The sequence below is a fragment of the Chiroxiphia lanceolata genome, chromosome 14 (assembly GCF_009829145.1).
Source record: "Chiroxiphia lanceolata isolate bChiLan1 chromosome 14, bChiLan1.pri, whole genome shotgun sequence".
NCBI lineage: Eukaryota > Metazoa > Chordata > Aves > Passeriformes > Pipridae > Chiroxiphia > Chiroxiphia lanceolata.
The window spans coordinates 10,139,825-10,211,913 of NC_045650.1; the positions used below are offsets into that span (position 1 = coordinate 10,139,825).

General features: G+C 42.6%; 1 protein-coding gene across 1 annotated transcript; it reads right to left on the reverse strand.

Moving 5' to 3' along the window:
* Positions 1-1,863: 1,863 nt before the first annotated feature.
* STK26 (serine/threonine kinase 26) lies at positions 1,864-31,467 on the reverse strand. The gene is made up of 12 exons (XM_032701847.1): positions 31,213-31,467; positions 30,979-31,105; positions 16,308-16,538; positions 11,012-11,068; positions 9,257-9,365; positions 9,006-9,163; positions 6,541-6,726; positions 5,753-5,901; positions 4,993-5,086; positions 4,440-4,502; positions 4,213-4,349; positions 1,864-3,811 (listed from the first exon to the last, which is right to left on the reverse strand). Exons 2-12 carry the CDS (start codon positions 31,018-31,020, stop codon positions 3,787-3,789), a joined length of 1,251 nt encoding a protein of 416 aa, XP_032557738.1. The 5' UTR covers positions 31,021-31,105; positions 31,213-31,467; the 3' UTR covers positions 1,864-3,786.
* Between the last annotated feature and the right edge of the window lie 40,622 nt (positions 31,468-72,089).

Below are 72,089 nucleotides of genomic sequence, written 5' to 3' on the forward strand. Positions count from 1 at the left end.
CGAGGAACAATTGAAACAAGCATTGAGTAAGTCCTCCTCCCTAGTCCCTGCTCAGCCCTGTTCACCCCAAAGAGAGAAGCACATCCGTGTGATTGTGTTTCTTCTAAGGAAGAAAACAAGGATATAGAGAGGACATGGAAGTGGTGAAAGACAGACAGCAGTACCTGGAAAACTTAAACTGTTACAGCCCCTACACAAGGAAGTATTATAGAAGGGAGGAGGCACAGCAGCATTACAGTGTGAAAACATTAACCTACTCAGTGTATTCAGACTTAGGTAACTGGTTTATATAAAATAGATAAAGCTGATCTTGAAATTCAGATGCACAATGTTCAGTGACTTTTTACGCAGAGGTGTTAGGAAATAAAAAGAAGCAAAATGTACACAATATTCAAAGAACTTCAGTTTGGAGAAGCACTGACAGGTTTCAGGAGTTACCTCATCTCTGTAGTAAGTGTTACTTCATTTATTGGAAAGACGTGAAATAAGACAAACCAGCATATATACCATTAAAACTCAGCAAAAGAGAAAAATAATTTTATTCCAGTGTTAAGTCATAAAACAGTGTGATAAGAATCAAGACTTTCAACAATTACTAAACCTTGTGCAAACACATAAAAATCTATGTATCTCCTATTCAGCTACTGACATTAGATTGAAGGCAGGAGCAGGTGTGACAACACTACACTTAATTACTGTACAGAAGCAAACAGAGGGGTCAGAGACCAAGGGCTTTAAGAGAGGTTACACTGATACAGGACTCACCTACCCAAGAACAAATACATTTCTCTATTCTGCAATTCAGACTGCTTCAGTCCTACAGTGGGAAGCCTCGCAGACCAAATGAGCACAAAGATGGTTCCTGCATGAATATTTTGATATATCTTTCCACTAGCTATCTGCCAGCAACAGAACACTGCTGCTTAAGTTACACAGTTCATCAATAACTAACACATGTGGGAAAAAGACAGCTTCTCTGGAACCAGCAATACAGACATCCTTTCTTAGGAGTTAACTATAGTCTTAAGATGCACAGAGACTTTAGGAGCAGAAATGCCATATGCAGCACAATAAAAAACCTTCTTGAATGGTCTGTGCTCTGAGAGAACAAGGCTGTATTATACACGTGGCTGGGTTTTTCCCCACGCTGTCCCATGAGGTAGGTATACATCCCACCCATTTCTCAGGAAGAGGCATCACAGTTCAGCAACTTGTTACAGTCATATTATACATAGGTCAGGTTCCAATTTCCCATGTCACTCGCTAACCCCACCTACCCAAAACTGTTCACAGAGCTGCATAGATTAAAGATCCTGTGTCAACAGGGTCAAGCCACCAGTTAAAAAATTCGGCAAGAATTCCCATCACCTCTCCCCTCGGACTCCCACATAAAAAGAACACCTTAAGGGAAGTGACATGGAAGTAAAAATGTTTTTAATTGTGAAAAATTTGTATGGAGCTCCTTAAAATGGGATTTGGGTTGAGGCTGCCGAAGCGAAAGCCGAGGGATCTGTGGCACAGGCCTTTGTGTCCCTCCACTCCCCAGCGCCGAGGTCAAACACAGTCAGAGTGTTCTGACACCGCTCCCGTGTGGTCACTGCCACACGTCTGTCTGAGTCACAGATCCTGGAGTCTCCTCCCTAGGAATGGAATCCCACTGAACCCTGGGTTCATTCCTGTGGTGCAGCAGCTGGCAGGTATCCTCTGGACAAGAACAGCATGGGGGGAAGCCACACAGAGCACCCCCACAACACCACACAAGGATCACCTTTCCTGAGCTAGAACACAGGTCTGTGAGAGCCACGTCCACACCTCTGCACAGCTGCTCAAATCCAGAATAAAATGCACAACACAACAAGCTCATCAAAGTTTACAGAACTTAAATATTTATTTTTAAACCATTTAAAACCCCCCAAAACATTGAAATAAGCTTCATCTATAAACAGATTTACAAGACTAACAACTACAGAAGCTAGAGAAGCACTACAATTTGTTTCTGTGATGCAGTTATTTTGTAAAGCTTCAGATCAACTGTATTTACAACTTTTGCTGCTTTTACATTTATAAAAATATTTATTTAATCCATAACATTATTGTTTTCAAAAACTATTTCCAGACTTTTTTCTCAGATATAAATTCTAATTGAATTTCAGTTATATAGCAGATGAAAGTTTTAAACAGAAACATTTCTTTTAAAATTAAAACAAGGAGTTAAAAGTAATTTTTTTACAGTGTAGGCACCATTGAAAATAATTGTCCTTGGCATATCTAACCACCATCTCTCACGAGTGTCCTTTATATAAAAATGATGTAATGGCAACATTTGACTGAAAATGCAGTATTTACTTGCACACCATTACTTTTTCAATATTTGGCAGATATATTTCAGATTCTTTAAAATTACTTTTGTGCAAAAACAAAATGTGCAGGTCTGAACCATAAAATAAACACACCCAGCCTTTATCAAAAATAAATTTACACCAACAGTTCCACAGCTAAGTACTGAAAAACAATCCCAGTTCAAAACTTCAGCATAATATACATACTGGGTTGAAAAAGGGAAAAAAAAAAAAAAAACCAACAAAAAAAAACCAACAGAAGAGATTACCCATCTAGCAGTACCATAAATATATAACTGAAAGCAACTTTATAGTCTTACCTACTTTTTATGAAAAAAAAAATCACTCCGTACTGCACAGTACTACCTTTTTGTGAAAGAATATCTATAACTCAGTTATTTGCATATTAACTGGTAAATACATATTTAAAATACACTTTCAGAAAATTATAAACAAATTATGTTGATGTACTGTATTTAATGTATTTAAGAACAACAAAAAAAAATGTGTATAAATATCTTACAGGAGAAACAACACCACCACACAGAACGCTGGTGTTACACTGATACCTGCGTGTGAGGTATGTAACATGCGACGCTCGGCTTCTCTGGCTCCCTTCCACCCAGGCATGTGTACTCAGAGGAAAAAAAATTAAATTAAGTTAAACTGGACTTCAGGTTTTGTCCATTATTGCCAAAAGCCCCACCCCCTCAACTGTATTGCTCTAAATTTTCCTACCATGATGATATAAGACTGAATTACTACTTCAAAACCTGTTCTAAAAGGTAATACACATACTGTACATCAGGATAGACCTGTTGCTACATATCACCTGCAAACTATTGACATATTGCTCTCAAATATATTTAATCATAGAGCTGCCTAAAATACTGTACCAATTCAGAATTAAAATAGATACTGTTGCAGGTTTGTTTTTCAGGGCACGATAACTATATGCTGGTTGAAGCAGGTGCTACAGCAATACCCTTGCCACTACATTACATGTTTTGAATACGCTTGTGAAAAAGCTATTTTCTCTGAAGCTTGTTAGTGATTTACAAAAGTTTAACTCATGAATATAAAAGACCTGTACAACCCCATGTACAGGAACAAAACAGCATCAAAACATACTGTACTTGCACATTCTATTAACTAAAGTAATGGTTATTTCTAAAAGCAAAACTGCACCTCAACATTTATCAGATTAAACAGGTGAAACTACAATATTAAAAGTTGTTCTTTACAAAATAATTTCCTGAAAATATAAAACCATGTGCACTGCCACAAAATAGTTGAGTAGGTTCTTTCAAATCCTCAATCACCATCAATATGTTGCAAAGATCCAAAAGGCACAAGGAGCTCATGAGCTAAGCACTGCCAAGCTTGAAGTAGTTTTGGTGGGTTTCACTGGGTCCATATGAAACAGCAGTCAATTGTGTGAAGTTTCTTAGGATGAGTCATTAACAGAAAATCTACAGATAAAAAATGCAAGTAAAATTTTTTTAATTGTATTGTTTCAGCTAAGCAAACAGCACATAATTATTTTTGCATTATTAAACTAGTACATGTCTTCATCCTAACCGGTTCAGAGGAAAAAAAACACCAGAAGTGACATTCTCAAGAAAATATTCCTAAAAAAGGTAAGACAAAGATTCTCTGTCTCCCTTACTGGCTGTAAATATGCTTACAACAAAACTGCAGCCTAAATTAAAGGAAGTAAGACACAAAAAGTAGAGTAAAGTTCCATCATTAGAAGACCAGACATAGTAATTGTTACTATTAGTTTTAGTCTCAAAAGGAAGTGTTAGCTATAACTACCAAAGATAAAAGCACTGGACAAAGCAGATCTTTCCCTTATCACTAAACTACTTACTTCTGAAATTTCTCCATAAGCTTCTTCACCATCTTATCTGTGATCCCTGGACACGTTGCTTCTGCCATATTGATGCTTTTCTCAAGTTCCTCAATTGCTTTCTTTCTGTTAGCATTATTTGTGTCCTGCTGCTTGAGCTGAGGAGCAAAACAAAACAGATAAAACTTATTAAAGTTATTAGACATGTGGCTAATGCTTTCAAAGAAGTTTTTTAAGCCAAAACTTACCTCAGCAAACACAGGGGTGATTATCATAGTTAAACAACTCAGGGTTTTAACAAGATCCTGATCCTAGAAGTTAACAAATAAGGATTCCATTAGCATATTCCCATACAACATACACACACTGCTTTTGACACAGCAGGTGCGATTTTGGAAGTTCAGTTAAATTTTAAAAAGTGCTTAAAATATGTTACAAAAACAACAAAGGCACAGTACATCAACAAACCATATGGGATGTTGAAATAGATGCCTGATGACACATCTCAAACAATGTCATAAAGGGTCAGGAAAACAGTTCAGTTTTCCCTCCCTAATATTGTAAGTCTTTAAAATTCCCATCTCTATGAACAGATACCAATCAAGTAAATCTGAATTATGCTCTGCATTTGGGCCTGACATGGGCATAGGAAATATTGCCAAGAAGCATCAATCATCTCTTGAACTACAAAAAAATAGTCAGTTCCTATGAAAAGTGAATATACTAAATTTTATCACCATCTTCCTTACACTGGCTTCAGAACCAGCCGTTAGAAAGAAGAACCCTTCAGACTGTACATACCGTCCCATTCTGCAGTTTCTTTGCATCTGGCTTCTTCCGAACTGTAGTAAAGCTCCACTCAGGGTGAGAGTTATTTTCTTTGTTACTGGACTCCCTGAAGAAAAAGGACACGATGTACATAACACCAGTCACAGTATAACACCAAGCAAACACAGGTAACCCAAATGCATAACAAATCTATACAGATTAGTTCCATGTTCCTTAAAATAAGAAGCAAAACATGGATTTAAACATTAACTGAACTTTAAAAGAGGCTGGATAAATTGAAATGTGATCAAAGCAAGGAGAAGATGTTATCTACCCACAAAGCTTACCTTCCCCCATGGCATCCCATTTAAAACAGTTATCTGATATCCAGAAAAGCAAGAGACTTACAGAGAGCATGTTGTTCCACTGGCATTGTGCAAACTTCTTCATGCACCTCAACCTTGCTCTGTAATATCCCTAATTGTGATTCACTGGTTTTGGTACAACACTAGCCTCAGACTAGGAAATACATAGCACTTAAACAGAACTGTGAGTTCAGAGAGAGAAAGTTTAAAGAGACAGTGAGGATGCAGCTTGACTTATGCATTAGTCTTTAGGCTCATACAGGGAGTTTCTTGAAAGAAGCCAAGGAAAAACAAATGGAACAAAGACAGGTGTACAGAAATGGAGTTAGTTACACAGAGAAGCTGCAACAAACTTACTTTAGTAACATTATCTAAATAAATAAAAAAAAAAAACCAAACGAAAGAGACTAAACTGAAAATAAACTTACGAATCTGAACCATCGGAATCACTTTCATCACTACTATGTCCCTCTGCTTTCCACCTCTTAAACCTATCAATCAGCTCTGTCAGATAGGAAGTCTTCTTGGCATTTTTCATAATGAACTTGTGCTTCAGAAGTTCTTTTGCAGTGGGGCGCTGTAAGAAACACTTTAAATATTTAATGTTATGCTAACATTTCATGATTTTAAATGTTAATAGGGGAGATTTAATAAGACAACGGACTTCTAGAGCTAACTTTTATAGTATCAGGAAATTAGTGAAACAGGAAGTCAAGAAAAGCCAGTAATCCACATTTACGAGCACTCTAAAAATACGATCATGTCACCCACAGACTACCCAGCTTATCCTTCTACATTAAAAGGTCACACCCAGGAAAATGACTAATCAAAATTCTCCAATGCAACATTTCCTTGTAAGCTGAATTCAGACAGCAAAAGTTGTGCCAGAGAAAAGGATCTAAGATGATTCTCTCCTCTGTTAAAGCTTCTCTTCTGACATTATTCTAGGTTTCAGTGCATTTGAGGAATCTGCCTCTGCCACTGTAATTTCTTTCAGCATTCTCCCTCCTCCTTTGCTTATTTTAAACAAAAGAGACTAGGATGGAAACAGAGCTATTAAAAAGCACCACTAGCATTTACAAGTATTGTCTCTAAAATTATTTCAATCAACAACGATGCCCAACACCATCAAAATACTTTGCAAGCACAAGAGAGTAGAAAACAAACCCAAAACAGGTGTATACACACACACACACACACACACAGGTGTACTCACAAATGTTGGGTCCTTATTCAGACATGCATCAATGAATTCTTTAAAAGGTTTGCTGAATTCCCCTAATAAAGTCGGAGGATTGTTTTTCGGAATGAGAAACAGAACTCTCATTGGATGCATATCAGAGTTGGGAGGCTCCCCCTTGGCCAGTTCAATTGCTGTGATTCCCAATGACCAGATGTCAGCCTGAAAAAAGAGAAAAGGACATTTAGTACAAAATTAAGGGCTAATATGACTAAGTATTTAATAACTGAAATCTTCACATATACTGCATTTATATAATAAAACTTATTTTGCTCTAAGTAGATAGTGCAAATATTCTTTTCTAATACTTTGGGAATACTCAATTCCCAAAGACCTGGCTGACTTAATCAGTCTTTAATGACAAACAACTACATCATCACTCTTGTTGCAGTCATTGTTCTAACACTGTCTGCAAGTTAAATGGGCACCTAAATTCACATGCATCTGGAAAAAGCTTCAGAAACATTGATCTTCCTTTGACTTTTTTCTATATGTTAACTACAAACTGAAATGAATTTCCAGTGTCTAATTCAGAGTTTGTTTAGGTACCAAAACTGCATGGTGATGTCACTTTTTAAACTGAAGATGCACTGAGGTACCCAACCTTGTTTGACAGCTCGCTGTAAGGGAACAAGGCAGAAACCTGAATCAACTCCAGCAGGTGATCACTGAACTTCTTCCCTAACAGACTGCTTAATGAATTTAGCTGGAGAATTATTGACTGGTTAGACTTGAAACACCAAGTTCACAGTGTAAATTTCTGAAGAATAATGAAGTACTATTTATTTTAGCTAAAAGTAAGCATTACAAACAAATTCTGTATTTGTATTAAATAGCTGTATTTCTTATCAAATAATTAAACTAGCTCATAGTTTATTACTGAAATAACATAACCATAACCAACAACTGTGATTGGAGCAAAACGTTTTTACAAGAGATGGGGCTTGTAAATCTCTTGCACTACAAAAACTGTATTAATTTCTGTTTTGTTTTCCACCATTTTGGAGTAGGGAGAGAAGAAAGGTTAAAATTCAGTCCAGATACCAAAACACTCATTGGTATTAGTCTAGAAATTGAAGTGTATCCTGTCCAAACCCTGTGCTAGCAAAGGCTTGTATCCTCTGTGCTTTCCCACCAGACTTTTGGCATGGCAAGAAAAGGGGGAGGACACTGCTCTTGCAACATACTGGAGATATGGAAGGCAAAAGATTAGGTTGCTGGGAAAATATAAATGAAGGGATGGTAAAGCTGATCTATGCACAGAGCAAGCAGAAGAGGAATTATTCCAATTTTGACTGGCCAAACACACACTTTTACAGCAGGGTAGAGTGCTTTTCCAAAATGCCCTAGGGAGCACAATACAGTTGCACCACTGAAACCCTTAACAGGAGAACTACAACTTTCTTATCAGCAAGAACCCTTGTGACAAGCACACAAATTCCTTCAAGTCTGAATGATCCTGGGAAAGTCTCCTGGAGTGTGAATATTTTCAGGACACCTCAGATAGTCAACAGTCTTTTCTTTATGTGCACATCACAAACACAGTTTTATGTTTACTGTTTGAGAAAAAACCCCAGCACGACAATGTTACTTTGCACATCCCAGGATTACTAGATTTCTTGCTCCTATTTAAAGTTGTATCTACAGAATGGAAAGTCCAATGCCAGCACTAAAACATGCTGCCATTTCCCTAACCATGCACTCTAGGTCATCTTGTGGGTTTACACACAGGAGAAGAGGGGACTGTCCCCTCCTTATTGTCATTTCTGGCATCAGTCCTCAACCCTCAGAAACACATAAGAGTAGCTCTGCTTTTCTACTGCTAGTTCACATGGGGAAACTCTTCTTTGCAGTTAGTCATCCATCAACAGCTCCCATGACAAAGAAATGCACAAGGTGACATAATGGTACTGCAGCTACCAGGTCACTTTTTACCTTTCTCACATCAGTGACCTGTGCTAAAATTTTCCACACTACACAGATCCTCAGAAATACCATTAAAGAAATTATATCCAGAGCTGTGTATAAAAATCTGAGAAGAGTAAAATTTTAGCCACCATCCTGGCTTTAAATAAACTACCAAGTTTTGGTGGTATTCTACTTTGTGAGTATTTTATTACTGCTTGAATTAAATGAGAAACATTGAATTGAAACCAAACCAACCACCCCTCAACACTGAAAGCATAGTGGGAGTTGCTCTGAAAGAGACATGACAGCATCAGTTTACTTGGTGACTTTGCATATGTCCTGCAGGGGAGGACAATGACATGTAATTACAGTATAAAAACAATTTAATCCTACTATTAACTTTAGTATTTGAAACCCTGTAATTTGAAATCTATTTTTTTTCTCCACACTGATAGAGCTAAAAGCAAAAAAATCAAAGTAGATGTTGTTGGATCATCAGATACAAAGAAAAGGTGTTCCACTCTCATACTTACTTTTGAATCATATGCTGACTGCTGAATAACTTCAGGAGCCATCCAAAATGGGGTTCCAACAAAGGTGTTCCTCTTAATTTGTGTGTCTGTCAGCTGCCCAGCAACTCCAAAATCAGCAAGCTTAACATCGCCTTGTTCTGATAACAAGACATTGGCAGCTGCCAAGGAGAAATAACATAATAACTAAATTAGAATACTGCTCTTACAGTTTTTAAAGCCTTTAAAAAAGTAACATTTGAAGTATTACACACCTTTTATATCCCTGTGAATTTTCTTCTCTGAGTGTAGGTAGTCGAGACCTTTCAAGATCTCCTTTAGCATGGTAGCAATCTGGAACTCATCAAAAGGGCCAGCACGCAGCTTTAGAGAAAAGACACATTAAAATAATTTTAGTCTTTTATCTAATTTTTGCCTTGTTATTGGTTAAATTAAATCTTGATCTTGAAAGATTTTTTTTTAAAAATAGAGAACTAACAGAATTCATGAAATATGCAATTAATTATGTCAGCATTCTAGTAGAATGGAATGATCACTCAAATGATCATGGTCAAAATATCCTGTTGACAGGTAATACATTGAAAATGCTGTTCTCCTCTAACATACACTGTCTGTGCTCCCCTCAGAATGCAAAGCACACGAAAAGCAAGAACTAAATTTCCACAGTTATATTTCCCTACAGACAACGAACACACCAATCCGAATTTTGCAATTTAGATTAAGCAAATTAAGTAACCCAGCCTATTTCAAAACAGATTAATCTATTATTGACTGTGGGTTTTAAATTTAATGATGCAGTTTTTACTTGTTCCAGCATTTTTGATTCCATGCTTGCTTTTGCATCAAGAACATAACGTGCTGCTATAAAGCTCCTAGTATTGAGTAAGTGTAAACTTTGCACATTAGAAAGCTATGTGAGTAAAACAGAAGCAATTAAGGTGGGTGGTTCTGCTAATAAAAAATACCAACAACACAGCAATGAAATTATGGTAAGGCAAAGCGAGGCAAAACAAATTTTATTCTTCTAAAGGTTCAGTGATTTAAACTGTCACTAGTAAAAGCTATTCCACTCTTTCTGACACTCCACAGAAAATTATCAATCACTCAGAAGTGTTAAGAGTATCTCACAGCCCCCTTCTCAAAAAGACCAGGTTCCAGAGCTACAAACTACCACATGCTACACATAATTACTATGCTTTTGCATTCCTGTAGCTGAGTTGATGTAATTCCATAAGGAAGTTTAAAGAGATTTGTGAAGTCAAGCACATACTTCAAAACTCTCACAGAGCGGACCCCTGTTAGTAAATACATAATTATCACCATCCTGTAATAGTGAAGACATGATATTTTCCCCTCAGAATCACACAAAGAAAGACTGAGCTATATTATCTTACAGGAAAGGGTGGGTCTGCAGCGTTAAAGCTGAGGCAGAGCTGTACTGAAACTAAGGGGAAACCACAGCCACACACAGTGGACTGTGCTCGTGCACTCTCCAAGCTACACCCTCCATGAATGCCACGCTATCTGAAGTAAAAGGCACTTTCATGCTTAACCAAAAATACCTGAAAATGGAAAACCCAACACCTTTTAACCAGTTAAAATTAACTGTATCCATGGACACAAGCTGTATTCATTCCTGAGACCCAAACCTAAATAAAACAGGTTTTACTTAAGTGTTATGAATTCTACGGGGAGGAGGTGAGAAGGGATGGACAGAGGATCCCAAAGCCACAAACCCACCACATACAGCAAGAAGAGTACTTCTCATACTAGAAAAACATTGCCTTACATTTGACTGAGAACAAATAGGTTCTTCCTAAAGCTTAGAGACAAGGAGTAAAATTAAAAAATTAACATGAATTCAATGTAACAGAACTACTTCTGGAGCATTACAGTGTAGCAGTGATATAATAGCAGCTGCCTCCAAGTACTTGATTTTTTATAAAGTGCTATAAGAGCAGAATGAAATAAAGTTCCCTGGTACTTATAATGCATAATCATATACTCACAAGATCCAGAGCTGACCCTCCACCCAAGTACTCCATTATTATCCATAGTTTTGTGCCCTGTAAAGGAAGGTATGAGTTGTTAGAAGTCCAAGGCTGCCATAAAAAAAATTATATTTATTTCAATAGACTACCAGTACACTGTTAAAAGGCAAATGCAGAGTCCCATTAAGCACCAAGTTACATGTAATTACTTCTTGTAGAATGATCACAGAGCTCCTGTGAAGTCTAAAACATTAATTTGTAAGTTTGACTTCTGTATTTAAAAAAGCAACGAAAAACCCCATCAGCACTAATCTGCTAACTAGTATCTAAAAATTAATTCACATAAAGGAATGGAACTTAGAGGAAAAAGTGCTTAGGTAGTGGTTTAAGTTTAAACTCAGTGTTTTCATGTAAGGTTGTGATTCTTAAAAAAGGCTGTCTTTGCATTAGAATTATCAATTCCAGTCATTTGTGATACAGAAACATTACAATTTAAATGGGAAAATTTATTTTAACACCACTACACATCTCATCTGAGGAAAATACTCAAAACTTAAGATTACTTTTGAGCAGGAGTGTGAGCGTGAACCTGCTTAAAGGCAACAGAAATTTAAAGCCTAATGGAGGCAGCTGCAAGGTGCTTTCACTTTCTCTGTGGAGATGTCTCAACCACTAGAACTGGCAAATTCTTCTAACACTGATTTCTAGATGCTGACTTTGCCCTTGGCACGTTGCTGAGAAAGGTGACTGGTTCCTACGAACAAAACCAGAAAGATTTGGTAGCAGATCTACAGACTGTGTGCTTCAAAACTGAGAGAATCTGCTACTTGCCAGAGTCCCCTCACATTTCAGAAAAAACTCAAATATGAACCTATGGGCTACTACTCCCAGAAATTCTGTGAAAAAATACATTTATTTAAAACAAAAACTAGTTATTAAAAATACTCAACTGAACCAGAGCTGGTGAAGTACCACGCACACTGTGTAAGTCTCCAGCAAATATTTACTAGTGCTAGTTCCTTATAACAGAGCACAAACCCAGGGCAGGAGAACTCTTTAAAGCCTCTTGCATTCTCCATCGTATGTTTTCCCACCCTATGGCTTGTCCAGGGATGGAAATGTAAAGAAAACTCAACGAGTAAATAAAGGTGCAGTTTCTGAAAGCACCACATCCAATTATCTTAACAAAGTGTGCTCTATTAGATCTATACTGAATTTAAAAAACACACCATTTATGAGAGTCTATTCCAATATTATGATCTCAGCAGGGAAGGGCTGGCTAATTTTAGCAGTTTTTATAAAGCCCGACTTTGTCAGCTCACAAGACCTGTAAGGAACTCCTGTTCAAGGCAAACATTGTGGTTACCAGACATGTTTGGAGGATTTGACTATTACTTGAAAACAGTACAAGGTGAAAATGAGTAAGTCCTGTGTTTCTCAAATAATGTCTCAAAGAAATTGCTACTATCCACTGTAACTGGGTGTGGATATTTTCTAGCCAGGCATGACCAACCTTTTTCCTAGCTATTTTTGGTCAGCCAAGTATAAATAGACAATACAGAACAACCAGTATCTCTAGATTGTCTCAAAAGTTTTGCTGCACAAAGTGCTATACAATTCTGATGGAAGTCTCTGGATGCTACCTTAGGATTTTTCCATATTCAAATCTGAATGGTTGAGAATAACTTCAGGTTTGTTTTAATTGCAAAAGAAAAGAGCAAGCCCAGTTGGATGTAATAATTACAAGGACAGATACTGAAAACCTAGGTCTAAGTGGCACAAATAAGGAAAACAATAATGAAATTTCAGTCACCAAGACAAGATCTACCTCTATGGGACTAAATGGAAAGTACAGCTGAAGCATTTTATCAAGCTTCACAAATTTGTGGAACCAGAATATGCCAGAACTAGGGTAACTTTTAATACCTTTAATCTTTTTCTTGCCTGAACTGGTAGGGTAGTAATACATTCTGACAAGCCATTAGGCTTGAGGAAAACACCCGTTTTAGCTACCTAACCTAACTTACCCTGCTGCACTCCTGTGCATTATCACTTTCTCAGGTACCCTCCACACTTAATGTTTTATTTATTGAGATGTGATTTTAATTGCAATCAAAGTGCAATACGACATGAGGAGACAATTTTAGATCCTGAGCTTCCACAAATATGAACATCTACAGACACCTACATCAGGATTTAAGTTATCTTACAGCCACAGAAGTTGCATTAATACAGCTGTAAGCTTGTACAATTTTCCACACCTTTGTGAACAATGATATAAAGGTAAAACATTTTATTATTGTACACAAATGTGATTACTAAGGTGCATTCTTTGACTATATACATGCTTGCACATCACCTACCAGTATGTTTAGAAAACACTATTGATCTTGCCAGATACCCAATGAAAATTTAGGAAAAAAAATCACTACTACCTAAGCTTTAAAGTTAATTCAATGGGAAACTCCCATTTGAACTTCAAAATTCGAGATGTACAGGTACCCCAAGTTAAAATGACACACCACAAAAACTGGAAACTGTCATCAACTCTAACCCAAGAACCACAGGAAGCACATCTTGCCATCTTGTACCAATGATAAGGTTTTTAAAGACTAAAACACCTGATAACTGACAAATAACGTTGCATTCCTATGAAAAATATTAAGGGACTGTCTACATTTTTAAAATTACATTTCCAAGTCAGATGTACAAGCTGTAGCTAATCAGCAGCTAGGCTGCAGAACATAGAGTAACTTACATGGCAACAGCTGAGCTGACTGAGTTACAAATTAGTAAGTCAAGTATTTGAAATAAAGACCCTCTTCCCTTCTGCCTTTCAGCAGCAGGGGTAAATGGAAGAGCACGAATGCAGCTGACAGGCCCTGGGCTCCCTGGGACTGGGTCACTCCATCCCCACAAGGCTGCCTTTGCATCCTAAAGTGCAAGGAAACTGCCAAGCTGCAGAGTGTGTAGAACTGACTGTACAAAAATAAAATCTCTCATCTGAAATGCTTGCAATTGGAACTCCCTCACTATTAACATCTCTTCTTTCGTGTTTTAGTCAGAAACAACTTGTAACTATCAAATATGTGATCTTGCCAAAGGGAAAACTCAAACTAACTACAAACTGATGACAAGAACGACCTGCTTACTCAAGATTGATTAAAAAACCAGAATAAGTTACCACAGAAAATGTTCATTAACAGTTCAACTGGATGAACTGAGGCACACATGAAAAACCTGAAGCCAATGCATGGTCTCAGATGTAGTTTCTTTGAAGTAAAACCTATCAAATTTAAAGATTTAAACCAGATCTAGATTACAGAACTAAGAAAAACCAGTAACTGTTGTAGGTAATCTGAATGCCTTTGCACTGAGGGTTTGCTTTGGTATTTAGTAACCAAAAGTTCACAAACACCTCCCCATGCACCATGCACAGAAACTTTTCTTTCCCAAAAACATTACAAGTGTGAAAAGTAAACAAGAGATCATCATTAATCTTTCAGAATTTATCCATTTAGAATAGAAACAGAAAGAACTCACACAGTGGTGAGGAGAGTACTGCAGCATTAAGATGATCTAATATTTGACAGGAACTGTTAAAAAATAAAAAACCCTAACCAGAAGTTGATAGTTGTAAAGCACTGACAGAATAACTATACTATACTTTCCATACCTATACTGCTACAAATAATGAAAAGGCTATTTTCTTTCCCTATTCAATACATAACTTAGAAAGCTTTTTCTACCCACCACCTCACACAAAACAAAACAAAGAACGAGCAAAACAAACGCCCACCAAACCAAGGTTTAATTTCTCCATTTACTGCTGCTGAAATCACTGTTTAATCCCAAAATTTCACAGAACACTTCTTCAAGAAAATATACTTCCAAGCAAAAACACTTTCCAAGATTTACTTTGACCTGTTTGTACCTCAGGGCAAACAACTGGGCTTTTACAAGACAAAGCTGATGGATATTCAGGGGATAATTTTTAGGACTTCGCTCATCACAGAAAATAAAGGATTGTAAAAAAGACTGATCATGTCTGGATCTGCAGTACCATTTGTGCACAGCTCCAGAGGAACACTGTTAGGTAAATTCAAAGTTATCTTGAGAAGAACTGTCTTGTTCTAACATACTGTGATTCAGGAAAGTAAATTCTACTACTTCTTGGAGCTTTACTACTTAGTAACAAACAAAACAAAAATCCCACTGATTGAGCCCAGTAAAGAGAAGCAAAGATGGGACATGAGTGACAATTTATTTACTTGGGTATAAAGAACACATAGTAAATACAATGCCACTATAGTTGTCTTATATACTTTGGCAATTTAAACAGGAAAAAACCCAAATCTACAAAGAACACAACTAAATGAATTCTGCAAGTACTTTTATGTATCACTGAAAGATAGAGCGCAAGTGTGACATAAGGAACATTTATCAGAGATCTGTCTTTAGAACATCAAAAAACTCACACCTTAATAAGCCAGAAATCCTGAGGGGGACACCAAACAACAAAACCACTCAACCCCCCCAGAATCAATCAAAAAAATCCCCCAAACTGAAGCAAACAAACAAAAAAATAAACAAACAAACCCAACAAGATCCCAAATGCAAGCAAATAACCCCCCAGACATTTAATATAGTTCTAACTATGATTAACACTTTAGCTTTTATTAAAGTTTCAGGTTTTTTTAAAATCATCTAAAACATGTCTGCAGTGCAAAACATTTAAGCATTATTTAAGGTGATTGTACCTGGACAGTTTTGCAAGTTGAAAGGTCTTACTCAACAGTTTGGATCTCTGCAGGTTTTCATTTTTGTTTGTTTGTTTTTAAATTATGCCTTAGATAATATTTTCACACAGGGGTTACATAACTCTGCCAATGTCAGTTTTACTTTGTATCAGGCCTACTAAGCTGCATAATTACCAACACATCTCTACACGGTGCAGGGTTTCTTTCCATATCAGGAATGGTTTTATGAAGGTATTTTTTTCTTGCCCAGAAAGGTCACAAAATTGTGCTAGGGATTGTGGAGGGAGGAGAGAAAACTGAGGTCCAAAAGCAGCGGCAATGGCAAAAGGAACCCTTTATCAACTCTGATCATTCCCCATTCCCCAGTAATTTTGTGCAAATCCCACCTCAAAGAGCAAGCAGCAAAAAGAGGAAAATTAAGTTAAAAGCTCTGTTCAAAGAAAAATAAAAACCTACTAAAAAAAATTGTCAAGTTGGCATGATAACTATTCCTCAAGTTTAGATGATTTTCTTAGCAGCATTCTAGCAAATCTTTGTGCAATACTATACATTACCTTTAAATATGATCCATAGTATTTTGTTACATAAGGACTATCACACTGACTTAAAACAGTTATCTCTTGCTGTATATCTTCTATTTCATCTTCTGCTTCCTCAAGGTCTATGATTTTTATAGCAACCACTTGCTGTGTCCGATTATCAATTCCTTTAAAGACCTCACCAAAGGAGCCTTTCCCAATGCGTTCCAGTTTTGTGAATAGTTCTTCTGGGTCTGCTCTATGGTTCTACAAAAAGAAAAAAAAGAGGGTAAAAAAAAAGATGCACAAGTTACTTAATTTACTTCCAAGTTATTAACCCTCATTACTTCCCAAGAAACACATCATCCAGATTTATCATCACCAGAAGGGTCGCATCAGATCAATTTATTTCCTGCACACTAACTTCTAATTCAGCTATTAGTTACAGAACATGCATTATGCAACTCTGTCAAAGGTAAATGAGCCTCACCAGAGAGGGAGTCGGGTACAAACCTCATTTCACTTCCTCACATAACAACCCTTTAAAACGAAAGAATGGAGCTGTTCTTAACACTAATCCTGTCTGTGCAATAGACTGGGGAATGCAACTACTGGCACAGGAGCACCAACATCATCACCCAGGCAGAAAAGGGTGATCAACAGCCCAGGGCAGACACAGCTCCTGACACAGCTCCTGACACAGCTCCTGACACAGCTCCCTGCCCCGTAACACAGCGAGGGGTGGCTGGGAGAAGAAGGCACAACCTGCTGTTCACTGATTCTGAGATCAGGTAAGACCAGGTGTCTCCAGTGCTGACAGAAAGCTGAGCAGAAGAGACTGAGAGATGTTCAGTGAAGGAATAAGAAAGCTGGTGCAGAATACGGAACTTGGGGCATTGACTGGAACTGGCTGGTATCACCACACATGCCTTAGAAAAGGGAGCAAGAGCACCAGGCAGCACAGCACTGCTGGGGACACCCGGCCTGGGATCTCTGCTGGGTAACTACTCTCAAGATCACCAGGCTGGGTATAATAAAAATGTTTTAAATTTCTCAGGTCTACTCGAGTAGTCAGGAGGGAAAAAAAAGGAAGTAAATTCTCATTTCCCCTTCAAGATAAAGCCTGCCACGTGGCCGCTTAGAGAACTTTATGTATCCAAAAATCAGAGCAGTGACTTCTGAAGGACATAGATGACATGCTCGACAGCTTAAATACGCAGAACTTCAGTATGAAAGTTTACAGAAAAAGAGGTTTGAAGAGGTAAGACAGACATGCCAAGAGGACAGAACAGCCCATTCTTTGCAGAGCAACAGAATTAAACACATTACTACTGTCAGAACTGGGCAACTTATTGCACAAATCAGCATGTGATGAAGCAACAACTGGCCAAAAAAAGCCCTCTAATTCAATAGCAAGTTTTGAAAATATGAAAGAGATGCTTTGCTTTATATCTTTCCTGCACTCCAAAACTCAGAAGCTGCAAAAGAACTGTTCTGACAAAAGCAGACAGACATCCAACTGAAAGCACAGATTACCCTACATAACCAAATACTCAAATATCAACATGAAACTCCAGAAAACAATTTTACACTGGTGTTCTTGCAATTTCATGAGAAAATCTTTACTGGGAAGAAAAAAATTACTATTTAAACCTAGTCCAGAATGGACAGCCTCATTTTCTTACAACTGGGCCCTTATTGTCTCTTGTTCCCTTCTACCAGAACCAGAATTTATTCCACAATATGGTGAAATGAATCAGGAAACAGATTTAGCTAAACAGATTTAGATTTAGCTAAGAGTTAACCATATGATCTGTCAGGTTTATTTTCAGCTGAATCAGTTCACTGCTCATATACACCAAGCTGTCAGTTCTGCTAGCACAAGAGGAGGGAACATGAAGTAGTACAGCAGATTCATGCTGATCTGTGGAGTTAAGATTTTTAAATTTTGCAAACAGACAAGACACACTGCTGGTCCTGAGCAGCATATTACAAGGAGATTGAGGAATTTTCCCTTTGTCTGTAATGAGCTCATTGCTATTCTGCTCCATTAAAAACAAACAAAAAAATTCTGAGAAAGAGTTTAGGAAAAAAATTTGTATTTTCTTCTGTTGATAGAGACAGTGAAAGACCTAAAGGATGAACAAATAATCAAAGCAAATGAAAAAAAAGAGAGGATGAGTGCTATTTGGTCTGAAACCTGTGAGAACTAATATCATTATAGTGAGAAAGAAAATGACTGAAGGTTCCAGGTGCTCATAAAGCTTTTAGTGAAAAAGGTTCCAAAACACCAGTAAATCTTCAGACTGCCCAAAGATAACCATAACTGCTATATACCACTGCACCAGCTCCTCCCATCATTTCACCATTACGACTAAAAAGCTTTTTTTCTAAAAAAAATCTGATTTTAAAATCTATTTTCAGATGTATTTTAAAAAATTATTATAGGGATAGGTGTGGCAAAAACAGCAGTGACTGCCACACAGCCTTTCCCAGCTGCCAGTTAAACTGTCAGACTGTCCTTCAGCCAGGAATCTAAAGTGTTCCTGAACTGCATTAGCTGCAACCAGGAACAATTAACTGATAGTTCTCCATTTACAATAAACAAAGACACACACCTCCAAGAAACAACAGTTGAAAGGACTGGCAAAATTTTTCATTGACCCTAAAACACTCATCTTCACAAAAACTAGCTTCAATTTAAGACACACTTAGAACGTGGGATTTCAGGAGTCATTCATGCTTAACTAATCACTATTGTTGATTTGAGATTAGACCTGTTAAACACTTCCAGTCAGATAAAAGAAAAGCAATTTAATCACAGACACAGTCAGCTAATCCAGCCTCTCACAAATGTCTGATCAACTCAAAGGGCAACACTTGGATTTGCTTGGGGAGAAACCTTAAGCAGAAAATTCCTCTGGGCTCCTCAGTGGAAAAGCACATCACTCCATCCTACACACCCACTTAACCATCAACAACAGAACAAACCAGGCCTACAGATTCTCTCCCCCAAGCTACTTCAGGTGAATCAGAGCTTTGAAGGTTATTTTAACTTCCAGCAATTCCTAATGCCATTAGGTGTGAGTGCTGGAGTGCAGGGAGAGATCAGTCATGGCTGGACTTCCCAACACCACAGAACTCCATGTACATCCCTAGGAAGGAGAGGTGGAACAGAGGGAGATCAGAGGAGAACAAATTGTGCAGCACTACTCGAGGAAACAGTCACATCTTTCTATTCTCAGAAAATCCTCTCACAGTAAGCAAAGTCAGCTTTACAGCTTCTGTTACTCACAGAGGCTGACAAGGGACTGTAGGACACTCAGATAAGAACAAGTATTTCTGACCAACTATGGTTAATATTGAAATAATGTCCTTTGGAAAGACATCAAACCTTAAACACTGCGTAACTTAAAACATGGCCTTAGAACAAAGACTGCATTTTGAAACACATTTGCTGCTACCTTTCTTAATTTCCTTGTCTCTCAGCCTATTGTTCTACAGGAATGTTTTTCTACAACTAATAAAAACAAAACAAAACTTTAAAAGACTACTTTGTAAACAAAGGTATAGGAAAGGATTGAGATATATTTTATATAAATAAAAGTGTGTGTGTATACACACCCTCAATATACATCAATAAATTTGTGCAACACAGCTGCCAGCTAACCTTCTAATATGGTAGAAATTAAGATTTCTACACTATTAATAATCCTGAGCAAACCCATCAATTCCTTGTTCTTTCACAGATCTTTCATTGAATGGGGAAAAGGTTTAGAACCTTTGAAAGATGCCTGCATGAGTAACTGGTTTGCTTTTCTTTTAAATAAATACTGGTTTCCATGGGAAGCCATGCCTGTTGGGCAGCAGATGGTAACAACACAATAGACAGTTTATGGACTCCATCATCACCTCTCCAAAGATAACACCTACAACTGGACAAATCAGGCAGAGAATGCCTTGCTCTTCCCCTCCCTAAATCGGTTTCCACAGACAAAAGCAGCAACAAGTATGACAAGCACAGGCACATTCACATGCCAGCTCGTCTCGCCAACATGACTAACAGCACCAGCAGGAGCGTGACAACACAAGCCCTCTGCACAGCCACAAAGTCCACCACTGCACCAGCACAGCTGCACAGCCTGTGGTCTTGGGTGAATCTCTTCTCCTTTCTTATCCTGCAGAGAAAGGGTATGGAGGAGGTTGTGCTATGGGTAAAGCAGTTAAACCAAAATCAAACCAAGTGAAAAACAACCTGCCACCAAAAAAACCACCCCAGTAATTCATCTGCTGAGCAGCCTCACAGTTACACTAGAATTCAAATGCCAGATCAGAAATGCGTGTCAACACTGTTGCTGACGCCAGCACACACTGCATGTTTTCTCTTAAGTCCCATTGTCTGAATTACGGCTAACAATAAAATTAAATAGCACTAATGAGGCTTAGTTTGTAACCTGTAAAATCTCCAAGGTATCTTTTATTGTCTTAAGAATTAATTGATGAAATTCAATGAGCGAAATAATAAAACAGATGAGAAGTTAAGACATTTTATCTATTCTCAGCATTTATCTGATTCTTACAAAATACTGCATCTGGGTTTAACAGTGAAACCATAGGTAATCAGTCCATTCACAGGCATTTATCTACTCTCAGATAATAAAGTACCTCTTAAATTTCTCTACTGTTCAGACCCCCCTCAAAACAAACAAACAAAAACGATTAAGAGGGAGTAAGACTGGCAAACCTGGTAGGCTACGGCACTTCTTCAGAGTAATGTCTTAATCAACACATACATTCTTAGTTGAATATCTTCCCATACCCTATCTGCATGTAGTTTTGGGTATTATATATATATACACACACATTAATTATAAACCATGCATATTAAATTATATAACAATATATATTCACTTACATTACATATCTCTTTCCATATTTTATCTGCATAAGGAACATTGTACTTCTTTATAACAAAGCCATCACAAGTAGTGATAGATTTTAATTCCTAGAGCTCCTAACCACCTCCCTCTGCCAATTTTAGTTTAAAATCCTATTATAATTAAAGTTATTCACAGAAAAAGTGCTATAGGCATGTGTGTGTATACATAAAACTTTAAAAAGTCGAGGAAGGCACAGGTGCAGATCCATTATTAGTTACAAAGAACCAGCAAAAAATGAACCTGCAGATATTCAAGACAAGGGTGGAATCTGTAAACATCTCAATCTTGAACACACAGACACACACACACACTCTCTCACTCCTGCTTCTCAGCCACTTTGGCACAGAACTAAACTCTGATGCTACCCTGAAGTTCTACTCAAGACTCAAATATCAGGACAGTAGATACTTGATAATATTTACTGTAACTGTGTGATACATATTGAAGAGAAAATTACTTTAACAACAAAACAATTTGATTTTATCGGACTTTTACATTGTCTACAAGCTTTTTTACTCAGCAGGTAGTAAAAACTAGATCTGAGTTTTGTTGCCCTTAAATGGGACCTGACCTTTGTTACACCCTGTATGGGATATCTCCCTTATCTGACAAGACCAAGACTCATTGCCATTTTTAGTGAGAACCTGGAGAACCTCAATATAAAAGAGCAAAAATAGCAAGCAAAAACTCATGTGGCTTTGTTTTCATCAAGTTAGCCATAAGGCGAGCTGCCTGAAAATTCATATGACTACCAAAACTCTAAAATCAGCATTCAAATCCACCCATTCTCAGATTTTCAAGGAAAGAATCACCTTCACTTTCAAACCATCTCTGACCTGTGGCAGATGTGAGCAATGTCAGTTGTACATTATGCTGAAAATGGAAACCACTGAACTCATTTCCTCTATTCTTAGCTTTTCTTTCACTTTGGTAACACAACATAAAGCAGCTTAGGAAACAGCATAAATAAGCACAAAAAAAAGCACTAACACCACATGTCGCAAAGATTAGCTCTTTGACACAGGCAATTAAAAAAACTTATGCCAATTACTTGCAAAGAGTCCTCTGCACTGATGAAAGGAAACAGAGAAATTTCTCATGCCAGTTTCTCTGTAACTGAATATCCTACATATCCTACACTTCGAATGGATTCCCACTTACCTTCCTTTCTGTGTACCTATACCTTTTAACCACCTTGTATCTTTTAAAAAAATCCTCTCAAACCACTGCATACAGCTGCCTATTCTTCAGTCTGTTCACATCTCTAAGGAGCATGGTACATCAAAAAAGTCAGAGGAATTAAAGGGGGAGGGAAGCCACCACAAATTATGTGCCTCTTTCCTATGATTTGAAAAAAAACATGAGTGGCTGAACCTTCCCTAGCTAGAGGGATGGACATCCTGAAGTGGAGACAGAAATCAGTTCAAAAAATCAACAGGTTTTGGTATCCCAAAGTGTTCAAACTCTGTTCTGCATTTATTAGAGTTCAGCAAACTGATCTTTCACAAAAAATTTAATCTCCTCTGTTGAACAGTGCAGGACAAGTGACTACTGAACAGATAACTAATCCACCTCAATGAACTAACCTGAATTAGAACATAAAGGACTACTGCAGTTTCTCACTGCTAAACACTTGTAACCTCTCCATTTTAAGCACTGCTTTGAAAAACCCAATCTGCAGAGAGATTACAAAAGCCACTAATAGGAATATGGAAAAATAACCATTTATGGGCTGCAGCCTACTTTTAGCACTGTGCCTTTCCTTTCAGCACACAGCCTGCTTATCAGTACACAAACAATTTTTTTTTTAATTTTGCCACACCCATTTAAAGGAACAACTATCTCAGAACTCTGCCAGCAACAAACTATATCATTATGGCATTTGAACCATTTTCCTAAAATTTAAAGGGTCAACATCTACAGCTAAGTGGCAACTGCTATGTAAATTTGATAGCCCTTCTCACTCTATCTTAGAAGTCATTTTAGCATTTCTTCTGTGCAAGTTAGAATTTGATACACAGATTTTTCTCCTGTAAATAAGATTAAACTTATACTATAAGCCAGCTAGAACAAAAATAACAACAAAATGTAGGTTCTTAACTTGCCAGTTCATAAACTAAAAAGCAGTAACAAGACCTCAAGTATACCACATGTTATCTTTGCTAACTCTACCTCCACTGAAGAAGTCACTACTTATTTTCAGGCTAAACAAAATTAAAGCAATGCAGAAACACACTAGTTTTACACACAGTGTGGGTGTGTTAAAGAGCTGGCCACAAGTTTATTTACCACAGGTAAGTTTCCAGGCATAATGACTGCCTGCAATGAAACCCGAGTGGGACCCCAGTTAGAGGACATCACACCATTCCTTCAGTTTTGGGAGGGACCATTTGGACAAAGGAAGGTAAACACACCAGTCTACTAGAATCCTAGATTTCTGTCCCTTCCCCAAGGCCAGAGGACCACAAGCTTGAAAGCTGAACTCTCCTCTTGAACACTGGCACTTGATCATATCAGTGATACCGGACCTGAAGCTACAAAAAGCACACAATGCAAAACCAGAAATACAACTCCAAAATGAGCTACAAAGAAAGCAAGAAACCTCCACTGCCAGAACCAACCTGTCCATTTTAGGAAACTCCTTTTCCAATTACTTTGCAGCTCATTCATAGCAGGGCAAATCATCTCATTACGTAAAAGGCGAGGGGAAGGGGGAAGGGAGGAAAAGAAACACCCTGGAAAAAAAAAAAGAATCGGATTCTTCTTGCCAACTAGGCTAGAATAAAGCTGTGCAGGAATGTAAAAACCTTCTTGCTAAGACTGGCTGCCAGATGACACCTTCCTAGGTGAGAGATCAACTGCAAGAACATCTTGCTCCCCTCATAATTCTCTGTATGTCTTTAATGGATTTACATCAGTAGAAATTCAATCTATTTCATTCAATGTTTTACATTTAGGCTCGTTACAACACTCATGGTCACTTCAAGTTGTACAGTGTTTTTATTATTCTGCATTCAGCTCCCAACACAGAAGCCTCCATTGAAACACAACTTGTCATCTAGCAAAGCATAGGCACCCTTTGATCCTCCCCCAGTCAACATTATTCAAATATTCAGAACATATAACAGTACCCAGTTGAGAGGAAAGTCTGCAAAAGACTGGGGAGCAGGGGGAAACAGAAAAAAAACCCCCATTCTTCAGGACTGAACACATGGTTCTTGACTTCTGGTTCATAAAAACAGTGAAGCCACTCTGGGCTCTCAGACTCCCCCTTCCACAGCTCAAGTGTAAAACCTGCAGATTTCTGAACATTTCTCATTCCTCATTCTCCTTCATCAATGCACAAAAAATTCATGCAGAATCCCAGCAGATCCTTCCACAAAGCTTTTCAAGATACACTGCCTCAATCAATACCATTCAAATACAGATTTTAGCATCACAAACTTGGCTACTTCCAAGAATCAACCACGCAGTTCTTCAAAGTTTTCCTCATAAAGAAGGAATTTAGTTGAAGCCATGCTCTTTCTCAAGCTATGGACCCAGTCAATATAGCCCATTTCTGAAAAAGCACATGCATAAGATATGAGGGAGAATGAGATCTGCAAGCTACTGCTACCTTGTCAGTTCCCCTATTAATAGTTTCTCTGATTGAGTTTCTTTTGCCAAATTTATTTGGCTAGCAATCGTCTGGCAGAAGAGATGTCAGCGAATATCACTAGGTGGGCACCCTTCCCATGAGATCTGAGCCTCTCCTTCAGAGCTAAGGAGTGTGCTCAATGACCCTCATCTATCAGCAGAACAGACTCGTTCCAGAAGAACTGCTGGAAGTGTAAATTTAAAGAACAAATGACAGTACTTTAAATAGAGTAAAAACTGATGAGGCAGTATTAGAAAGGAATTTGATTTTCAATTATTGTAGGAAAGAAACAGCAGGATTTGGAACAGTGACTCCTGACATGATAAGATACCTCACCAACTCTTTATTTTAAAAAGACAATATACATGCACAGCCACTAACCACAATGTGACAAAAAACTACTTCCTACAGAGGCATTTCAAAACCAACTTTGTAGTGTTCATCTTCACCTCATCCCCTCAAAATCCATTCCTGAACTCTTCTGTCAATTATTAAATTCAGTCCCTAAAAATAAACAAGATACAACAATGGTCTCTTATCACTTTTCACAGTTCAAGACTCTTTCTAAATCTAAAGGCAATCACTAAAGAGCAAACAAGTGGTACTTTTATTACCAGGTTTAAAATTCATCCTTTCACTTTTAGAGATGAAACCTGAGGCTATGAGTCTTGTCTACTCTCACTGTGATGTTTCACAGTCCCATAGGACAAGTACTCTTCCAGAGGCACATTCAGTCTTCCTGCTGTTTCTATACCTTTATTAAGTTTCTATACACAAGGAAACATTCCTCCCCTCAAAATAAACACCCAAATAAAAATTTTGTTTCATTTTTAACAAAAAAATGCTATATATTGCTGAGCTATTACTTGCTATACATTCTCCTTTTGGAGGAAAAGGAGAACAGCAAACCAAAGTTTTCATCAGGACTTGTAAAGTTGAGACACTGGAGTTCAAAAACAGCCAGTGCAAATCTTTTTCAATGTTAAGATCAACAGAAAAAAAAAGCACTATAGAATAGAATAATAATTATATCCTTTTAAAAGTCAGAAATCTGGTTTCAGATGTCATGTTTTTACCCTTGGGGGGATATTATTCTCTGCTCAAAACTGGTAGTGTATGATCGTACAGAATGGTAGAGGTTGAAGTGAGAAGAACCGAGTTTGGTTTATGTGCTTTCTCCAGCTTCAGCTGATTTGCCTCTGAATTTCAGGTCAAAGCACTTAATGTGTCTATAGAATTGTAAAATCTGCACAAAAAATACTAGTACAAGACTGCTGTGGACTTTTCCTTCTAAGCCTGATAAAAGCACCTGCTGAACTCTCAGTGATTATGTCTACACAGCTCCCCTGTATCAAACACTTTTCAGATCTCTGTCTATTCTCCTCCTTTGATAACACTAAGACAGTACAAGGATGACTGAGCCCTACTTTTCTTTGTTACCAGAGTAACTTATTGTGATGCACAAGATGGAAGAACCAAGTTCAGCTAATAAAGTCCAAGCTGAGTTATCAATCTACTGTTAGATATGATACAGCTTGTATATCCAGCACAACCAGGAACAATTGCAGTGTTGAATTCCACAAATATTTTAATGCATATCTGCTTCAAGCAGCAAACAGTCATGTTCTCTACAAGTCTTAAAACACTGTCTTCCTGTAGTCTGACTGCACTGTGGCTTGAAGTACCAATCAGGGAATTGAAATTGGACAAAATACCATAGTCCACACCAGCTTAATCATAAGAAATCTGTTTTCTAGGCACTGTGGAAGTCTCCTGGTGTGGTGCAAGTGCTAGACTTTCCAGTTTCCCTTAAGTAGGACATGTCTCTAAATAGTAAAAGTTTAAAGCCTTTTCAAATCTAGTGTAGAAGCATACAGCTCAGTTCCTAGGAGAGGACTAAATCAACAGAACTTTGAATGGATCTTTCTCCAAAGGTTTAAGTTCCTCTAATGCCCACTCTCTAAACATTTAAGTATTTCACAGTAACAGACTGGTTGGTCTTAACAGAAGTCTATTCTTGTAACTACAATGTATAAGGTTTACTGGAAATCTGGCACACTTCCAGACTCGCTTTAGGTACCACACACAAACAGTCCATTTCTACATATGCACTAATTTAAGAGAATTTTTTTTTTCTAGGTCTGTGAAAAAGACCACTTACAAAGTTAAATGCTAGCTCTCCTTTAATCTTTTCTATACCCACCCAACTATGCATTAACTAATCTGCCCCTGAGCATCCTGCAGGGAGGAACTCTCCAGCTGCCAGGCTCAGGCTGCTCAGTGAGCAGTGCCCTACAGCCACTCTGTTAACTGGCAGCACAGAGAGCAAAGCTCACCTTGACATCCAAGTTTGTATTTAATCAAGCAATCCCTCAATTGTGAATCAGAGTGCACCGGCTGACAGGTCACATGCTTCTGGCTGCTCCACTTTTAGAGGAAGTTAGGTTCTTTATTGCAAGATAGTCTGAATGCCAACAAAAACAGATGGAGATCAGGTCTAAACAACCTTTCTGGCTGTGCTCAAGACTACTGCCATACAGGATCAGGAGATATCAACAAAGCCATGAGAAAGGAAACAGCAAGTGTTTAGATGAGTAGGATAGCAGAGGTAATGAAAAAAAAGCCCCAAACCAGGTTCCAAAAACATACATACAAACAAGAAACGCCAATGAGAACAATCAACAGTTCCATCACTTAAGAAATTAGCATTTCAAAGACTTAAGATTTTGCACAACAAACTAGAATAGGAAAAGGGAAAGTTTATACATTAAAAATTCTACCACCTAAAAAAGGCACTTATTACTTGAGCGATGCTCCATCACGTTTCCAGAGCAGTTTAGAAAATTTAAATGCTGATGCATTGAAAAGTATCCTCACTGTCCACCTCAGAAAGGTTAATTGTTACTCACTTGTAAGTGAACAGTTTCCGGCCTCTTTTATTTGTAAAGTAGTTTTGGAGTACTGTGTGAGATGTTGCCAAGAACATAAGTTCATCAGAAACACATCAATCTGAAAAGACTGACATACTTTAAATGTTCTGATCACTTGAAACAAACAACCCTGTGAACTGTGCATCCTGCCTGCTGGGCAAGAGAAAAGCACTTGTGTAGGACTCCTAAAAAGGGGTCCAACACCTCCACTCAGCTGTTTTCAGCACTTGGGCTGGCAAAACACACAGGTGGGCTGTAGAATCTCTCTGGCAAGCTATAATCCAGAAATGTTCCATATGAGTTCAACTGGATTCTTTGAAGATAGTGCTGGTGAACACGGTTCTAATTGTGAGATCTCAAAGCATTCCAGACTAAGAACTAGTTTGAATATTTTTATCCCAAGGAACAAAGTTAGTGAGTAAAAGCTCCAATCTGACAAAGCTCACTGCAAACTGTGCTCACACAGCTCTGTCATCCCTTCCATTTTCCTTCTCTCTTGGATTCTGTGTAAAATGCCACCATTTGGGGTATCATTCCCAGCTTCAGAGCACTCATTTTATACATACACTGAGCACTTTGATCTTACTGAACGGGCTTAGAAGTTTGGCAGCTGGGTATGTTAACACTGTACAACTGGATCGAGTGGAGCCTTTCCAAAGGAACAAGGAAAATGAATGTGTTTAGGAAGTTGTTTGCACAGGCAAGAATTGTTAGGTATAAAACTTGGTTTTGTTAGGGACACAGGACAGGTTAAACAGAATGTAACCACTACATAAACAAATTGTTCTGTAACTACTCATAAGGGTAACAGATAATACTACCTCTGGGTCTGCCATTGCTGCCAGGGTTAGCAAGCAAAGTCAGGCTCCAAGTCTACCAAAATAACTCTGTGACTTTCTGTAATTTTCCATGTTCAAGTTTTTTTTAAAGGGAATCTAACTCTTCGTAAGATGAAAAATCTTTTAAACAGTCAAAAAAGCTTCTGTTATACTTTGGTGATAAACTGTCTTAAGTCTTGGTTTTGGAGTTTGGGAATTATATAACACGTTTATTTCCAGATTTTTCTTTATACTTTTTTTTGTATAACAAAATGCAAGGGAAAAAGTAAGATTACAATAAAACTGAAAACTTCAAACCTGTGATACATTCTCTCACAAAATCAGTTTCCAACTGTTATATTCAATAAAATGAATACAGACTACAAAACAAGGGGTTTGACATTAAAGGCACTTTCCCACAGTGGCAGTTTTAACATCACTATTAGATCTTCCATCACAGAAGAACCTATGTATTTCTTCTTCAATCAATCACCACACATTTACTTTAACATTGAGCAGAAGACAGGATGCTTTTATCATCACTGGATGATCCTGACTGAATAGCTCAGATAGGAAAAAACAAAACAAAACAAAGGAAGCAACTCTTCTCCCTTGGACTACCACACTCTTTCAGAACAGTTGCTGTGTTGGTTTTAGGCTTTTTTTAATTAAAACACTCTGTACTATGACTTTTCTAAAAGAAGAGTGAGCAGAATAATTTTGCACCAAATTCTATTTCTCTGTATTTTAAGACTTTTGGGACTTGTGTAATTGTCTTTATTAAAAAAAAAGTCACCAAGGAAAAAAATGTATTTTAATTTTATGCATCTGTACATATCTAAGAGTTTAAAAATGTTTTTAACATATAGATATATGTTAAGGGGTCTGGATTACACTAATAACAATACTAGTGGATCTAAGTATACTATTAGATAAAGTTTATTGGTATAACAATGGAAAACAATTAAATAATTTGAAGGTCCTTTTGTGCTGACAGGACAGCTATGGAAAACAGGACAGCAACACATCAAGCAGATATAAAAGTAAGAAACTGACAAAAGTAGAATGTTGAAACAGAAGTTTCTCAAATACAAACACACTAACAAGGCCATGGGATGTAAATAAAGAAGCTGAGGCTAAAGCCTCTAAATCTTTTATCACAAAATTTCTTTAGGATGTACCAATACAAGTTACTGTGGCACATGGAAAAAGGGGACTGAGAAGATGTGGTTTGTGTCCTCATATAGAAAGTCAGTGGATGACCAAAATTTAACCAATTTCAGAAAGCCTAGAAATTATTAGAAATGGGAAAGATAAACTTAAGGCTTGGTATTTTAACTGGCCTAAATTAATATGTAAATACTGTTTATACATTAATTCTATAATTTCTAAAAGTCATAAAGATACCACACCAAGTGAAATTTTAACTTTCTGTTCCGAAACCTCCTGAACTCTTTACTGTACCTGTCTCACACACACAGAGATGTATCATAAAGGTTTATGTGTTATTTGGACTGAAAAAAACTCCAACTGTTATACAAGCATGACTATCCCAGAAGTTAAGACACAGCTCAAGACACTGACTGGGCTGCCAGCGTCTGACAAGTAAAACTGAAATGAGTTTGGTTCTCAGCTCCTTTACGTTTCATAAAGATCTCTCACCAAACTAGTATTAGATTGTCCAGTAGAGTAAGAATGAAGACTCAGAGATATTCCACCTTTCCTATGAAAGTCAGTAACATACAAACGTGTTTGTTTCCCAGGCAGGTAAAACAACCATACAGAAATGGCACCAGGCCTCACTCCCAGGCGAAGAGAGGTGCAGGTTTCTGACAGATTATGCTCCCCTGCACTCAGTTCCCACTAGATCCAGCAGTTACCACCTTTCCATGAATCCCAAGGTCCTCTGGGAAGCTGCGCTACAGGCCCAGCGCCAGGTCGGTGGGGAAGTCCTGCAGCAGGTCCGCCTGCCAGCGCGCCTGGTATGTCATTTACAGCGCACCCACACACCCTGCGATTAACTTCATCTCGCCTTTAATCAGTTTTAGAGGCTCTTACGTGCTCCTGGATTCGGCGCGGCCACCCCTGAACAAAGAGGGCAGGGAGGGAGGGGAAATCCCTTGGCCCCCGCGGCGCTGCAGGTACGCGGCCCCCGGGGCCTCCCGTTACCTCGGAGCACCCCTCGCCTCCCTCGCTCTCTCCCTCCCTCCCCGAGCTGGCCCCGCTCCTCCCCAGGCCGAGCGCGGCCTCCCCCCGCCCCGCTCGTCGGAGCCCACCCGCGGCCCCCCGCGCCCCGGCGGCGGCTCCGCCCGGTGCGGGCCGCGAGCGCCGCTTCCGGAGCGGGGCCCGCCGCCTCCATTTTGGGCCCGGCGCGGAGCTCACCTGCATGCCGGGCACTTGCACCGCCACGGGCGAGTGGGCCATGGCGGGCGCTGCGGCGGCCGGGCGGGCGCCGCCCGCTGCTCCCCGATCTCGGCCTCCTGCTCCTGGGCGGCGGCGGCGGCGGGGCCTGGAAGGACAAAGCGGCGGGGAGGCGGCGGCTTCAGCGCGGGCCGCGCTCTCCCTCCTTCCCTCCCCGCCCTGCCCGCCGGCCCCCGCCTGCCGCCGGCTCCTCACCTCGCGACCGCGGGGCTGCGCTGCGCGAAGGGCGGGCGGGGGGTCGCTAGTGCCGCTGTCCCCTGCCCGCCGGGCTCCCCGCGGCGGCCCTGCCCATGCCCCGCTGCCCGGTCACGGCGCGGGGGCGGCTGCTCGGGGCCCCCCGGAGTGGCGGCTCTCGGCGCGGCCGGGGCTGGCTCAGAGCGCCATGTCGGGCTCCGGCTGCAGGCGGCGGCTGCTGTGCGGCGGCTGCTTCCGTCTCAGCTCCGGCCTCGCGGGGCGGAGCCGCGGCCGCCGCACGGGCCCCGCGTCACAGCGCCCGCCCCGTCGGGCGGGCACGGGCCGGGGCACGGGGGCACGGAGGGAGGGACGGGCCGTGGAGAGCCGTCGGCGTCAGCCCGCCCCGGGCCGGGGACTGCGGTGGCCCGCGCAGCCAGTCAGAGAGTCACAGAGTTTGTTATGTTGGAAAAGAGCTCTGAGATCATCGACTCCAACCATTGACCCAACACCACCGTGCCAACTAAACCATGGCACTGAGTGCCACATCCAGCGTTTTCTTAAACACTTCCAGGGACGGTGACTCCGCCACCTCCCCGGGCAGCCCGTGCTTGTGTCTAATCACCCTTTTTGTGAAGAAATTCCTCCTGATGTCCAACCTAAACCTCCCCTGGCACAGGTTAAGAGTGTGTCCCCTTATCCTATCGCTGGTTGCCTGGGAGAAGAGCCCGACCCCCAACTGGCTACAACCTCCTGTCAGGGAGTTGGAGGGAGCCATAAGGTCACCCCTGAGCCTCCTCTTCTCCAGGCTAAACACCCCCAGCTCCCCCAGCTGATCCTCTTAGCACTTACTCTCCAGACCCTTCACCAGCTCCGTTGCCCTTCTCTGGACCTGCTCCAGCACCTCAATGTCCTTCCTGAATTGAGAGGACCAGAACTGGACACCGGACTCGAGGTGTGGCCTCACCAGTGTCCAGTGCCGGACCCCTCAGGTGCTGTTGTGGAGTCCCACCCGCACAGGCACAGCGCTGCTCCTTGGCCCCCATGTCCTCTACACCCCGTCACCACCACGACTGTGCCCCTGGCTCCTGCACCCCAGAGACACAGAGTGCAAATATCTGAGTGGGTATTTCATGGGATTTACTTGCTTTTTGTGACGAAAGAGTGATGTCTTCTCGTCTCAGGGATGCTCCAGGTGGCCGGCCATGGCAAAGGTGACAAGGGCAAGTCCAGTTCCTCTGTGGAGTTTCAGCTCCCAGTTTGGCGTGGTTGGCTCTATTTTGCCTCCCCAGGAAGGTTTCCACTCCTGGCCGTCTCTCCCCAGCCTGCCCTGGCTGCTACAGGGCTCTCCCAACACACACCTCTGTCCCTCACCACCATCTGCTTCCCTGGTGAGGTGGGCTGCCCCCCACACTCTACCAGGGCCCAGGGAGGGGAAAATAACAGTGTTTTTAGGTGACATTCACGAATGAGTCACCTATTCATGTCTGTGATTCATGTTCCTCTACATGAACGTTTTGCCAGTCATTTAAGCAAAGCTAAAAATGACATCTTTTATGACGCTGGTCTTCCCTGCACACCTTTGAGCAAGAATAGAGAAATCACAAATATACTCATGAGTATACGAGGACTTCCCTCAAACTCACAGGTTTCTAGGTCTAAAAGCCAAGAAAAAGTAAGGTAAGCTGGAGATGTTACACTGCTACCAGCACTACCCTGTTCAGAGGGTGGGTCCCTTCAGAAAGGATGTGACAGCAGGCAGTCTCCCTCCCTTAGGACTCAGAGGAATGTTGCACTGTGGCAAGGAACACAAAACACCTCTGTTTAAGGTAAGGTTGTGTTAAAACAGGCTAAAGCCAAGAATTTCAAAGTTAGGCAGTCTTTCCATACTTAACTCACTGCGGTTTGAACCAAAAAACAAATTCACAGTGATGTTTGTTAAGGACAGGCTCATGGCTTATGGTGGAATATTTTTTTTTCCAACTTGCCAGTTTGTTAAGCCATTACCGCTACTAAAATATTTACTTTCTTCTGCACCTTTTTTTAAAAAAAACCCCATGACTTTGAAAGGCTTCTGTGTGATAGTTATACATCTAAGTTACCTAGGAGCCTAAAAGACGTTCATTTTAATGAGTGGAATGTTTAAGGTAAGTATTTTCTGAAAGTTTATACCATATACTTAAATTCAAAAATGTTTTTGATTAATAAACCTTTGGGAAGAAAGGGGGATTTCTACTGACAAAAAGCTTTCTTAATTATGTACAATGGTTCAGTAAATAAATGAATGAATATCAACTCATCACACTTCTGAACCCTGCCTGGTTCATTCTGCTCAAACATATTTAAATCACTTCTTTTACTTTTTAATCTTTAGAACATGATTTCTGGCAAACAAAATAGGATGATTTTTGTTTCACGCTGCTGATGCATTACTGACTCCCTGTTCCTCTTCTGGTTCTGAGGCTCTGCTTTTCTTCTTCTATCCATCCATTACCTTGATTTTTCTCCCCAGAGTCCCACTAACTGCTTATCTCAGCCTTGTCTTGATTTTATACTCTCCCTTACAGATTTCCTCTTGAAGGCACCTATTTACTTTGTATCAGAGAGTATTAATTAATTGCCAATCCATTCTTCCTGTTTTGGGGCCATACACTGAAACTTTTGGCCTTATATGTGTTTCTGACTTGCATGCAGCTTAATATAACATGAAAGGGACTGTAGCAGATTTATTGAACAGAGTTCTCCTTCTGCTCCTGTAGGACAATTGCTATGTGATAAGGTACTCTCCACAGCAATTATATCTGTAGCTATCTCCCACCCGTGGCAGGTTGGCCAAGAGAACTGCAGTGACAAAGACACAAAGCAATATGTTCTGTGAAAGGCCAATGCTTCCTTGTGCCATACTCACTCAGAAAGTCCCAGGATGATATGGTGAGGGGAGGAAGATCTGCCAGGGAATCTTAAGTAATCAGCTGGTCATGTAATGACTGAATCATCAAGCCAGGCTGTGAAGGTAGGTAGACTGGCACCATAACATCTAAGAAAAGGGCTGTAATATTGTGTGCCACTCTGTAATTAGCAAATTCTAGTTTGTGCATCAAGAAAGTCAGATGGTCAGTTGCTGATATTGCTGTATGAAAGACCTTCCCTGTTCCCTCCCAGCCTGCCCTGTAAATACCTGTTGCTGCTGTTTTCCAAGGCTTAAAATGTGTCTATAATTCCCTTAGGACAACTTGCAGGGCCTCACAGTAGTGATGTGACCAAAGTCAGACCTTCTACTGTTTCATGTGTTTAACTACTATTTTTGTGTTGCTGATGTGAAAATACAATTCTTTTTTACATCAGAAGACTGCAGGGAGCTAGTGGTAGAAATGTCTTTCAAACATGAGTGAATAAAATGAATTACTTACAGTGATAAACAGCAAAATACTACATCTTACAGCTGTGGACTCCAGGGACTCCTCACAGTGATTTGCCAAGGGAAGGAGGGAGCAGGTGTCTGAACTGGTTCCAGCAGAGCTAATGCAAACTCACCATTAGGAAAGACCTCCACAGGCTCACATATCTGTGTAGGAAATATAATGCCCAGTTTCTACATATCAGGGTGGATCTGGGTATTCTGAACCCTTCAGTGCCTTCACAAAGGTGAGTGGCTGGTGTGGTGCTGACCTGGGCTCTTGGTGACAATCCCATGTCATGCATTTAGAGGCAACTCTACAATTCTCCTGTGTGGCACCTTTCTCTCAATACAAGCAGTACAGATAAAGGGTCATCCCATAAGAGTGGAATACGGTATCCCAAACTGGTAATATTCAATACCTTTCATACTTTTACATTTGAAATACCTTGCCAAAGATGTTGTGGAAGTCTAAAGTTGACTGGGATTAAGGAAAAAAGAGCTGCATATTTATGTTTTTAATGAGAAGATCAGATATGTAAAAGGAAGATTTTAAATGTTTTTGTAAGAATATAATTTCTCAATTCTTCGACATAAATCAGTCTCTAATTTTGGGCCTTAGGGAAATCACTTTTTCTTAGAGGCAGCTTATTTAGGACCTGCAGAATTTCTAGCACTGCTACTAGAAGCTGCTGATGCTAACATGGGAGATAGATGTACCTCTTGTCAATCCCTTATTACAACTTTGATATTTCTATATCTGATTAATAATTTAAAATTACAAAGCTTTGCAGCTGGACTAGAAACAGTGCCATAGTAAATCCACTTCTGCCAACTACCTTCATTCCCATGGCCTGAATCCCTCTTGTCTTGCCTCATTCTCCAGCTTCTGTAGTATCCAACCTTCCCTGTGGTCTCTGCACACTGGAATGGCTATTTCCAGCCTCCTGCAGCCTGGGTGGACACAGGTGAGTGCCAGGACATAAGGCAGAGGTTCCCTTTGTTGCCAGCCTGGTGACAGCAGCCCCATGCCACCAGGAGAATTGGCTGGCAAAAGCCTTCTCCAGCTCTGGGTTCCCCCAGAGAAGGCAGCTTAGTCATTCTGCCAGACACCAGGAGCAAGGAGCATCTTCAGTACAAATGGCTTATTTAGAGAATTCAACTGCCAAAGTCTGCCAGTGTCAACTAAGTGTTAAAAAATGGAGATTTTCATGTAATGCAGCAAAACTGTGCATTTTCTCCAGCAGACAACAATGGCACATCCTTGAAACAAGGATGATGCCTTTACCACGTTCCATATCCTCCCTCAAAAGCAAGAGAGCAAAATGATATTTCTTAGCAGGGCAAAATGATACATCTTCCTGCATTCTTCCTCTTAGAAATGGCTGAACTATTTTTTAATTGACGCTTCCTGTACTTTTAAGGAAAATAATAAGGCTGAGGTAAATGCCTAGGATGGAAGAGGTAGGTGAGGGATGCTGGTTCACCATCTCCTTCAATGTAAAGACTAAGGATCATTTAATCAAACAAGCAGGTGCCAAGTTCAAAACAAACAAAAACAGACAGTTCTTCACATAGGGTATAGTTAAGCTGGTGAACTATTTGCTACAGGCCAAAAGTGACTGGACAGTTTAATGGAAGGAAAAAAACCCCAACATTGGGAAACACTGTTTATAAAACCAGCACCTCTGGTTGAGGAAGTAGGTGAGCTGCAAATCCCCAGAGGCAAGTGCAAGCACTGCCCCTGCTCACTCCATTCTCACTGCTTCCCTGAGCCCCTGCTATTGGCTCCAGCCAGAGATGAGCTACTGTGGCAGACAGGCTTTGTCCTCATATGATCAGCATGTTCCCATGTGGAAGCTGCAGCCTGAAGGATCAACCTTTGGCCGATGTACCCAGCTGAAATGGGAGGAACTGCCATGCAGTGATAGGCAGAGATACTTGCTAACAGGACAAATAGACACTGTGCTCACGGTACTAGATGAGTCTGTAGCACAGTTTCATTCCTTTCCTGGGGGTTCTTCATTGACTTTAATTTTCTATAACAGGGAAAAAAAATCAGTAAGTTGTCTTTATGCAGATAAAAAGATAACAGTGCATGTGTATTGTACCAGTGTGGTGAATGGTGAGTCACTATGTTACTGAGGATTATGATAAACTGAATGAACTGTTCACGAGTTCAAGGACAAACCTTTCCACCTTTGTCACAGAAAGATCCTTGTACCAGTGAGCCTTACTTCAGTACAGTGTTTGGCTTAAAGAAGATGGTCTCCCATAGCATAGTCCTGTGCTTCCAAGGTTGCAACATAAGTGAGATGCAGTTAATGTTGTGTTTCTGACCTCCTTATTACAAATATACTCTACTTACACTTCCATCTCTAAAATAAAACATACACACACACAGATGTACATATATATGTATATGTCTACTTCTAGGTAATTATATCCAATTCAGTAGTTTGATATCACAGAACACTGATCTTCTCAAATTAGTGTTCTCATACATTCTTCTCCCTGTCTGCAAATGTATTTTGTACTTTTAAATAACTCTTCCCTGCTCTAATTTCCCCCCTTAGCAGGAAACCAGAATTTCAGCAAAGCTTGCGCTCTTGGAATACCAAAAATAGTTTGGTCACAACAGTGGAAGGGGTGAAGGAAGTGAGTGAGAGGCCCTGACAGTGGGCAAACAAAACTCCAGCCCCAACAGCACAGTGTCTTTACATAGCCAGTCCAAGCTTTTTTTTTCCCTATTTTTTTTTTTTTAGCAAAATACATACATTATTTATAGAATTAAAAACATTTCTATATAAGGGAACAGCAACAAGAAGCTGGTTCTGGTGGAATTCCTACACTAGCAAAGCAGCCCCTCCAAAGCAGACCGAGACTGTTAGCTCTGGGCAGGGTACCTGTGCGGGCAGGCTGCTCTGCCAGCACCAAGAAAAGGGTGGAGAGAAAGACAGACAAGACAGGTTAAAGGAGAGAGAGGAAAGATAAAAGAAAGAGATCATTTTTAGAATATACCAACAGGAAAACTAGGAAGGAAAGTAAAGGAAAAGGGAAAGGAGAAGGGAAAGAATAAATTCAGAAAGAAGTGGTATCTCTTCTTGGTAATTCTCACCTAGATTTACTGTACTAAAGGAAGGGATCTCCTTACCTTTTCTATCACATCTTCAATATTTTTTGGTGCCTGGCTTCTCTTGCTCTCAAGGAGAAGATGGTCTCATCAGCTCAGCCTCCAGCCATGCTGGTCCAGGTCTGCAGCAAGGCAGCAATGATATGATGGAGCCAACTGGGAGGGAAAAAAAGAGAAAAATTAAGTACTGGGAGCATCAGCTGTGAGCAGGAGATTGCTTTTCCCCATCCTTGCCAGGCTTTCAGCACCAAAATTGCCAAGCAAACACATGTATGTGCACACACACACATCCTTGTGCATAGACACATGCACACAGATGCACATCCATCATCAGTCAGTGTTCCAGAGCCTCAGCCATTCTTCCTGGGAGGCCACAGCCATCAGCTTGCTTTGTACTGCTCTGCCACTTGCCTCTCTACCCTGTTCCCCTCTGCCCTGGCTGCAGCCTCAACGCCTGCCTGTTGGGCCCTGACAGCACTTGGCTCCTGGGAAGAAGTATTCACACACGATGGCAGCTCGGAAGAAAAGTTGTAAAGAAATCAAAGCCATCTCTGTTGAAATAAACATCTGCTCTGCGTTCAGTATCGTGGCAACAGGGCTCAGAAAATGCATGGGCAGCCCTCCAAGGGCTCCTGGCACATCACAGCTATCAGTACCTGCTGAAAACAGGCTGGCAGAGTGGTCACAGCACGGTGGGGAGCACGACAGGGACACTCAGAAGAGAAAACTTTGGTCAAAGCTAGAAATAACTTCCTAGTTTCCTTGGAGGAATACAGCTCAGAAATCCAATGCCCCTGCAGTGACACTGGCAGTGGGAAGAAACGGTGGCACCACGGTTTCTTCCATGCAGCTGAGGCATGTGCTCATCACCCCAGCCCACAAAGTTTCTTTCCAGATTGCCCCAATGCAGGCAGAGGAAGAAAGCAGTGGGATGTGGCTGTGGCAAAGCACTTGTCACTGGAACCCATGTAAGGAGAGGTGTGTGTTTGATGCCTCTTAGTTTACATTCAACTCCCTGAAGAGTGGTCAGGATAGGCAGAGACCCGTTGTCTTTGCCTCTACCTATTGCTTCTGCCAGGACAAACTGGGACATTAAATGCAAGCCTCTCCCTTTAGCTCTTCATTCCCGTATCCCTGCAGAGACAGAACTGTGACACACTGTTGAGCTGAGTTCGAACGAGGCAGTGGCAGTCACAGCCAGTGGATCCAAGTGCTGTATTTGTCATATATACCCTTTGCTATTAGTCATCGTGCCTCAGCACAGGAAAGACCATAGCTTGGGTCATGGAGACCCACCTGAACGCCCAGTTGGAATTTAGTCATGATGGCAATGGGTCTTTTTGATGAGTGAATTGGGTGTGGTTGAGCCAGGAATCAATGTGAAGGAATAGTCTGATAACACTACTGTTACTGAGCTCCTTCTCAAAGCAGAAATGCACACAAACTGCAGGAATCTGATACCTTCCTGGGAAAGAGAACAGAGATGTTTTCATTTCCAGTCCAATTTACCCAAATTCCACCCAGAGTGACAAACATGGCCTTCACTAGGAGCTTCAAAAGGAAATTGCTGTTTGCATAAAAGACATACTCAGTTGAGTTGCTTGTTAAAAGGGAACTTAAACAAGAGGAGAGAATGGAACAAATCTCTTGGAAAAATGTCCAAAAGCCACCGGATAGTGGGAAATGAGATTCAACATCTGTGTTCCAGTTGGGCTGTCACTCAAGAAGAACAGCGAGCACCCAGCTTTTTGTGCACTGCTGGATGCCACAGATGGTGGTTCTTTTGTGGAGAAAATCAGGAGATGCTCAAGACTTCAGTAAGGACTGTGAGAGGGAAATGGAGGGAAATCTGGGGCTGAGGTGAGGACAGTTTAGAGCTTTGCTAGTTTTACAGCAAGACAGGGTAAAAGGATAAGAGAGATAAAAAGGAAACACAGGGCTACCAGAAAATCCTGCAAGGTTTTCATCTCCATTTCAATATGTAAGTAGAGTGATCTGAAAAATTTCCTGCCTTCACAATTCTCGTCTTCAGGAAATGAACCCTCAAGCAATGCTGCAAACCAACCCAGCTGGCAGCAGAGCTGCGACTAGCCAGGGGGCAAATGGGGTGACAATAAGGTGACAGTTCTTAGTCACAGATCTGAATCAGACTGGTATAGGCAGAGCCTGTACCATGCAAGGGCCAGGGTTTCTCTGGGTGAATGGGTGAGACCAAGACATCAGTGTGGTGAGCTGTGTGCGTCTAAGTGGGTTCAGTGACAGAGGCTGCAGCAAGAAAGGGAAATTTCCACTACGACCCTGTGTGAACAGTATCACTTTTCTGCCAACTAGGAGCAACTAAAGAGCAGATGACTCATGAGTACACATCTCCTGGCTGCTTTGGGAGCTTTTCTCTATCTGATCCAACTACTATGTACATTTACCCCTTGTGCTGATGAGAAAGTCAGACATAGATATGTGAATCAAGGCCGGTAAGGCTACTGGTGAGACTGTAAATGCTATCATGGTGACAGTGTGACCTGTGTGCTAGAAGGCTGCATCTGTAAAACACATAGTGGGTGGTACATCCTTCATGTGTGCTAGTGCTTGACCACCTTTACACCCAGAAAAGTGGGTGTATTTTTCAGTAAAACATAAGTAATAGTAAGACCTAGTTAAATACCACCCTCTACTACCCAATGCTGAACAGCACACGCAGTCCAGGAAACTACTACTACAAAGGTTAAAGTACAAGGAGGATATGAGTGAGAAAGGGATGAAGGGAAGAGGAAGCATCACAGACCCTCTTACTGTTCCCTGCTAATGACCTGCTGAATACATGGGCCATTGGTTCCCCCTTCTTCAGTGTGTGAATGAGGAACGACAGCAAAATAACCTACAAGAGACTGTGAAAGGATCCCCAGGAGATGTGTCAAGAGTGCACTCCACAGCCTGATCTCCCTGCTATGTTTGAAGAGGCTGCCATGGGGCAAAATGTTTACTAGACTGACTGAGATACTAATGGGAGTCAGGGGATAAATGGGAGAAGAGGGAAACAAAGAAGTCAGCGCAGCAGAGGAGAGCTGAACTTTCATAAGAGGGAAGTGAGGAAAGCTTGTTTATGAGCTGCTTTGCCAGGAAGTCCTGTGACTAATATTATTTCACACACCAATTATATGGACCAAAACTGTATTTGTGGCAGGCAGGACAAAATGCATAACCAAGCTGTGAAAAGGTGGGCTCACCCTTCCTTTGGAATGTTACAGCACCCTCTGAAAGCTTTCCTGCCATGAGAGCATCCCACCAGAGCAAGGCTTTGCCTTTGCAGCAGAGACTGTTGCCTGGGGGCTTGGGAGTAGATTTTGTAACCCTGGGGAGGAAACAAACACAGCAGAGCTGTGTGTTCTTGCAAAAAGAACTGTTGTTTTTGCAATTTAAAGAGGCCAAATTTGACATGCTGTAGTTTTGCACTGTGCTGGTCTGATTGCTCCTGTGCAGCATAACAGAGCATCTCTTCTCTTTCCACTCCCCCTCTCCTGCCCCTATACTCACCGCTTTGCACTCAAAGGAAAGCAAGACTAAACATTTCTACAGTTTCAATGGCAACTTATGGATCACATGGGAAATGTGTAGGATTGCAGAGGAGCCTTCTCTAGTAGAACTTTCCACTTTCTGCTCGTACAACAATGTGGACAGAAGACCAGAGATTATCTGGGAGTTTGTGAAAGCCAAACAGGACTGACATGAAGCACAGCATCACCGTGAAAAGCCTGTGCTCATGGCAGGGAAGGTTAAGGAAGATGCTGACAGACTGAAAAAATCAGGGGAGGAGAAGGCAGACCCAAGGGCAACAGTGCAAGGCAGAAAGATTGTAACAAATAATGCTTGACTTGGTTAAACATCAACTCCCAGATAAGAGGGAAAAGCCAGCCTTCTGAAAGGGTTTGCACAAGCCAAAAGGACTAACTGTTTGGCCTAGGCCATATAGGTATGTGTAACTGAAACAAATAACCAAATAAGTGAAGTGATTTTTCTGGAGCAGTCTAAATAAGAGAAAAAATTTGCAGGGGCAGGAGGTAGTAACCTGGGCCGTGGGGTCCTGTGAGTGGAACAAGCTGCATGTGGCACCTCGGCTGTGTGTCACTGCTGTGTGCACCGGTGCCACTGACATAGGGATGCAAGGCTGGTGTGGATGCTGCTGGACAGGGTGAGGTGGCATTCTCAAATGTCCTTCCTCCCCCACATCCAGCTACCAAGGAGGGAAAACCTTGCAAAATGCTCTTCCTCCTCTATCAGCTCCTAGGGAAAAACAGATTTCCAGGAACTTGTCACATCCAGGTTAAGATGGATCTCCTGCAGCCTTGTTTGTATGGTTGCATGCACCTCCTGGCTAATTATAGCTGGCGTAGACTGAAGCCTGTCCTGGTGTTTCCCTATCTGGCACAGCAAGTTTCTGTGAGCAGGTAAGGCCCTGGTGATGTACCCTGCTTCCCACTCACCTCCCTGTCCCCACCATGGCTCTGCACAGCCCTAATCCTTCTGTGCTGCCACAATGCAGCAGGGGCTGTGCTGAACTTCACCTGCAGCTGCAGCGCTTCCCCTGGATTTCCCCAGCGCTCTGCAGGGGGATTTCTGTACATGCTTTCTGTAGGTGCTTTGCTGTGCTCCAGAGGTGCCTGTATGAGTGAATCCCATTTAACCCACATGCTTCTGCTATCAGCTCTAGCACCTCGGGTCCCTCCACCTGCCCGTGCTGGTACTCCTGTGGCATCCAAGTGCCTGAATTTTGGAGCAATTCATGCCAGTTGGATATCATTGCTGTGATACTATGTCAAAACGAAACAGCAAAGCTCTCACATACGCAAATATTTGCATGCAAGGCCTGTAGACTCTGCTTTCCATTGCCCCAATTAACACTGATGTATCCTGCAGCACGGCTTCCTCAGCCTTTTAGTTTTGTCTCAGTTCCTCCCCTAGCCAGGAATTTTTCCCTGGGAGGGACCTGAAGAGCAGGCCATGGCAGAGAAAGACCATGTGGTTCCCTGGAGTGCAATATAGGTGACTCTTTGCCCTGAAGTGGTTTTTGAGACCTGCCTCCACAGGTGGCTGGTGCAGATCTGGGTGAACCTATCCCTGCTGGGGACAGCAGTGATGCCCAGCTGGCCCTTGGCTCAGTGCATGTCCCTGGCACATGCCAATGGAGAGGGCTACAGCTTCCTTCCCTACAGGGATCTCTGAAACTCTCTGGGCATTAAAGACAGGGGGGCCTTGTGAAGAGCTCTATGCAATCTGCTCTTATTTGCTCGCACCAGCAGGATGGAAGGGATGGGAAAGTTGCTTGTCCCAGTTGCTGCCCAGGCCAGAGCTCAGCATCTCCCACCTGCCTCCACAGTTTCTACTGTGTCTCCAGCCTGGTGAAGGAAAACACAGCCTGGCAGCATGCCCATCTAGCACTCTGCAGGGTGGAGCAGGATGAGGGTCAGAGTCAGACCTATTGAGTCAGGTAAGGTGAGGATGGGAGTCTCCCCCTCTCGGCCAGCCCCAAACAGGACACCATTCCCATGGATAGCTGCCCCTCTCATTACAAAAGCCACCCTGAGGAATGATGCCATGTCCCTGCAAAGGTCCCATTCCCTGAAAAGCCACTCCACACTGGCCCTTTCCACCCTAAAGTCCCCATTTTCCTCTGCTTTAAGGGACAAGGGAAAAGAGGGAAAGCAAGCAATATCTGATGTCCTTCTGTAGCAGTAAATCTCACCTCAGTTAGCGGGGAGAGGCAGGAAAACTGTGACCAGATCACTCAAAGATGCAGCGAGCACCTGGTGAAGCAAAGCCTCTCCCCAGTTATTTGGTAGATATGTATCACATAACACCTGCACCAGCACTGCCTTTGAAGCTGATTTGTTTAGGAAACAAAAATGAGAGAAAATAACCAAATCACCCGAGGTGTCTGAGCACAAATAGGAAGACCAAGTCAATTAGCTTCCCTCTGATGCCTGAAGTGGATGGGGATTTGGGGGTGGAGGAACAACGATAAAACAGATTAGCTGACTTTCATGCATTTGCCAGTCCAGCCGGTTCTGCAGGATTTCTGGCTGCTGACATCAGAGTGCTCCTCCAGGGATGGCAAGGCAAAGGCAGTGTACTGTAGTTTTCAGGACATGCCAAAGAGATGGCCATTAGTGGCTTACCAATAGAATGTTGCCCTTCCCAATCATCTCAGGCTTTCAAACAGGGCCTGGGCACTCTGCTCTGCCCTCTGCCCTGAGGGACTCCCCAAATACTTTACTACTTCAGGCTGACCTGGCAGAGCAGCCGCGAGTCCTTTCCTATTTATTTGTCCCTCTTGATCTAGCAGGACCATAAAGCATGCTTTTGTATCCTGTTGACAAATGTTCCTCCAGGCACCAGCACTGGATGTGCACAATCCCATGGGAAGTCACTGCTGCAGAGTAACCTGCCGACAGTTGAGACACGCATAGCAGCAGAGGTGCCTTCGATTGTGCCACGTGCTACACAACCACAGCACCCATCTTCTGCTATTGGGAGCCCTAATGCAGGCTGTAGCACATTGCCAAACATCCAAGAGTGGCTGGTCACAGGCCACAGGCTGCTCAGTCCTGCTTGTTAGAAAACACAGAGTCAGTTAAAGCTATGAAATCAGATTTTGTTGGAGTATCAGAGACTGGCTGTTCCCAGGCAGTAGTGGTCAAAGGTGACTGCAGAGCCCTCAGTAGGGGTCAAAAGTGACTGTGAGAGCCCTCTTTGTAAAAGGGAACGTGAGACTTGCTGCTGACACGGGGTAACTATTGGGCAATGCAAACACGGGTGGCTTTCTCCCACTGCACTTGCTTTAAGAAAAAATTGAATTTCAGGATATGGACGTGTAGGCTGCTTCTGGCAGGTTCACACAACGAGGGCCCCAACTGCTCCCTTCTCACCCTTGGACTACATTTTATTCCTCAACCAAAGCCCCTTCTGGTCTCTCTGGGTGTTGCTTAGTTCCTGGGTCAAGGGCTGTGGGTGAATGAAGAAGAGGGAAGAGCAGGACGACTCTCACACAAGAGCAGGAGGTTGGTGGGAGGCTGTAGTTCAGGGACATTCCCAGATGAAAGGTTCCTGTGCTCTGAGAAGTTCTTGGAGCTGTTAATCCCTCATCGTCAGGCATCCCCCAGTTTATTCAAACAGCGGGAGGGATGAGCTCCCTCTGCTTACCCGCCAAGCCAGACACTGGCATTGGTCCCCGTGACCCTGGAATATGCATGTACACTCCGGAGCACACCTCCATCCCCTCGGGCAGTCCTGCACGCCCCTGAGCACACCTGCACACCCGGCCCCGGGAATGGGGAGGCTGCCGGGTGTCTGGGCATGCATGGGGAGGGGGGCAGAGGGGCACGAGGGGGTCCTGGGCAGGTCCGGGGGCAGGGGGCACAGCGCAGCCTGTGCCGGAGGTGACGGGCTGGGAAGGGACGGGGTACCCGAGGAGCCGTTTGCGGGAGCCTCCTGCCACCCAGTGTCGGCTCCAGACAGCGCCGCGCTCCGGGGCTCCCCCACGCCCGGGGCTGGCGGGGCTGTGCAGCCAAAATGCTTTCAGAACACCACTTTAATAAAAGAAAAAACCAAACCCAATACTTCCACCCCATCAAACGAGATCCCAAGACAACCCCTCCTTCCGAAAACTCCCATATAACCAAACAACCCCCCAGCCATGGAAGCATCCCGAAGGAGTGCAGGACAGGACCAAGGTCCCCGTGGATAACACCGGCTCTGTCCCCACGTGCTGGCCGTGCCGTCGGGTCCCAGGGCTGATGCCAGTGGCACCCCCAGGCCTGTCCGGTGGCACTCAGGTCTTTAGTCACCTTTGCACTCAAATGTGACATTTCCTCTTGTGGAAACTTGGTTTGATGGCGGTGCAGAGGAGGGGCTGAGCGCTTCCCCTTCACTCCAGAGAAACCTCTGGATCTTCTGTCCACTTTCGGCTGACTTTGTTACAAAGTCCCCAGCAGCGGCCCCATCCGGTACCGCTGCTCCAGGGTCTCCTTCGCCTTCTCGGGGCCCGGGCCGGTCCCCAACGACCTCTAGCCGGGCTTCCCCATCCAGACGGCGCTGGGGCCGGGGAACCCGCAGGGAAGGCGGCGGGAGCGGCCGGGTCCGGAGCAGGAGGAGCCGCAGCAGCCAGTCCAGCGCTGCCACAGCCCGTACGGGCAGAGCCGGGCGGGGGCGAGACCGCCCAGGGGCGGGGAGGGGGCGGCTCCTCCGGGAAAGGGGCCGGGCGGCGGCACGGTCCGGGCCGGCAGGTGGCGAGAGAGACCGGGAATGGGAGAGGGACACTGGGAGAGGGACACTGGGAGACGGACACTGGGAGAGGGACACTGGGAGAGGGAGACCGGGAGAGAGAGACCGGGGAGGGCGTGGAGGAGGACTAGCAAGAGCAGGTCGGTAGAGTCGCTGCTGCCGCCGCCGCGGTGCTGTCGGAGTGCCGGTTTGTCCGTCTGTCCATTCTCCCTCGCTGATGCCGCTCTCCCGGCCCCCCTGCAGCATCCCACCGGCTACTGCAGCTGAATCGGGCCCGGCCGGAGTCATCCTCCCGCACCCACGCAAACCCTGTTGCGGTGGCAGTGAGGGGATGCAGTGAAGGGGTCCCTGTAGTGGCAGCCTGGGGGTGACACGGGAGCGGCTGCTCCTGTGGCATTGGGAAGGCTGGGAGTGCTCAGTGCGAAGAGTGGGGAGGCCCCGCTGTGATGACACTTGATGGGGAGCACTAGGGAGGCACATGGTGTGGCGGCAGTAACGAAGGTGTAGTGGGAGGGCTGGTGCAGTGGCAGTGGGGAGAAACACTAAGGAGCCCCCGCCGTGGGTGGCACTAGTGATCTGGGAAAGTGTGTGTGTCGCTGTGGTGGCCTTGGGAAGGAGCAGAGCCCCTCTGTTTGAGGGCAGTGGGGGATAGCGGGGAGGCTCCGCTTTTCGGAGCGGGGGGGCACCCCCTGCACGCAGCGGGACGCGGGGTCTGAAGGATCTGGGGTGTGCAGTGGTGGGTGCTCAGTGCTGTGCTGTGTGAGAGTGTTTTCGGGTGGGGGGGTGGTCGTCGCCCCCCGTGGGTGTATGTGTGCGGGGGGAGCGGCGCCGGCACTCCCCGTGTGCCCGGGCTGCCGGGGGGGCAGCGGGGGCAGAGGCTCCGTGTGCTGGTGGGCGAGGGGAAGGTGATGCCGTCTGTGAGCGTCTAAAGGAGAGGGGCCGTCATAGGGAATCGGGCGTTGTGTCCCGTTGTGTCTCTCCATATGTGTCATAAGGATGGGGACTTGCAGTTCGTGTGCCTGGAGGACGGCGTGCAGGGTGAGAGGAGCTGTGGAGTTTGCGCTCTGGGGAAAAAGAGCTCCGTGCTGTGGTTAGTTTGTACCTTCGAGGGTTTCGGATGCCTTGCAGTGAAGCTGTATTGACTGGGCTGTTCTGGTCGGTCCTTCCCCACAGCTCAGCAGGAAGATGGTTCCAAGCGCGGGTGCGAGGGATGTGCGCGCATCCAGCAGTGAGCGTGTCGGGGCTCGATCCGTTCACCGTGTTGGTAAATGCTTAGATATCATGACTGTGAGCCTGGATTTACCCAGGCTTTTAAGTGAAATAAACTTAGAGATGTTTTTTCTTTACAGTTCCTAGAAAACAAAGCTACATTTTCCGTGGAGGTTCGGTTATATTGAACTTTGAGTTTCTGTGACTAGTTCTGCAGCCCTGGTTGTTCATCTTGGTTGTAGGTGAGAGATTCCTTTCACTACATGTATTAAAGCTGTGTAATAGCATTGCAGGGCTCTGGAAGTTGAGCTCAGTGTGCCACGAGCCTGTGGAGCGCACAGTGTAGGTGGGATGTTGGACTGCTTTGGCAGTCTGACCTTTTCTTAGCTTTGAGTTTATGCTTTTCTCTCTGTACTGTGCTGGAATCTCCATTCCTGGTAGAAAGTGGGCAACTCGTGCTGAGGCTTTTCTTAATGCTGTTATTGTTCAATATAAACTTTAATCATCACAGGATTTAAATTATAAGGTGACTGAGTGTTTTGTGGACAAAGAAAACTTCTGCCTCCTGGAGTTACCCCATGCAGCTGTTTTTTGCACTGTTTGAGACTACTTGTTTTTCTTTTCCAGTATTACTTGCATCTGACAAGATGGTCTCCGTTCCAGAGGAAGCTGGAAAGTCGAGAGATCTATTGGAGTTGGTAAGTACAATTGTGAACCACTGTACTAAGTAAGCTTACAAGCAGATTATTTTCAGTATAATAAAAAAATATTTTCCTTTAAAATATAGAACTACAAGATTTAAATTCAGTTGCTGGGGGTTTTTCTTGATGTTTGAGCTAAAATTACAAGTGTAATGTATTATGGAGTTTCAAAAATGGGGATAAACACAAATCAGTACGTTGGGTGAACTAGAGTTTAAGAGGTTTATAAATAAAATCACTTTTTAGATTATTTAATTTGAGTCCATCACTTGTAGGTTGTTTAAAATGGTGTGGGGTTTTTCTGTTTACCTACTGTACAGTAATCATAATTCTATTTGTTTTTCTTATATGTTATCAGGAATTCTCTTTCCAGTTGAAAAGTTCATCTTTCTTTATTCTGATGCAAGTTATGCTATTCAGTCATTGTTGTCTTGTTCTGTGGGTTGTTCTGTTTTGTCTTTTCGCCTCCCATTTCTGCTATGCCTTATTTTGATTGGAGGGTGTGAATATAATGATACACAATATTCACAGTTTAGGTGTCTGTGCAACATGATTTTATTCCATGGCATGCTAAAGTTTTATGTTTTGTCATCCATTACTTCCTCTATATTTTTCAGTATTTTGAACTTTTCTGATCATTACTCCATGTTAAGATCATATTTTTTGGGGAACTATGCTGAATTATTCACTGATCTGGCACTTGGACCAGGGATTCTTAATTTTTTTTACAGTACTCATGTTTTCTGTGGCCAGTGCAAGGCATCCCTATCCTGTTTCCACAGTAGCTGTGTATGCCCTGGAAATTCTTTCCTCATGACCTAATTTCTGAGCTATAAATCAACATTCTTTTTTAATTTGCAAATACTCCAAGATATTCTGAATGTTTCTGATGCTTGTCTAGTGTCCTTTACACATTGGTGAGAAATTCTCTATGCTCACTTCAGTGTCATAACATTTCAGGGTGGGATCACTGGTATTGTTTACAGGAAGTGAGTGCAGTTGAAGTAATTTTTGTTTATTTTCAAAGTGTCAAACCTAGAATGCTTGCTTGATGGCACAGATTAAGGACATGCTAGAGAGTGTTTCATTCCAGTGCCTGTGATATACCTGTTTAAAACGTAAGTAATATATATGTTAAAAAAGGAAGTGGGCAACTAAGCCCTGTGCTAGAAAGATGCTTTTAAGAAGGGATTCCCATCCTGACTTTGGTGACATGGAGAAAGTAGAACTGGAAATAGATACATGACAGTGTATTCCAAGAAGCCAGTACCTTCTGAGACACCCAACTCTTTGCAGATACTGTGGGTGCCAAAAGCAGCTGAGCAGTGCCTAAGCTGAAGCTCTGAAAGTGTGTAGTGGAGAAGGAGCCTGGATTCATGTGGTTAAGGCCTGGCTTCTAGTTACTGACCAAGGTTGTCTTTAAAATCACCTTCCAGTTTTTAATCAGATAGACCAGATAACAATGATCTATCTATCTATCTAGGAAACTAGTCTCTGAATTCAATTTTATTGAATAAGAAATAAAAAGGGTTCAAAGCATTCTTAATCAATGTGGTTGCTGAATCAGTCTGGACTACATAAATGTACGTTAAATTAGTGGCAGAAATAGTTGTAGTCTGTCTTAGTTTGGTGCAGCTTTGTCACCCTCTAGTGCTCATGTCCAAAACGTTGGTGAACCTGCTATTACTCTCTGTAAATTTTTTGTTGTATGGATTGGTTCAAAGTTTTCTAAGGAAGAGGAATTTTTAGGAAAGTTGTCATTTGCCAGCAGTAGCACAAGAAATTTTTAACTGATATGGGATCTACGCCAGGAACTCCTGATTCCTAAGCTGCAGTTTTAATCTCTAAACCAATTGATTTAACTTCTTGAATTGAATTTCTGAAACATGATATATCACACACTGAAGAAACAGCAAGATCTGTTGTGGTACATCTTCTCTTTGTGGAAAATCCAAGAAAGATGGGATTTCTTTTTTCTTTGATTGTATGGTTTATAGTAGTTTTGATAGTAGTTTTCCTTTGTTTGATTTCATTTAAGATATTCAGTTAATTTATTAGTTATGTCTTTATTAGGATATTAGCTGCAATGAGCTTCAGGTTCCTGCAGAGAGAAAAATTGCAGTCACTTAGAGAATTAATCATAAGAGGGAATAATGTCCATATGTTGCCAGATGGTAAGCTACTAGTCTTCATTTATTTGATGTAGAGAATTATGTAAACTGTTAAGAAAATAACTAATCCTTGTCTGTTGTTGTTTCCCCTCAGTTAGGACAGTGTTTCCCAGCTGTTGGTCGGTTAAACACTGGGACGCAGGTGCAGCAACGATTCTCTAAAGCCGACTGTCAGAGAGGGGTCAGTATTGAGACATTTTTTTCCTGCAACCTGCTGGTGGTGACACGACTTCAGTTTTATCAGCCTTTGCCCGGTTGTATCTTTGCTTCCAAAAGTAACTGAGAGAGGTGGATGACTTGGACAGTGTATATATATTGCTAGAAAATTATTTGCAGGACAACCAGTTTTAATGGCAAGTAAGTAAATTAAAACCTGGGCAGGTGATAAAAATAAGCCTTGCAACTTATACAGCAGCCCAAGCAGGGCAAAAGTAAAGCCACCCCATTCAGGTCACTGTGCCAGCAAGAAACCCCAAATTAGCAAATTTCTTGACAACATGCAAGGAAGGAGCTTCACAGATACACCATATGAAATGTTGGAAAAGGAATTGTTTCTGAGAGCTAATTCTTAAAGTAATTTTTTTAAAAAATGTATTGCACAGCATGTGGACCCCCATGGAGAAGGGAAAACACCAAGGATGAGAAGGTAACTGTTGAATAAAGGCACACTGCAAACACAATGTGCTTTTTCACCTTTGAGTCGAAGCTGGACATATCTCCCTGGCTCTACAGGTGACAACTGCCACCCAGCCCAGGAGCAATTCTGGCGATTTCAGTGATTAATCCCCAGCTGGGCCAGACCAGTGGAAGTAAATGCAGTGATTTGTTAGGATGAGAGCCCTACAAAACCATTGCAAATCCCTTGAGCATTATTGCAGCTTCACTTCTTCTATAGAGAGTGTGCAGTGAATGGTTCGGACCCAAAGTGGTTACCAAAGGATATCTCCTTCCCTTCCCAACGTATCTGAAGGAGACAGTAATTACCTTGCCGCTCATTTGTTATCCAGAGTGAGGAGAAATGTGAGTGCCATCACTCATGTTTCAGGCTGCTGCCTGAAAAGCCAGTGCATTTATTTGGCTCTGTCCAGGGGGAAAAACAGCCTGCTCCAAAATGCAGGTGGTGATTGCTGACACTGCAGTGATTCGCTTGCTGCTCTCAGAGTTGTTCAGTGCCACCTGCAATTGCTACAAAGGGGGTTCAAGCCTGTGCTGTGTGCTCTACATTCCCCATATTCTCACTCCTAACTGTTTTGCCTTCGCAACTTCTGCACTCTTGTAGCAGGAATGTTTCTACTGAGCAGTGTTGCTGCAGTCTCAACATTTGGCCTTAGTATACCCTGCTGTCAGCAATCAGTACGTGTGTCTCGGTTCCTGAGCATGAAAGTACAAGTGCCAGGGAGAGTGTTTCATTCTAATGAGGTAGAAAAACAAAACAAAACAAAAAACAAAAACAAACAAACAAACAAAAAAAGTTAGAGCTTTGCTCAGGTTTCTTTTTTGTTATTGACTCTTGCTTGGACAGGTATGTTGCCTGGTCCAAGTCCTGCAGCATGAAGCACATCAAAAGACCCCTAGGCAGTGTCTGTCTTCCTGCAGTTCCTCACACAAAGTACCCCAGGCTCCAGCCTGTTTATGTCTGTGGGACAGCCACCATCGCTGTTATTACCCACTAACTGAGGTGTGTCCCCGTGTTCTACCCCCTTGGTTTATTTCTGCAAAGTGGAAGGTACTGTAGAATTATGCCTCCTAGCAACTGGTTATTACTTTCTGTTAATACCCAGCCACATTCAATGTCTGAGTCATCCCAGTCTTTATTTTCAGGAATAACCACACTTCATGCACATGCATGCTCAGTTTAGGGCTCTCTTATTTATACCCCCAGGACACAGCCACTAAATATACCATCACATTCACCACTTTGGTGGGTTTTTTAAAGCTTACTGAACATACATGACCTCCTAATTGAGTGGATTTTCATCAGTGTGGAAAATTAAAACTGCCTCTCACAGAGGCCCATCTACCCACAGGATTTCCACCTTCTACACCAAGCCAGTTTAACAACACTTGGAAGAATGAAGTAAGAATTACTTTAATGGTGAACACATATCTCCCTTTCCATCTCTTGAGTCTTAAAAATTAACTCAAAAAGTTATTTTCAAAGGAAAATATTTCAAACTTTTTTTTTTACATGTTATTGAGCAGAGACAAGACCTAAAGATTTGAACTTGTAAAAGGGAAAGCCATGAATGAAAAAGAACCCAAGGCATTTTACATTGAAGAACATGGGCAATCTGCCCCATGGCCATCACAGTACTGGGTATCAGTGTCCTTGGCATGGGGTACCCACTTCCTAGTGAAAAGTGTGTCTCTGAACCACAGCCCCCTGACAAGTCACCAACAGTCTCTCCTTTGACTTCACTGGACCTTGGAAAATGCTTGGAGTGGAGGACAAATAATGGTGAATTTTAACGTGTCTCCTCTAAATGATAACAGTAACATGAGATGACATGAAATTTGCTTTGACGAAAATAGTTTAAAACTCTTTAAGAATGCATTTTGTAAAAACATTTTTTTTTTTTGTGAAACCTATAGGAACTGATTCAGTAAAATTATGCCGAGTCAGAAGCTTACAAAACCAGCCAGAAACTCACTATTCCATATGGATGTGTGTCTGTGCTCACCTGTGCATACAAATGCTGTGCACAGGCATATAAAAGATGGTGCCTGTAAAATTTTTATGTAGATTGTTCTTTGAGGTGATCAAAGATCATAAAATTCAGCAGATTTCTACATGACATTTGGGAATTGCCCTTATTCCCCCAACTCTTGAGCGGATGCCTGGTGATTTAAAGGACTCACTCTATCAAATGTGGCAGCTGCTTTTCTCTTGCAGCCAGGCATAGTATTCCTGAATTGTCTGCAATTTTACTTTTGTTGTCTAAACCCTCATCTAAAACAGTTAGGTCCTACAAAAATAAACTCTTATTTTAGCATCCTTCAAAACTTGATTTATGATTTCAGTGTTGCAAATGGATTACAAGGTCAGCTTAATATAATATGAGTATTTATATAAAGATTGATGCAAGAATCACATTAATTTATTCCAGAAAAGTAAAATAACTTTCATAATATTAAATAATTTATCTTTCCAATGTCTTGCTAATATTCTTATTCTGTGTAGAACTGACAAACACGTTATTTGTTTTGAAATAATATAGAAGAGAAAAGCCTTCCACAATTCTGATTTCTCATAAAGGCAGGAACACTCACATCAGGAAACCTGTCAGTCTGTTGTCACAGCTCACACTGTTGTGAATTAACTGTGAAATAGAAAAAGCATTTTGATACAGGTACACAAGTGACTCAAGCACCTGGAAGCCAACCCCAGAGCAGACTGGAATAGCTTTGAGTGCCCACATTCTAGCACTTGACAAGTGAAGACTGGACCGTAATTTCTGTGTGTGTGTGTGTGTGTGTATATATATATATATTTATATATTTATATTTATATTTTATTTATTTTTAGCTTGACAGATCCTTACTTACTGCATATATTGAAGAGGACACCTGCTGTTGCTCTTTTACATAATGGCATGGTGCACACATACCCACTGTCTGTCTTGCATTAAACATTTTCCCCTAAGCCTGTTGATGATTTTGATGTGTGCTGGTGTCGAGCGAGAGGCACAGTGCTTTAAAGGCTAATTACTCCACATGATAAACTTGTGCAGTCATAATGAAGTAAAGAGTTTCTGAGTCTCTATACTGATGAAATGTGCACATGTACTCAGAGGGGTGTATGGATCAGGCATAAAGCCGTGTGTGGCAGAGGGTAACAAGAGTGTCCTCAAACCCTGGGCCATATGGAGCCTCAGTGGTGCAAACTACAGAGCAGTCAGATGCATGTACTGATCTTACACCATCGATTCCTACATCACAACAATTTATACTGACTTGGGGCCACTAGAAATGGAATGTTCTGAGGCAGTGGTGACAGCAGTGAATGAAGGCTCAGCCTCAGGGTGTAACACCTGCTGGTGCCAGCGTGAGCTGCTTACACTGGAATACAAGTGAACATGATCTGAGCTGCTCTGGCTCTAAAATAATAGGGCACCAGGGCATGCCTGTGGGAAGCAGCTCCCAAACAGCACTTTGGGGTGCTTTACTCCCTGTGGCTGAAGGTGCTGGGAAGATACACAAAAGTGCAATGAGGTTCACAGGCTCTATGGGACCAGTAGTTATTTTCTTTGAAACGATGCCCTCTCACTGCAGCAGTGCAGGTGTGTAAATGTTCCTCTCTTGACAAACACTGAATAGTGGCAAACTGTTTCTTTTTGACCGTATGTGGTCTTGATGTGTTTAATGGCCCTTTGATTTTTCCTCCTGCTTCTGTCCCTCCAGGTTGTTTTTTCCCTGTCTTGTTCCCTTCAACCACCATCTGCGCTTGCCCATCTCTCTTGCCTGTTTGCCACACCACTGTCCTGCAGGCTACCAAGTCTTGCAACACAGCTCTTCTGCACCCTGGAGAGGGCACCTCCTCTGCAGCAAGAGACTGAGCTCAGCTGCCTTTTCTGGGTGTTTCATCAGGGCAATGGGAGGGACTGAATGGGCAGCCCTGACTAGAAAATTGTGCCCCTGTCAGTCTGGTCCTATTAGAGAGCCTTTGCTCAGCGGTGCACTGAGGCATCTCTCAGCCAAAGTAAATAACTGACAGAGCCATCAGCCTCCGAGGGGAACCCCGTGTGCACCAGCTGGGGACCAAGGCTTGCTTTCTGACTATTTGTCTGTGCCTCCAAAGTGCAGTTGTGTGACAGATATTATTTCCTTTACACCCTTGGCAATTTACAGACCTGTGCTATGTTCTCCCTTGCTCACCTCTGGACTAGAAGAGCCTTGGTGTATCTCCTTGTCCACTGCCTGGAAGCTGATTCAGCCCTCCCATTACCTTTGTATCTTCTGTGGCTCTGCTACATCTTCCTGAGACAGCAGGGCTGAAGCAGACATGATATTTGAGATGGGTTTATAGGGAGGCTCTGCTTTGTTTTCTGTTCCTCTCCTAACAATTCCTAACATTCCAGTTGCTTTTTAACCGAGAATAGACACTCAGAGTAGTAAATGGAAAGGCACATTTCTATTGGTTTCATGCAACAAGCTGGTCTCCAAGCCCACATTTTAGTGGGAGAGAGAGAGCTCCTAGGAAGGCTGGCTGTGAGAGGATGTACCCAAGGGTCTGCTTTCCCAGCCAAGATGACGTTCCGTATTTTCTAAGCTGCTCAGGGGATGTCTGGTTTGATGCTAAAAGCCACCTTTAATGAGCTTAACAGATGGGGGAGAAGGCCAGTATTTCCTCTAAATTTCCCTATTTGTCGGTTCTGGTTGATTTTAGTGTCATATAATCAGCAGGAGAAGTGCATCAGGTTACTGCACAGAATTTTGGGGGCATGCATATAGCCAGACTAGCACAGGGTGGTGTCCCAAAGTGGTGCCCCAGGAGCAGTGTGTATGGAGGGGCCTCAAGAATAAAAGGTGTGGTTTGGGGCAGACTCTTTGGTCAACTCCACCCAGGTACCAAAGCAGAAGCCAAGGCATCACACAGGGGGGCTGGTGTTCTCTCTTGCTCTGCACAGGGGTCCTGGGGCTGGAACTTGTCAGACTGGCTGCAAAACAGACTCAGGCAGGACAGGAACTCACTGCACAGACTTGGAGGTGCAGGGGGAAGTGTTAGTGGAGCCCTCAGTCAGCAGCAAGACTTGTTGGTTTTTAGGGGTCCTTGGAGGCATTCAGACAGCCAGAAACCACAGGCAAGTATTTGAACAGAAACCTGAGATCCAAACAGCGTTTCAGACTGCAGTTCCCTCCAGAACTGGGATAGACTGAGTTACAAGGAGAGCCTTTTCCAGGTAGCAAGCCAGTAGAAAAGAGCCACGACAAGCTGAGAAGAGATCAGCAAATCCCTGGACTGAAATGGGAGGGGTGGCCCAAACTGGACCCCAGACAGGCTTGCTTCTCCATTTGCAAGATGGTACCCTTCTCCAAACCCACACATGGAAAATTCCCAGTCCTAATATCCTGTTCTCAAATGCACCTCAGCTGCATAAGTTACCTTACCTATGAGATATGAGGAAGTCTACTGCTGTACATGGACAGACCTAATCTGAATTTTTCATAGCCTTGTGCAACTCCCCCCTCTGCCCATGGATGCTCTGGCAGAGCACCAAGAGCTTCACTCACCAAGTGTTGCTCCCACTGCCATGTGAGGACCTCACATCCTTGCAGTTTGACACCACAGAGCACAGCTCTGCTGGGGAGCACAACCACATAATGCCACCAGTCGAGACAGCAATACTGAATACCAGCCTCTTCTGCACCACTCTAAGTCAGCCTTGCCAAGGAGTATCTGCAGGAGCTCATGGATTTCACAACTCCTCTGGGCCTGCAGAGAGCATGAATCCTAAATTCAGATTTTTCCCCTTCCCTAGACCTGGCACAATGGTTCAACTGTGCATTTGCTTAAAGGATTTCACTGTTGACCAATCCAAGGTTTCTTCGTTGACCACAGTTAATTTTGGTATGCAGAAAATGCCTGGGTAAGGACAGGGATCTAAGCTGCAGTTTCAGTGTCTGTGAGTTGCCTGCTGTATATTAACAACAGACTAAACAGCTCTCACCAGCTGAGTCTCAGTTTCCATCACTACAGTTTTGTAGTTATAACACTTCTGATATAGAAAATAACTTGTGAAAAACCTCACCTGAGGAAGGACTGAGCTGAAACATCCTTAGAGATCTGGGTCTTCTTTGATAACTATGGGTATTTGGGAACCTGTGTGTTTCTTAGCCTGCATAGATTCAGGCTAGGGAAGAAAATACAGTCTGACACGTGACCAGTCTTGGCTGTTGGATACGTGGCATTGCTGAGGGTTTTCTCCCTGTAGAAAAGATTGAGGTCAAATATCTTTATTTGCATATTAGTGGTGATGGAAGTTGCTTGTGTGCAATGAAAAGAGAACACAGCCCAAACAGCTAGAAACTAGAACAAGACCAATTTACTATTTTTTTGTATAAGCCTATAAATTGTCCAGAACTTGCTCTTTTTTTTCTGAGAAGCTGCTGTCATCTGCAAAAAATGTGACTAATTCCACCTCAACACAAGAAAGATGCAAGGGAGGCAGATTCCTCAGGGATCTCGGTTCTTGGAGAAAAAACCACCCCTTTAAGAGTCCACCAGCTCTACAAGAGGGGGAAAAAAAAATATACTTTTATTTCTCTTGATGATAGTGATGAAAAGGGAAACAACCATCCAGAGAGTGCCCTGCTTGGACCTCAGCATCAAAGAGCTGAGGAGGGTTGGGGAAGGTGGAGAGACTGCAAGAGGAAGGGAAAAGGAGACAAAACCCTGTGGGAGCTGTGGAGAATTTTTTTTTGCTTAAGGCACAAAGCTCGCCTCTGTTGTGTATCTGTGCTCCCCAGCCACCTCCTCCAAGGCTAGGAAACCCTGGCAGCAGGAAGGAAGCGGGTGAGACAGAGGCATTTTGCATCCCACCACAGCCATGAAGCGCTGGAGGGTGCGTCTGAGTGTGAGAAACACCAAAGACACCCTTGTTCCCAGGGTGTCCTCAGGCAGGGGGTCCCCAGCACTGCCGAGGGGAGTGGATGACCTTGATGCAGCTCAGGCTACAATCCCTGATAAGCAACCCCAGCAGGGAATAAAGGAGTTTGGGTTTTGGGTTATGTTTCTGCAGCAATGCAGAAACACACCAACAGGCCCTGGTACAGCTACACCTGGGCTGATTCTGTAGTTGCCCTGGATTTTACAAGGGATCTAACATTGTATTTAGAAGCATTTTGATTCATCCTGCTAAATGTGCCTGGTCATGAATCTATGATGCAAATGAACACCACAGCAGTTCTGAAAGGAAAAAGGAGTTCTGTGTACTGCATACAAGATGTTCTGGTGTTTAGATCAGCTCCAGCAGTCTTCATTAAAATAGACACTAATTTCAGCAGGTTTAAAACAGGGTGATAACAGTATGCAGCCACAAACAGAAAAAAAAGTAGCAATTTCCACTCAGCACATGCAAGGTTTTATCTTCTAATTAGAGCCCCGAGTCACATCTTTCTATATATGGTTGTCTTTGCTTGAAAATAGGCAAGGTGGTACAGTATTTAGAGAAGTGCATTTTTATATCCATTTCAAATTACAAGCTGGTTCCCCGCTGAGGTGCTCTCTTATTCGGTCCAGCCAGGAAAAAATACTCCAGATGTCATGAATTGAGGGCTAACTGGTGTACTGGTGCAGGAGGCAGAATTTCGCCAGGCAGCCACGCAGAGCCTAGGTAGGGCCAGGACAGAGTTTTTTCTCTCTGTGAGCTGTCCTGCTACAGTCTGTGTTAGAAATGTGCTGCACAGGCTGTGGTGTGCACACAGTCCACAGTGCAAGTGGCTACCGGTCACGCTTCACCTCCTTTCATGAGCTCCCCACCTTCTCCTTTGCTCTTCATCCATCCTTATGTGTGCTGTGATGACCTTCACCTCTTCAGCTTCTGTGCATCAGCTCCTCTCTCCTGGGCAGAGTGCAGTCCCTGCTCCAGCACAGGATTTGTAGTGCCCTGGCAAAGGCAGAATCAAGTTCAGAGCACAAAGGTCCACAACTTCTGCCCACCCTGGACTTGTCAGGCCCATATTCCACCAGCCTGACCACCACCACAGAGGGGAACTGTAGCTGTCAGAGCCCAACTCTATCCTGGATTCATGTGCAGAAAACCTTGCATAGGTCTCCAGGTCAGCACTCGCTCCATCTAACCAGATAGCATTTTTACCTGATTGCTGATTTATAGCTGGGTAATTTCCTCCTCATCTGGGCTACTGAGGACTTTGGCTACCTTGGGGTCAGGGGTAGATCCTCTGTCATCTCAACTGTTGGCATCCTGCTCTGCTCAGCCACACACGTGCAACTTCCAATTACCATGGAAAGCTGGAGGGAGATAGAGCTGAGAAAGAGCCTGGAGCTGCTAAAAATCAATTCACAGTCATTCATGATTCCCAAAGAGGTTTCCATCAGAAACAGCCAACTGGGTGATGGAAGGATTTTAGGAGGTTATTTTATCCCAGATCTACACCATTTGATAACTTGCAATAAAATGCTAAAAAACCAGTAGTTTTCCTTGAATGTCTTCAATTTGGTCTCTGGAAAGCAGCCATCATTTACATATAAAATCCTTACAGGTGACAGCTTGAACCTGGACAGGGAATTCTGGATTTCATTTCAATGTTAAAGCTGGTCATTTTGGTGGCAAACATCAACCGTTCAGGTGAACCTTCCCCTTGCTCTTGAGGAGAACTAGAAATGTTTTCATAAAAATGACGTATTTCATCAAGAAGCTCTCACTGCTGGGAATAAAGGAGGTAAACGTTTCTATAGGGGTTATTTATTACATACCAGTGTTCTGACAAGATAGAGGATATTCAGTCTTTTTTCAGATTCTTTTGTATACATTAAATCAAGTCTCAGAACCATTTAACAATTTATAGGCTCCTTTCCACATCGTATCAGTCTCTGCAGGTGCCATTATAACAGGTTTCCCTTCCAACAGCTGCTATTGTCTGCACCCATCTGTCCTCTCCTTCCCAATAGCCACTGGGAACTGTAAGCTGTAACTCTGGACACAGTGAAAGAAAATCTTTAAAAGGTTTTCAAAGAATATTCAACAAATTATAGGAATTAGTGTGACTTGTATGTCAGGGTCAAACGGGCTGAGAGATGCCCTGCTCATAGGTGCTGCATCATTTTGCAGCAGCAATGAATTTCATCCTGCCCAAACTTGGATGAACATTTTGAGCAGCACAAAACTGACCAATGATTCTGCCCACAGCCATGCAAGCCTTGTCTTTTCCACAATTCAGATCCAAACATGCCCTGCTGAGTGGTGGCTGGCCCTTGGGCCAAGCTGCTGTATTGCCACGCTGCAGTGAGGGGCTCCCCCGGAGCAGGGGAAGGATGGGGGTCACCCCTGAGGGTGGGCTCCAGGGACAAGGAGTGTAACTCATTTGTCATCCCCCACTTCCATGGATCGGGGACACATCACATGTACAGCACTGCAGCCACCTGTCCCTGTGCCTGCTGCTCCTCAGGGTCACTGGGTACCTGATGCTGGTGGATGAGGAGCATGTTCAGCTCCTGTCTCTTGGCAGGTTAAGTGACACCTGAGGGGAGGCCCATCCTTCATCCTGCTTGCAGCAGACCTGTGAAGGACTATGTAGATATGCAGATGAGCAGGTAAAAGGGCATGTGCAGAACATATTTTGGCCCAGGCACTTTAATTTTAAACTGTTTTTTGCTCTGCATTCCTTTAAGGCCTGTGAAAGCTGTGATGACTCTCTACTTTTCTACTAGCAATTGTGGGTTTTTTTAAAGACATTAAAATAGATCTGACCAAAAGCCCAGATACACAGACAACAGGAACTTTCCATGTATCAGGGTTTCAGGAATAGATCTAATTTTTGTGTAATTTCAAGCCATCTTTAAACAAAAAAGGCTTCTGAATATCAACTGGGCAATGAATTCTCTTTGGTTCAGTCTTGCTGTGTCAGATTAATCATGTTTACTAAGCTATAGAAATGCCTGATAAGTTTTTCTCCCCCTCCCTCTCCTTTTTTTTTTAACTCAGCATTCCCAGAAATTGCTAGTTGCTTTTTAAAACAACTGACGAAGCAAAAGCCACACAATACAAGAGCACTAAAAGATAGTTTCGTGTGTCATTTTGCTCAATTTGCGTAAATCCCATTAGCACTGTCAATAAATTTCTACTCCCTACCCTAAAAAGTTTCAATCTCAGCCCTTTGTTTTGTTCACTTGAGGGTTTTTTGCAAGAGGGACTCCACCTCGAAGCAAATTGTGCCCAGTGCTGCCCTTCACTGGACTTTATGCCGCCTTTGCACTGAATGGTTTAACAAGTGTGTGTTAAATGTTATCATAAGAGCTGAATTGTAAAGTGGTGATATCATCTGAAAGTGCTACAGGCCTTAGAGGCACAGCACAGCTCATGTTCATTAGAGCAAACTCAGTCACAAATATCCTCTTGATATTTGCCAAGAAAATCTGCTCTTTTCCAGAAAACATAAAAAGCTGAAAGCAAAGGGTATTTTTCAGCATTAGCTCCTGTCCTTTTTGTTGCATATTCTCTTTCTGCAGTTCTACTTTTATGTAGAGTTCCAAAAATCTACATAAGAATTAAAGAAAATGGGATGAAAAGGGTTTTCAGACTTTTTAAAAAATAAATACCCACTAAGGGCAAAGACCCTCTCAGTTTCTGCAGAGGTCCAGGGCCATGGAGACAGCAGGAGAGGTCGGCTGGGTGCTGCAGGGCTTGAGTGACCAGTTTCTCTCCCAGACTTCCCCTACCAGTTTTTTCCCAGAGCCATAGTCTGCAGGCAGCTTTGCTGCTCAGTCTCATCTTCCTCAGAAGTGCAATTCACTGTGTAGGAAGGGCAAGTAAAGCCCTGTGTGTGCAGTCAAATAGTTTCTAATTTCTTTTCAAATAATTTTCTATCTTCTGCTGCCACTGTGTGCTGTATTGGCAAATGCAATGCATTCATTCACGTTCTCCTGATAAACATGTCAGCAGATTTGAGAAAGCAAATTTGTTTCTGCTCTGCCAAAGCCAACCAATGCATGCCTGTGTTTTCCTTTCAACACAGAAGTGTGGTTTGCTGGGATTTACCAACAGTTACTGAGCAGGATTTCAGTCCCCATTCAGATTCTGTTTATTTTTGGATCTAGGATTTAACATTGGGTCAGCTTTGAATGTCTATCTGATTTTAGCTAAGACATTTTTTATGCTATCAATTAGAAGCAGACCATTTCTCATGATTACCCCCAAACCAATGTGTGTTTTACAATAGTCATATTGTACACTTTGCTGTGTATCAAAGTCTTAAGTTCTACAATGTGTCTCTAACAGTCTACACAAAGCTGCCTTTATATCTGTATCTTGTCTGCTGCAGCTAATCCAGAATAAAACCCACAGCTCTCTGTATTGCAGCACTTACAGACTGAGAACCCTCCTCCTGCTCCCCACCCCTGCCAGCACAAACTGCCTCCTGGAGCCAGAATTGTCATCAGTGCCATGAAAGCAAGAGATGGTCTCCCCCCAGACACATCCTGGAAATGATCATCTGACAGCCCTACTCTTCCTGCCTTGCACCAGCCCAAATCAGATCAGAATTGCACAGTCCCAATATAATACCCAGACAAAGACATCTTCTGCTTTATTCTATAGTAAGACGGACCCAAGGGATTAATTATGCATCGTTTTGACACTAATTGCTTGACAGCCCTGTTTGCCTTCAGATACCTTGTTACAGCAGTTGCTTGCATGTATTTATTTTGTCTAATCCATGGAAAGCAGCTGGGCAACAGCCAGGTCTGCCGGGAGGTGTTTCACTGCCCCTGTAGCACCTGGGGCAGAAAATAATGCACAAGCTGCAGGGCTCTGTATTGCCCTGACTCTGATACAAAGCATCACTCCTGACTTACCGAAGGCGTTTGGAAGCTACAGCTTATGGCACAGGAACTGCTAGGCAGGGCTTGGTTCCTTGCACAGAAAGGTGACATCTAATTGCTCAGGTGGAGGTGCCCAGGGTCACCCTCAGAGCCCACAGTCTGCAGTCACAGAACAGATAGACACGGAAGAAGGTAACGTGGCATGAACAGTAAGGAAACTCTGCATGAGTGGAGATATACAATATTAACTGCATCATTAGTGTCACCATTTAAAGCCAGTAAGTCTTCCCCTAAACAGGAAGATTGGAAAGGTTGCAATGTCAGATTACTGGGGAGAGAAACTCTAACCCTCCTAACTCTGCTGTTAACTCCGTGCAAACTGCACCATGCGAAGTTCTGGTTTCTCAGCACACGTGGGTCATTGTGTTTGAGGTTTCTGGGGGCAGAGCCATTTGGGCTTGCTGCTCTGCCTCGTGAATAACACAGAGTAAAGCAGGCTCAGAGTAGTGCTCCAGAGAGCATGTTCTTGCTGAAGTCCATGACCCAAACAAGCTCAGTAGGGATGGCTTCCCATTAAACCCAGGCACCCTAATCACTTGGGATCAGACAGTGGCTTCTGGGCAAGACCAAATAAATACCACTGGTTTAATTCCAGACCAGTATCTCCTCCAGGAACGCAGCTCCATCTGTGTACAGCCGCTTGAAGATTTTGACCGTGTCATGTGTATCTCTATTAAATGTATTAGTTTAGAACCACTTATCATTTTTCTGCTGCTGCAAACTACAGAATAAATTTTAGCTGGCATGTGCTACAGAAGCCAAATGGGAAAGGATGAATTTCCTGTGGTAATTAGTCCTAATCAGAGAATTACACCAGCATCCTCAAGAATACTCTGATATAATAGCTTGAAGGACTTTAATGATCAGAACTGGGTTTCTCAGAACATTTTCCTCAGAGAAATGGGTTTGTCTCACAGCAACAGACCTACCACCAAGAAGTCCCAAGCTTACTGACCTCCTGTTTCTCCAAGACCTGCATCTAACACCCAGCAACATTCACAGTTACCTGGTGGAGAAAAGTGCACCAGGTCAGGCCTTGGAAGCAAATTGCTGGAACTGAGTGAGTTTAAGGTTATCAAAAGAATAAATAAAAGCCCCCAGAGGCTATATGTTAAACAGAATCAGGGCCATAAACCGAAGCTGGTTTATAATAAACATTATCCATTTCAAAATAAATAATGATTCTTAGTGGATTTGTCCCATTTCTTGGCTAAACAGTGAACACTTGGATCTAGTCCAAATATTGATCCAGAAAATTACTTGGTTCTATTGGATAAACTAAAACATGTTTTGTTGGGAGACCATGACTGAATTATACTGTTACTTTTCTTACAAAACCCTTTTCCCCAGTCTTGGCTGGCATTTGCTCTCAAAAAGGAAGCTAAAGTAATTATTCTAAACAATAGACTTGCTAAACATCATCTTAGCATAGGAGTTTGAGATTCAGATTTTGTTGCTGAACTTTCTTGCCAAGCCAGGCTTATTAATGACAAAACTGTCACTTCCAAGTTTTGTTTGCTTTTTTCTCACTTGTGAATATGAAATTCTTCCATTTGTCTGCACTGGAAAATACAAGCTTTCCCTTAGTTGGTAAAAATGTCTTTTCCATGGATAATGGTAATTTTCAATTCTGCCACCAGGAAAGATAGAATCATGGAATGGTTTGGGTTGGAAGAGACCATAAAGATCTTGTTCCAAGCACCCTGCCATGGGCAGGGACACCTTACCTTAGACCAGGGTGGTCCAAGCTGCATCTAACCTGGCCTAGAACACTCCAGGGATGGAGCAGCCATAGCTTTCTGGGTAACCTGTGCCAGGGCCTCACCACCCTCACAGGGAAGAATTTCTTCCTAATACCTAATCTAAACCTACTCTCTTTCAGTTTAAAGCCATTCCCCCTTGTGCTGTCACTCTATGCCCTTGTAAACTGTCCCTCTCCAGCTCTCTTGGAGCTTCTTTAGGCACTGGAAGGGGCTCTAAAATCTCCCTGAGGGTGCACTGAGTCCCAGTGTCCATGTCACGGACAAAGATATTAAACAGTGCTGGAACCAGCACCCAAGGCCATCATGAGCTGTAAAGTATTGCTCAGTCCAAGCTTTTGCTGAACAGAGGAGCTCTGGTGTGAGATGCCGCTTCCCTCTGTGGGTAAGCTGTGTCTCTGAGGCCACCCAGATGGAGCAGCAGGACCTGTGATGTCTGAACTGCCTTTCATTGTGATTCTCAGCCCTCTGTTTGCAGCTCTGTAGGAGTCACCAACCAGCACTGGCAATTCTCCTCGCTTTGCTGCTGAGAAACCTCACCCTGTTGTCCTGGATAACAATGCTACACATTGCTGTAAGATTGTGTCACCCCACCAAATACATGAAAATGCTTCAGTTGGGGATTAAAGCCCTGATTTCCACGGGGGAAGCCTTGTGCACGTTAAGTCAGGCTTCCTCTCATGCATAGGAATGCAGTGGCAGGTAGACCATGTTGCATGGGCAGGAGTGGGGTAAGAGCAGAGCTGCAAAGACAAGTGCTCAGCTGGCATCTGGGCTCTCAGAGCAGTTTAACTAGTTAAGATTATACAAACACAGCTTTTCTCTGAAACTAGTTTTAGGTGTTTCAAAGGCCAAGTCAGGTCTCCAGCAGATATTCCTCATGTTTTATTTGTTTAATACATATGAGATTTCTTGGAGAACAGAACAGTCTCATGAAAGAGTTGTTAATGAAACCTTTCAGCCATAACATCCCAAAACTGCAGGAAATGCTGGAATGGTAAACAATACATATTTTCATCAAAGCAGGCTATATTTGGGCTCTCCCTCTGTCATTGTCTGCATCTGGCACACCTCACCTGCAAGGTCTCTTAATAGCCTCTGTGATACTTTGCTGTTTGACAAGTACAGTCAAAGAGTTGCAAAGATAAAAGCTGAGGAGCATGTGCTCAGGCTATCCCAGCCCCAACAGCACAGCCTCACAGGGGCTGGGTGCCTGTGATTGCTTGGATGACACCACTTTCTACAAGAGCATAACAAATAAAATCAGGGAAGGGGATAACCTGATAACAAAGATATCCACAGACACTGGAAACATACACCCACTTCTTAGGTTGACCAGACCACACAGGGCTGTGCTAGAGCATGTTTCCTGATCCTTTTCAACAGGTTGGGATTTTTTTAGCCCAGATTCAGAATGAATCCCAAGCCATCTCTATGCACACACAGCTTTCCTGCTGCATGCAGAGAGAGAACTGCAGCTCTGCTCCACGGCACGCTGCTGCTCTGCCCCAAGGGAGCTACACAAGCACACCTACAGCCACACCACTGACCTGGAAAGGAGCAGAGAACTGGGGAGGAACTAGAAAAAGAAAGTCATTTGTAACCTGGTCTGCTCTATAATGAGGTGCTGGGGATGCAAACGAGGAGCAGGTTTTATAACTGAGGGCCACAGGTACTACTTTAGTAACAACCAGCTCTTTGTAGCTGCTCCTGCTTTGTGCCACAGTTGCTTTCAATGAGAAACCAAGTGGGAAGCTCAGCTAAGGACTGTTGTTGAGCTCTGGAGTTTTTCTCCCATTTGGATTCAGAGCTCACTGGGAAGCTGGGAAGGCTGAGGAAGTGCTGTTGAACAGAGCTGCTAGAAGAACTCTGTCCTACACCTCACATGGAGAGCATGGTGGGTGGGTCAGAAATGCTTCTGCAGATCTCTGTGTTGCCTTGGATCCAATGCAAAGCACCTTGCCTGGCTTGCAAATGACATCTGGGAGAGGTTCAGCTCTATATAGAAGATAAAAGAACTGCTTTCAAAGAGGAAATGTGCAAATTAGAACTGTAACTGGATTAGGCTGTGAGTATAACTTGTCTTTGGATTATTTATGTCCCATGTGCTTAGTCTTGATCATACTCATTACAGCAAGTACAGTCCAGGATTGTTTAAACTTGGAGCCAGGACAGCTGAACAACAGCCTCTGAACAGCAGGGTCATATGACTGCTGTGAGCAGGTTGGAGGGAGGTGGCAGTGACTGTGGTTTTGGGCTTGTTTCTGAACCACACATGCTATTTCAGGATGATCACAGAACAAAAAGACACGAAGAAGTCACACTTCTTTATATTTTTTTTTGTTATCTTTAACTCATTCTTGCCTGATGTGTTGTTCTGTATCTTAATGTCTCTAACTTTCTCTGAGTGGAAGACCCCAGAGACCCTCTAAGCATTGCTGCTTTTGCCTGACACTGTCACCCAGAAGAGATGGATAATGCTCTCTCTGCTCCACAGGTGCACGACATGCCCAGCCCAGCCACAGGCAGATACTTGCCCCTTCTTCCTCCAGAGCAGCTGCTGGGTGCCCTCATGGGCTTCTCTGCTGACAGGGATGATAGAAGAGCAGCTGATCTGGTTTGAAGCGTGTCCTTAGGGCTGCTGTAAGAACCAAGGGAAAATAACCAATGTGTTTGACCCTTCCTGGCTGAGGTGGACTCCTGTTAAGGGAGTCAAAACACCTCTGAGCACATGTCCTTTATTTATCCAAATGCTAACACCTGGACATGTCTGGAAGCTTCTAGAGGTACTGAAGATCTGTAGGTTACAGCAAGTAAATGTGTGTGCTCTCAGTCCTCAGCGAACGCAAGTTAAAACTCATGATGGTGCTTTGTCTGGCTGCTGGTCCTTGAACATACATAGGTTGCTACTGCATTCTTTTGTAGCTGCGTTGCCACAATCAGCACTTTGGCTTCTCTTTGTTTAGGAGCCTGTTGTGAGGTCAGTGAGCACTGCTGTGTGCTCACCACCTCACAGGGTAAACCTTACCCACTGCTTTAAATAAAGTGGCATTTAGATAGGAAAGCTCATTTCATTTTGTGGGGAAGCAGTTTGCACAGTAAACAAAGAGGAGAGAGAATAGGTTCAGACTTCATTTATATGAAGACATGGAAACCATAGATTACTGTTCTGCTGTCTCGCTGCTTGAAAAGAGAGACTTTGGGGTTTTTTTTACACAGCATATTTGAATATTGGCTCCTGAGACTGTATTTGGATATTTGCTCAAGTTCTAAGAGTATTGAATACCCAGAATGTCCCAATGATGTAAGACAGGATGTTTCTGGGATGAAAAGAGGACCAAGATACTCAGTCTTCTTTTATAAGAAGAATAACTATAGAAGAGACTTCTAACTTTTAGCTCGCTAATTTTTGTAGCTAGAATCTGGAAGCAGCTTCCTTTTCTGAGCTGACCTTGGAAAATGTGTTAGGAGTATTTTCTGCTTTCCATATCAGGAAATGTTATTTGCATCTTAGACTGCTTTTTTACTTTTTAAAAAGAGTAAAAAAAGAGCCTTTCCATGTGGCAACAAACTGCAAACTAAGAACTTTATTTCATATTTTAAAAGCAAAATATAAGTTATTATATGTTTTTCACAGTGGAGACACTGTGTCCAGTGCCCAGCTAGTTCTATGTTAACTGTTATAATTTGGTTAGTTTAAGTCTGTGTAATGCAGAACAGTAATACCCTGTTTGTGCCTTTACCTTCGCACATATCAAGACTGTAAGTGTTAAAATAATTCTCATTTTTTCAGGAATAGTCCATCAGTGCTCTGGAAAGGTATCTCAGGGATCAATTTGAGCAGTGGAAACAAACTGGCTTGCAGAGAGGCCAGTGCCATTGGACTGGTGCTTGGAGCCTGAACTGCCACATCAGCAATGGCAAGTCCTGGAGGAACAGCTGATGCTGTGGAGGAAGAGCAGTGACAGGAGGGTTTTGCTGAGCCTGAGGCTCAGGATGATGGAAATCACATTAGCAAGATCTAAGATAGTCACCAATTGTCCATCTCAGCCAATTAGTTCCTGGCCTGTGCTTTGTCTTTGTCAAGACAGAGCAGATCTGGCACAGGATGTCACCACAAACTAGTATGTTTTAGCAGAGATATTTTTCAGAGACTGTGGGTTGGAAAAGCAGCTCAGAACTGTATAGGAAAAACACAGTGCAACATTGCTAGAGATGCTGCATCATTTTCCAAAGAGACCTGAACATTTTTTCTCCTGCTTACATAACTTCATCCCAGAATTGCCATGTCACTGTCACACAGGTTTTGGTCTCCAGGTCCTAGGAACTGTGATTATGAAGAAAAATTCAGCTGACAACCGTCTTGGAAACACTGATGGAATAAACACTCTCTCTAGTTTTGTATATCTTGTTCCAACTCCTGCTTGGGTCCACAATCACTCCAAAAGTTCTGGAATATTCTGATGAATACAATTTGGTTTTGCTCCTTTCAAACTTGGCATATTTTACCTAGGTACAGTTACTACCTGCACAGACTCACACTACCAGTGTGATGACCTGGCTCCTAAGAAGTCCTTGTTCACAGTGTTTAGAGAAAAATCTGTCATCAGTGCTGTGGAATTCAGATCAGCACAGGAGTCCTCCCTTGCTCTTTGAGGCATGTGAAGAAAAGTCTCATTAATGTTAATAGTAATAAATTATGCAAGTCTTACTGCTATTTAAAGCCAAATAGATGGCCTCACTCACATCTGGGAATGATACACATGGATATATTGCAAGCAAAAGGAAAGGGTACAGGATGACATCCCTTGGAAGACAGACGTGGGCTGTGTACTGTCATTGAGCAGTTCCTGCATCCAGCCTGTCATGGCTGATTATGCTGCAGAATATTTTGTAAAAGGCCAACAGCCACTCCTTCTGCTGCTATTAATGTGATTTAAAAAAATTACCTTCTTCCTGGATTGTCTTAATGATTACCTAGCTCCATTAATTTCAATTTTGCCATTTTAGGTCAATTTTAAAACTGCTTGTTCTTGAAAATGCATCCTCAAGTAGTCAGACTCTGTTGGAGCTACCCTCCTTCCTCCTCCTGGATAAATAGTCTACTCAGCTCCATGCTCTCATGCTGAAGATATGTTTCTGGATTGCAAGTAATTTTTGTGGCTCTCCCTTGAACCTCTTCCAAGCATTGAGCATCCTGGAGTATACTGACATCAGAATGGGAGGTGCTAAATTCTGTTTGCCTGTTTCTCCCCCTTCCACTCCCTCAGCTTGTAGAGTCAACTTCTGCTTCACATGAACAAGCACCAGCCCTGCATGGATCTCAGGTTCAAGTTATCATGAATTATTTCTGTGAGAAAAGCTGCCTGTCAGTTGTATGCCTTGAAGGAAACCATTTTGTTTTCTAAGGAGTTTCCACTGAAAAAGGAGAAAAGCATTTTAAAGCAGGACCTGAGGCTGACAATGAGGTTTCAAGATGTGCCAGCACAAGGTCTGGGTTTGCAGCAGTCTAGACAGTGGCCACCACATCTTGTGAGGGTGGCTGGGAAGTACCAGTGCCCTCAAACCAGAGCAGTCAACAAGTTGTCTGTTTCATTTTTCTTTGTGGGGCTTTTTTTCGGTCCCATTACCCAAGGAAATATTTTGGAACAATGACATTTACCCAGGTCTAACAAATCACCTGCCTTGAGCACCATTTGTCAGCTCCTCTGTCATTTCCCTGCTTTCCTAATGACCTGTTCTCAATTATGCCTGTGATGGAGCTGGTCAGGCAGCCATAAACCACCAGAGATGGGGTGAGCTCAGCTGCTCCAGCCTCAGCCCACCTGATGGCCATGGGCAGGGAGCTGAATGGGGCTGATGACTCAATGTCCTCTGTCATTTCATTCCCAAATTTCAGGAATTAGAAATGCTGACTGAGTAGTTTGTTAGTCTCCTTGTATTGATTTTTTGTACTGCTGCCTAGGACAGGCAGATGGAGAGGGTAAACTGGAGACAGTTCTGGTTGTTTCCAACAGCCCAGGTTTTTGAGGGAAAGTGAAGCTAGTCAAGAGTTTGACAGGTTTTCAGGAAAAGGACTCCACTGAGATAATAAAAAAATAAATCTTAGCTACTTGACAGCATATTTGAAAGCTTTTCATCTTATTAGAGAGAAGATGACTTCAATGGTATCTACAGGATTAGTTAATACTGATCTTCCTTTACTTTTAAATCTCATTCCATTTTACATTTTAGCAAAAATCCATGGAAATTACTTGCAGTGATAGTATGGTACCTTCCCCATAGTCTTTTCAGAGTAATCTCCATTTTTGAGGATATTCCATTTTGGTTTCAGGATGAATTCCAGTACAATAACATTTCTTACTTTGCATTCTAGAGGTCATGAAGATGAAACTTCAGGAATTCAGCAGTCCAATTTCAACCCTTACCAGACTTTTTCATGGAGTGGATGAGGAGATTTTTCTTCAAAGTCTTTGTGGAGGTAGGAAACTGTGAGTGTGCAGTGACGGGCAGAGCTGTGAGTGACTGCAAATTCAAAGCTCACACCTACCTTACTGCAGAACAGAGTTGTACAACAATGAATTTTTTTCCCCTACTTGCAGAAACCAATTGTGAGTTTGAGTGAATTTGTGAATAAACCTGAATTTGTGAATAAAACTTAATGTCTGCTTGAATTTACATCAGCAGAGCAGAATTAGGAAGGTAGGAAAGTCTGGAGTGCAGGCAATGATGAACAATCCCTTGTAGCTCCTTCTCTCTCTGCCCTAAACTTTTTTCCTGTGTAAGGAGAAAAGTGCAAAGACTTCTGCAAGGTAACAAACACTGTGATTACAAAAATCTGGTAAGAATAGGAAAAAACTGGAACACTTTCATCATATTAGGCTAAGCCAAGACAGAAAGTTTGAATTGCAAAGAGCACTTCTCATAATGCAGCTTCTTTTTTTTTTTTTTCCCAACAGCATGACACAGTTTTTTCTCAGACTATCAGTCACAGAAACATCCTTGATGGTTTCAACTTGTTTCCAGTGATACAGGTGGATCTAGAAGCCACTGCAGGCTGTATTGTCTTTATCTCCTGAAGCACAGCAACCTCCTTAGTGGGAAATGCTCTTTACAGCAGACTGTATTCCAGCAACCAAGACGTAAGACATATCCACAAAAGAAATAAAGAAATAGCTGGATGGTGCTGTGATATATACTGGAAATGTTTCCCTGGTGTAAACTGGTGCTGCTTCACTGCTTCACAAAAAGGTTTTATCTTTTACAATAGACAAATACTGAACCACTTGTACTTCTATAACACAAAGAGCTGCCAGACCTGATGACATGGTTAAATTTTTCACTACAGCATTGAAACTCACCTTAAAAATAAAAGATACCATAGTAGATGGGTGAGCTGCTAGAAAAATGTGACACTTGGAGAAAATCCAGCTGATTTGGTAACAGGTAAGGACTGTCTAAACTTGTGGAAGGTCTTAATTCTGCCTACACAGAACAACTATGAATATTGCACAATGAAGCTGGGATTTTCATTCAACACAAATCTCTTCTATAGCACAAACTGGTGATGGATGAGCAATTGGCCTGACCTAGTGATGCAAAATGTTCACTTGAGATGATATGTTCAACTATGTGTCACCTTTTCTTGTCCCACTTGTGCAAACATTCGTGTGTGCAGGGCTTTGCCAGCATTCTTG

Bases quoted from the DNA above. Each gene is read 5' to 3' on its own strand.
- STK26 (XM_032701847.1), bottom strand. From the start codon at position 31,020: ATGGCCCACTCGCCCGTGGCGGTGCAAGTGCCCGGCATGCAG. The intron at 9,366-11,011 runs GTGAGTATATGA...TTTTCTCTAAAG, and splicing joins GAGGGTCAGCTCTGGATCTT to CTGCGTGCTGGCCCTTTTGA. The intron at 5,087-5,752 runs GTAAGTTTATTT...CTTTTTCTTCAG, and splicing joins GATTCCGATGGTTCAGATTC to GGAGTCCAGTAACAAAGAAA.